Source organism: Anabrus simplex, chromosome 13, assembly GCF_040414725.1.
Source record: "Anabrus simplex isolate iqAnaSimp1 chromosome 13, ASM4041472v1, whole genome shotgun sequence".
Classification (NCBI taxonomy): domain Eukaryota; kingdom Metazoa; phylum Arthropoda; class Insecta; order Orthoptera; family Tettigoniidae; genus Anabrus; species Anabrus simplex.
In genome coordinates, this window is record NC_090277.1 from 72,550,785 (window position 1) to 72,622,873 (window position 72,089).

At 40.5% G+C, this 72,089-nt stretch overlaps 1 protein-coding gene and 1 long non-coding RNA gene across 5 annotated transcripts; one reads left to right on the forward strand and one right to left on the reverse strand.

Annotated features, from left to right (window-relative positions):
* Nucleotides 1-5,558: 5,558 nt before the first annotated feature.
* LOC136885124 (uncharacterized) lies at nt 5,559-7,816 on the forward strand. The gene is made up of 2 exons (XR_010861466.2): nt 5,559-5,588; nt 7,605-7,816. It is a non-coding gene; the product is annotated as an uncharacterized lncRNA (long non-coding RNA).
* Nucleotides 7,817-32,355: 24,539 nt separating this feature from the next.
* Nucleotides 32,356-45,277, reverse strand: LOC137502851 (uncharacterized). 4 transcript variants are annotated; one of them, XM_068229970.1, is made up of 4 exons: nt 45,224-45,277; nt 41,881-41,904; nt 40,119-40,244; nt 32,356-32,517 (listed from the first exon to the last, which is right to left on the reverse strand). In XM_068229970.1, the coding sequence occupies exons 1-4, from the start codon at nt 45,233-45,235 to the stop codon at nt 32,362-32,364; spliced, it is 318 nt and encodes a 105-aa protein (XP_068086071.1). In that variant the 5' UTR covers nt 45,236-45,277; the 3' UTR covers nt 32,356-32,361. The 4 variants fall into 4 exon arrangements, with proteins under 4 accessions (XP_068086071.1, XP_068086073.1, XP_068086070.1 ...); XM_068229972.1 differs by lacking the exon at nt 41,881-41,904 and having other exon boundaries at nt 45,224-45,268; XM_068229969.1 differs by lacking the exon at nt 45,224-45,277 and having other exon boundaries at nt 41,881-42,508.
* Between the last annotated feature and the right edge of the window lie 26,812 nt (nt 45,278-72,089).

A 72,089-nucleotide genomic window follows, 5' to 3' on the forward strand; every position in this document is an offset into this window, starting at 1 on the left:
TACTTTTTAGTAGATTGCGCTACTGCTCACTGCATATACCAGACTCTACAAGTAGAAGCATGCTGTACATTGGCCGAATTTTCCAATCCAGTCTCGAAATTGTTAGAGCGCTAATCGTCTGAACAGATACTCTCTGTGATTGGACGAGCACCTAACGCAATCTGTGTCTCGGAGCTTATAAAATTGCCTTCATTATTCGGGAGGTCGGAGGTAATTAGCGCTCAGTCAGGTTTCGTAATTAACACAGCGGCAGATCTCGTTCACAAACTTGGCGATTAAAATACTCATTTACATGTATGTCATTCCGTGCGCGAAGAGTCGTCCAATTAAAGAATGCACTGTGGACGCCACAGTGTCCACACTTCATGAAAGAGTTATTAAAGAGAGGAAACGAAGTGAAGCGTAATAAAGTAATTGTAAAAGACGAGTGTGGAGCAGTAAACAGAGTAGTGGGCATATTGATAAAGAGCAATATTGAATGAACTAAGAAGTACATTCCTTCATTGTAATCACCTTTTGGCAAATGTCGGGGAAGTCGTTGGGGACCGTTGGCCAGACGTTCTCTGTTGACGACAGCGACAGAGCGCCCTACTGTGCAATGGTACGTCGGGAAATCGGCGGTCTCGAAGGGGTTCTTTCAACTTCGGAAATAGGTGGAAGTCACAAGGGCTCGTGTCTGGTGAATACGGAGGGTGTTCCAAAACCTCTCACTGCCGCCTTGTAATAAGGGCTTCATACTGCGATATGACAACATGCGTTGTCATGCAACAACCTAGGATGATCGCCTCGCAATGAACGTCGACGTTCGCGCCGCATAGCCGGACGCAGATGTCACTGTAGTAGTCACTGTTCACAGTTTGTCCCTCAGGCACAGCTCTCGTAAGAATAACAGCCTCGTAGTCACAATCAGCATAAGCTCCACTGACTGCGTTCCTGTCGAAATTTCTGTGGACGTAGAGAACGTGGGTGACGCCATTCATTTAGGCCAATACGCTGCAGAAGTGCGTCTCCTTCGTATCTGCCCAGGTTGATGACAGCCAGGGCATAATGATGCCATTTATGTACATCGCTGAGCTGATGTGGAACCCAACGGGACGCAGGTTTCCTCGTGTTAAGATATTTCGTCAGTATGTGCGCACACCGTTTGAGACCAACATGTATGGATAATTCCCGAACAGTCCATCGATGGTCTACGGAAATGAGACCACTCTGATCTCATTCTGACCAACACCAAACGCCTTGACCCATCGCGCAATCGTTCAGTACGGCAATGCATTCTCACCACAGGCTTCACATAATTCTCGATAACATTCTGATGCATTTTTACCACGACCAACCTCGATTTTAATCCACGAACGCCGATCACCTTCTGAAAACGTATTTTACAATGGTGACATCTACACTCTTCACTTCAACGTCACACAGCAACAACACTCCCAACTGGACGTGCACACTACAGCGCCATATGAACGCTCACATATCCCGATCTACTGCGAGTGTCTGGACTACTTTCCTTACAGCCCTCGTAAAATAATTGTAAAAGAGAAATATACAGATTGTGGATTATTTATTTATTTATTTATTTATTTATTTATTTATTTATTTATTTATTTATTTATTTATTTATTTATAGTGGTCTTTTCTTAGACTTAGCCATGTGCATTACAGGAAATAGAAGGCATACAATATTATATTATCAAAAATGGCTAACTGGGTAACCAAAGTGAAAAAAGATGCTAGATAGAATAGGAATGGAAGATTATTGGGATAAAGAGATTCAGAACAAAGAAAGAAGCTGAGTAAGAAAGCAACAGTTCCAGTGAGTGATACTGAAAAGCAGGTGATCATCTCAGAATGTGGGACCAAAAGAGCATTATTGGCATTCTGTGAGATTAGAAAAAAAAAAATTGTCCAGATAGAAAGTCTTACTAATAGAGATGAAAGAGGTATGGTGTGGTGATTAATGGGTATCTATAAGAATAAGGGTCATGGTGAGAAACATGACGAGAATTGTTGTTGTTTGTTATGTGGAGAAATTTGGGGAAAGGAAAATGGAGCAGAAGTAATAAATAAATAAATATGAAAAAATAATATATTTTCATTAAAACGTTTCCAACCGGGCGAGTTGGCCGTGTGGTTAGAAGAGCGTAGCTGTGGATTTGCATCCCGGAGATAGTGGGTTCGAACTACACTGTCGGCAGCCCTGAAGTTGGTATTCCGTGGTTTCCCATTTTGACACAAGACAAATGCTGGGCCTGTACCTTAATTAAGGCCGCGTATACTTCTTTCTTATTCCTAGCCTTTTCCTGACCCATCGTCGCCATAATACGTATCTGTGTCGGTCCGACGAAAAGCAACTAACACTAACAGGACGAGAAAGGAAAGGAGAAAGATCATTATTATTACTACTAGAAGACCCGCGCTGCCCCATAGCATTCGTTATAGTCGGTGTAGTCATGTTGTTTTGCCTGCCCTTTCCAATGGTATGCGCAGTTCGCAGTCAGAATTAATCTATCATGCCGCCTGTTTTGTTAAAATCTCTCGGTATATTCGCTTTTCTTAAATCCTGTACTCTTGATGTATAGGTTCGTATTGTGTCGTAGAAGGCAATGGTACCTTTAATCGCAGTTCTCTTGTGAGCTTATGGGTTAGTCCAGAAGGAGCGTTTTTTCCCAGGTAGAGAATTTTTTAAGATACATGGCCTCCACTCTTTCTAGTGTAGCTAGGTTATCCTTCGATACGTGTTCCCAGATAATGTCATGATGGGGTCTGTTTGAACGTAGACTTTTTCTCTTAGTAGCATTCAAGTTATTAGGAACGTTCTGCAATCTGTTCAATATACTGGAATCTGGGAAAGGTCAGCGAATCAAAGAGTATCTAGGAGGGAATAGCATTCTTCCTTTATAAGAGGAAGTGTTTACTCTCTGGCTTGAATCAAACATGTTTGCATGCAATCACATCACTAAGCATAACAATCACATAATTATATCATAATATTTATGAAAGTGTCAGTCGCTTAGCAACCTGCTAAGCACATAATGTATTGCGGGTTAGGGTAAGCCTTCGCCTGCAGTTATTGGAGTGATCATATTATGATTTGATGTAATGCTTACTCAGACTTGGCTCAACGTAGAGACCTATCAATGTCTCATAATTTACCGGCAGGTAATTCTGGAGAGAATAAAACAAAAATCAAGCAAACCATTCCAGTAGAACGGGCGGATGGATTTGCCAACGCTACTTTTGTACTCTCTTCTCATATATAGACTATTATGAATAAACAATAAAAATGTTATTGTTTCTAGGTCCTACTAACTACCACTTCGGTTTCCCGACACGCCGAGGTACCGGAGTTTTGTTCTACAGGACCTCTTTTACGTGCCATTAAATTTACAAAAACGAGGTTGACGAATTTGCACACCTTCAAATACCACAGGACTGATCCAGGGTACAACCTGCCAAGTTGGGGCCAAAAGGCCAGCGTCTTAACCACCTGAGCCACTCTGTCTGTTATTATTATTATTATTATTATTATTATTATTATTATTATTATTTAATAATAGTTGTAAACAGCCATATTTAGAACAGCACAAAGTACTTAGACTTTGTTTTGCACTCATGTTCCTTTCATTAATTCGTGTGGCCGTCTTTTCTCTCTCTGGTCCAAGATGTTGAAGTATCTTTCTTCGACTTGTCGTTTTGCACAGCTTGGTTCTTTCAGTCCCCTGTTTGGCTCAGAATGTTGGTCACCCAATTAGGCACGGAGATGTTGTGTTGATCCACGGATGTCGCCGGACTAGAATGATGTAAAGATAGCGATGGGAGTGACTACACAGACCTCGTGGTCATTCGAAGGAGCGATGACTGGATATGGAAGTGAGCGGCCTCAGATCGAAAGATGGTTTCGGCAGAAGGAAGTGACGAAGGGTGAGCAGAGTAGCAGAGCCAGAGAATCAGAGTAGGTGAAGCGTAATAATTAAGATAGGGGTCCCGCAGAGCAGTGATTTAAAACCTTTATTTTTTGTTATATACGTCAATGATACAAGAAAATAACTGGGATCACAGATAAGACAAACAGTGGATGATGTTTTACTGTATAGAGCAGGTTGTGAGCGACTGTGGGGAACTGAAACAGTGCAGGGAGATGGACAGCAGGCAATGGTACGAATGTAAATGGGATGAAAAGTCAAGTTGTAAGTTTCACGAACAAGAAATGTCCTCTCAGTTTTAACTATTGTGTTTAGAGGATGATAGTACTTCAACTGTCGTGATTGTTTTAAGAGAAAGTGCAACCAGGAAACCATTCTCTTTACATCGTTAATCAGAGAGAGGAAATGAAGATATCGGCCAAAGAAAGACAAGGGCCACGCAGGGTGTGACAATGAAAGACTCCCTAGCCCTCGAGTGCTTTAATACGGTCGGGGTCGGAAAAGAACAGAAGGTGACCAAGGGAGGTCGGACAAAATAGTTGAAAGTAAGGAACCTGAAACAACTAAGTCGAAGCAATGCTAGGATTCAGCTATCGGCCCCGTGGTTGCTAACCCACGCTCCCAAACCGAGAGCCCCTGGAGCTCCTTTTAGTCGCCTCTTACGACATGCAGGCAGTACAGTGGGTGTTATTCTACCTCCCTCACCCACAGGGGTTGATAGTACATCACGGGGAACACACTAAGTACCTAGGTGTTAATGTAAGGAAAGTTCTTCATTGGGTTAGTAAAATGAGCGATATTGTAAATAAAGGTTACAGATCTCTTCACATGGTTGTGAGAGTATTTAGGGGTTGTAATAAGGATGTAAAGGAGAGGGCGTATAAGTCTCTGGTACGACCGCAGTACAGTGTATGGGACCGTCATCAGCACCACTTGATAGGAGAACGGGAAAAAATTCAAGGGAAAGGAGCTCGATTTGTTCTGGATGATTTGCGACAAAGAAGTAGTGTTACTAAAATGTTTGGCCTCGGAAGACTAACTGGGAGTAAGGAGACGAGATGATCGACTACGTGATATGTTTCCAGCTGTCAGCGGAGAGTTGGCGTCGAATGGTTTAAGTACACGAATAAGCTTTAGCGGAGCTTTTAGAAATAGGAGTGATCATGATATGAAGAAAACGTTGGAAATTCAAGAGGACGAATTGGACAAATATTCATTTATAGGAGGAGGAGTAATGGATTGGAATAACGGAAATGTTCGATAAATTTATAACTTCTTTGAAAGGTCGGTAAATAATTAAGAGGGAATCTACCACCTGGGCGACATCATTGATGACTGATTGGACTTGTAACGTTGCCAGATATATTAAGTTTGACAAGAAAGTCTTCATTGGACGCCTCAGTTGCTAAAGATCAATGATTATGTCAATATTATATTATTAAAAACAAAGTGAGCTCATGTCTGAATGAGGAAGTACCGAATATCTCCCGAGCTCTTGTTTGTAAATGAGTGCCATTAGGCGTGTCCATTTGGCACTGACGTTACAGGAACGGCTTTTCTCACTGAAGTTCAATGTCACACGTGAGGTATAAAAATGACTAGCATCTCCTCCAGCAGTATCAGTCTCCGACAACCAACCCTACAATCATGTACAAGCTGGTAAGAAAGAAACCATCGCACTTTGTTTGACAACATGAGAAATATACTGTAGCATTCGCTTTTCTATCGTTGTCATACGAAATGTCAATTATCAATAGGAACAGGATTTGAGACACGAATAGGTTAGCCGGGCTGAGTGGCTCAGACGGTTGAGGCGCTGGCCTTCTGACCCCAACTGGCCAGGTTCGATCCTGGCTCAGTCCGGTGGTATTTGAAAGTGCTCAAATACATCAGCCTCGTGTCGGTAGATTTACTGGCACGTAAAAAGAACTCCTCCGGGACAAAATTTCGGCACCTCGGCGTCTCCGAAAACCGTAAAAGAGTAGTTAGTAGGAAGTAAAGCAAATAACATTATTATTACGAATAGGTTGGAATGCTTTTGAACAAGGCGCAAGTATTCTCTAGCCGCTGTACAAATATGTCGGTGAGTTGCATAACTTTCAGGGGTTCTCATAGTTCAGATCGCTAGTATTTATACAAATCTCACTGCAGAAGTGCTGTGCGGGTAGCAGACACTTGCGCGTTGGTTAAATACGTATGCAGTCTGACTTAATCGTGCCTGACATTCGTTTCCCTATTTCTATTTATAATTTCCTATTTTTCTCAAGAGAGACCTTGAACAATCCATTGAAAAATATTATCTCGGCCATTTCAAACGATATATCTGTAAATGTCTAATTATATCACTTGCCATGGTCTGCTCTTTCATGTTCGTTGTTCACTTTCCATAACTTCGATGTACACATGTTTTATCTTAATTAAAATAATTATTGAACATAAATTTCATGACAGCTTTCATTAGGGGGTAAATTTTATAATGAGTGATTCAAAAAGTTTGTGCAGAGAATTCAGTAGCCTGTAGAGGGGTCAAAATACAATAACTCTCAAACAATAAGGCATAGACTTGGCTCCTCCATATGACTGGGTCCTGTTCTGTACGTCTGGATTCTTAATAGCATCGTAAACCCTGCAAGCTCAAGGAATGTCTCCACAAAAGTCTTCCTTGGTCTTCCTCGTGGGTGCTTTTACCGTGAATATGCCTTAGTCTATCATTCATCCATGGAAGTTGTCCATTCCTCATTTAACCTACCTGCTCTTTCTGTCTAAAACCTTAGTACTGGTCTTCTGTGTTCAGATAATTTTCCACCGCCTACTCCAACACTACATTTTGAAATCTTGTAACTTCACGTTCTCTCTTTGTTTAGCCTACCAGTACGAAGCAACAGAGCAAAGGTATGCTTTCAGTATTATTCTCCTTCAGCCGAGGGACGGTTTACTTTTTTTTCAGATTTATCTTTCCTTAATGCTCTACATTTCTGAACAATTCAGAACCACAATCACTGAAGTGACAAGCAGTTGCATATACAGTAACGTGACAGTCACTGGACACTGAATGTTGTCTATGTTCGAGCTCTCACCCACCGTTCTGCGTGACCTAGCGCTTCGTCCTAGATTAAACGTTCTTGTTGGGAATTTACTGTATTTCAACCCCTCTATGGGCTATTTCACTTCCTGCGAAACCTTTAGAACTACCTTGTATGTAAAAATAACATTCTCTAAGCTCATTTCTTTGAAGCAAGTAATTTATCTTTTGTAACTTTTTATCAGAGTAAAATTATAAGAATTGATATAAGAGGTAACGATTAATACATCTCCTGGGGGATGTCTCAGATATTCGATAATATATTCTTGATATAAATCGGAAAGTATCATGTAAATATTTAATTAATTCCAGTATTTAAAATGTAGGCCCAATTCAACTAAAAGGAAAATAATGTGCACATTTGATATGAAATTCTGAGGTAATTACCAGGCTTCTGCAAATCTGAAGATTACTCCTTTTATGAGTTGTAAACACGTATTTTAACATGCAAAGTTTTGTATAAACACCATTTATAGTTTGTTACTAATAATTTTACTGAAGGTGTACCTCTTCTCCTGTAAGTGGAAGTAAAACAGGAGCACCTCGTGTTCTATAATTCAAATCTTTTCAAAGTGTTGTTTCTATGGTTACAGCTGTTCATCCTGGTCGTCGCCGTCCTGGCTCTCTCCTCTGCTCAGATCCTGCTCGGAGGTATCTCAGGACAGTCCGTAGCTCAGGCCCACAGTCCATTCGCCGCCAGCTACTCAGGCCGAGTTCAGACACACTCTGCCGGAGTACTCATCGGTTAAAATATCCAACGCTTTCTATGTGTAAATAAAAAAATAAATAAAATGTATAAAATTTACTCTTATTGTGTTGTTATTTCATTACAATTACTACAGCCAAATGATGAGGCTATCAGACCTTCAGGGAACAACTGGTCTAACAACTTCTAGAATAAGAGCATTTCCCGAGAAAAGGTAAGGAATAATTAATAAAAAGCCGCTAGATATTGCCATTGACCTAAATTCCTTCATGAAACATGAATAACATAGGATGTTAATTAATTAATAAGCTTGGGGCATGTTCCCTCACTGGAGGAAACCTTTGGTTTTTAAGTGCAAATTATCAATTTTTCCAAAGAATGATCAGTCATTTGTCACAACAGGATATATTTACCTTTTTCCCCCGCAGAGTAGTTCAAATAGGCTCTCTGTTTGGGTTTTGGCGCCATTAACAAACGGGAGAAAATACAAAGCTGACAGCACTGAAAACAAGATTACTGAAGATTTGCAAGAGGTCTAGGAGTGGCATTTGTCACTGAACCGTCCAGGTATTGAATGAAGAAGACATTTGAAATGAAATGCAAATACACTATTACAGAGATAGAACCACATAAAAATCATCGTTATTCTCTCAGTTTCATACTTTGGTGCTGCATCGATTCATCTCTTACTTCGGCAGTCTCCTTCAGTTTCTCGTAACTTTGTTATCAGATGACAATCATTAGACTTGGAAATGACTTAGCATGGAGAGTAGAATGTAAAGAAGAGAACGTTCGGAGCTAAGTCAAAGTGGAGAATGAATTCAACCTTCTTAAAAAATCATGACACGTATCAGGATATAGAAAGAGAATGGGTGGCATACAGGGATGCTGTAGTAGAAACAGCAAGGGAATGCCTAGGAACAACTGTGTGTAAAGATTGGAAAAGGTGAAAGTCTTAGTGGAATGATGAAGTGAGAGCAGCTTGTAAATGTAAAAAGAAGGCTTATCAGAAATGGCTCAAAACAAGGGCTGAGGCAGACAGGGATTTGTACGTAGACGAAAGAAACAGAGCGAAACAAATAGTTATTGAATACAAAAAGAAGTCGTGGGAAGATTTTGGTAATAACCTGCAAAGGCTAGGTCAAGCAGAGGGAAACCTTTCTGGACAGTAATAAAGAATCTTAGGAAGGGAGGGAAAAAGGAAATGAACAGTGTTTTGAGTAAATCATGTGAACTCATAATAGATCCCAGGGAATCACTGGACAGGTGGAGGGAATATTTTGAACATATTCTCAACGTAAAAGAAAATCTTTCTGGTGGTGTTGCGAACAGCCAAGCTCATAGGGAGGAGAAAAGTGATGTTGGTGAAATTATGCTTGAGGAAGTGGAAAGGATGGTAAATAAACTCCATTGTCATAAAGCGGCAGGAATAGATGAATGTAGACCTGAAATGCTGAAGTATAGTGGGAAGGCAGGGATGAAATGGCTTCACAGAGTAATACGATTAGCATGGAGTGTTGGTAAGGTACCTTCAAATTGGACAAAAGCAGCAATTGCACATATCTATAAGCAAGGGAACAGGAAGGATTGCAACAACTATCGAGGTATCTCATTGATTAGTATACCAGGCAAAGTATTCACTGGCATCTTGGAAGGGAGGGTGCGATCAGTCGTTGAGAGGAAGTTGGATGAAAAATAGTGTGGTTTCAGATCACAGAGGGGCTGTCAGGATCAGATTTTCAGTTCGCCATACTGAAGGACTATGGAATTAAAGGTAGGTTACTAAAATCAATCAAAGACAATTATGTTGACAATTGGGCTTCAGAGAGAATTGATGGTAGAATGAGTTCTTGCTTCAGGGTACTTACAGGGGTTAGACAAGTCGGTAATCTTTCACCTTTGCTGTTCGCAGTTTACATGGATCATCTGCTGAAAGATATAAAATGGCAAGGAGGGATTCAGTTAGGTGAGATTATTATGGTCTTATTAGGAAGAGTTCTTTTAATCTAATTATTCTATCGTATGTCTGACTTTGAGCTATTGACATCCATTCTCCGTCCTAACCTCACGAACAATTTTAGACTTTCCCAGCCCTACAAGAAGGACATCAAAGCAGAGGTATCCCTATGCCTGAACAAATTAATCGAGGTTAATCTGTACGTATGCCACGGTAAAACGTTTAGTTTTGAACACGTGCGAAATAAAATGCTACATTTATTCGGAGACTGTTTCGAAGTCTGTGAAGGTAGTCCTATATGCACGCGACATCGCTTTTAGAGTCACATTCCTCACAAATGTAAGGTTGAGACAAGTAATTAAGCGAACCTTCACAAATGTTAAGAACTCTTTCGAAATTGATACCTCCACACGGAGCGCATGGAATTATAGGATTATTGGAGTCTTATTTGTTCTCTTAGTCGGCCAATTACACTGTCCAAGTGTCGAATCCAGCCCCTTTCCTCCACGGGGTATACTTACAACATGAACCTGAAGCACAATAGACGCTTTAGCAGTTAGGATCCTTTCCAGAAGACCTGTGTTTGATTTCCGACTACTATTGTTGAACATGCGGGGTTACGACGGAGTTACCAAACATCCATTACTTCACATTCCACATAACATCTCGTTCCTCAGATGAAATAATGAGAGGATTTCTCACTGTAACTTGCACACAGCTCCTAATAGGGAAGAACATTGACATGTCAGTCACTGCAAGTAATGTATCACATTTGGTACTTTCAAACTAGATCCATTCAGTTATTGCGTAAGATATGGATGACCTCGCTTCTCACTTGCTGGCAAATAACCCTGATATTTGCATCTTCAAAGTATTCTACGACTGAGGAGCGATAAGAAACAGGGAAGTTGATTTGCGATCATAACAGTGATGTGAATAATGTACTTTGAGCTTTTTCTTTATCTGCCCGTCCATTTTCTCCATCACAATGTTGGCCGGCACGATAGAAGACGTCGTGGCTATCAATATCTAATCACTAGATTCCATGGCAAAATCCTGGATTCAATACCAAACCTCTTCCCATAATGTATATGACGCCGCTGATAGGCATTCGTCCGACGGATGGGGACGTTAAGCCTTGATCAGACATCTTGCCGGTACTGGGTTTGATACTCCTCGTACCTCATTATAATAATTTTGATTATGGGCACCAAACACAGGGACTTACATCCTCAATATACCGTCGGTTATTCACAGCGGTAAAAGCCATGGGCATAATAAATAAATAAACTGATTAATAAATTGGAAGGAACAAGATTACCTTAGCCAACAAGTGGTACATCGACTTAATTAAGTGACCTCATGCTTTATTTGAAACTTTAACTTGAAAAAAGTCCCAACTCTAAGGAAGAGATAATTTTCCGGAGAAAAAATTTCTATCGGGCACATATATTTTTATTTTTGGAGAGACATATTATCTGGAAGAAATTTTTCTGAAAAATACGTACGAAATACCTCAGCACGTATATTTTTTATGGAGAGAGACTTTATACAAATCAATGGGTTTATAAGTTTTAGATCTTTTAGTATAAAAGTTGAAGGGGAAGTGCGGTATTTGTAACTTGTAATTTTTCATAGAGGTCAAAGTATTGTTACTCAATACATAACATTTTATTGATTCAAAAGAGTAACTTGATGTAAGTCAAACATAATGAACGTCGCTCATTTCATAGGTTATGTGTGGTATGTTTTAACATTTCTTATGTTCTGTACATTATCTGGTACTAGATTTTTGCACCGCTTACGTAAGTCTGGTACTTCTTCACTTTTATTTTGCTAGTGGCTTTACGTCGCACCGACACAGATAGGTCTTATGGCGGCGATGGGATAGAAAAGGTCTAGGAGTTGGAAGGAAGCGGCCGTGGCCTAAATAAGCTACAGCCCCAGCATTTACCTTGTGTGAAAATGGAAACCACGGAAAACCACCTTCAGGGCTGCCGAAAGTGGTATTCGAACCCGCTGTCTCCCGAGTGCAAGCTCACAGTCTCCATCGGGCAGAATTATCAGGCAGCCGCGTTACTTATAATAAACAGACTTGGCCCTTCATATTCGAGCACTAAATTAATTTCTGTTACAGAAGCTACTCGGAATGTATATGTATATATGTATATATTTCTAAACGTGGGGTTAGAACATTATTGTTGCACTTTGCTTTCTAGTCCAATCAAGTGGATTCCAGATCTGAGTAACATCCTGCCTCCTTCGAGCAGAAGGCAAAAGTATCTTGTTCATCTATGGTCAAGAATGTTTAAGAACATAGCACTCCCAATACATGAATGCGTGTGTCAACTAGGAACATCTAGACTGAAGCCCCACAAACCGGCGGTAAAACTGCCTTCGAAGTGATAAACAATCACTCTAATCCCTCAGGCAAACGGCTGAATGAGTGGACATCTTCTAGACCACCAGGCGTCCTGACAGTTGAGGACCCAAGTGTTATTGGCTGGAGTATTATATGCGCCTTCGGAGGAACCGTTTGTGTTCTTCGTAACTGGGGTTGGACACAGAGCCCTCACTGCAACTGTGCTATCATTCCACAAACAATGGAACACATAATGTTGGACATCCACCCGTGCCTTATTTGGAAGTCGTCAGGACTCGATCAAGAGTTCAAATGTACAAATCTAATCTCTCAGTTGTATGAGACATATCGTTACTTACGGACCTGTATTATTTTCGTTTTATGTTTTTATGTTGTATTCCGTCATATACCAAATAATAAATAATTGTGAACGTTACTTATGAGAATGAGTTTATCGGTTCCTCCTTAAAAGGTGCATCATTAATATATGTGTGTTTACGAGAATTACAGACAGACAACTCAATTAAAAGACTCCTGCAAGCCATTTTGTAATAACACGTAACACTTTATTTTCTGGATAAGCAAAATAACTTCAGTAATCCGGCTGCAGTTCTCTAACAGCTCAATTCCGTATTGAATACCGCAATATCTTGGAAAGGAGATATATATTTAGAGAATAATAATGAGAATAATTTTTTGGTTTTTATATGTTTATTTATAAAAATAAGCTACTCTGCTATCACAGTCTTTTAACCAATAAGTACTCCGCTTGTGGAGATCTGTGCCCTGGCGGAGGAGCTGATACCAGTGGGATGAGCTCCGTAGGCTCCGAGAGACACAACACCGGGGGCAGCAGCGAGGTACTGAGCTGAAGCCATGGCGAGGACAGCCACGATGAGGACCAGCACCTGGAAAGTGACGTTACCATGGTGATACACTTGTTGCAATACTTATTTCTAATAACGTCACACAAAGTGATACTTGTAAAGTAAAATGGTAATTTTCGAATGACAGAAAGAATTGTTTCAATATACTGGAATTTTCATATTCTAGATATTTGGATGCACCTGAAATTAACTGAAGTACCTAGCAGGGATCGCTCTGATGGTATAAAAATGAACGTTTTTGAAAAGAAAGTTTCTGAAAGAAATAGTTATTTTGTAAATTGAATCATTCCCCCGCATTGTTATGTGGTAATGCTTCCTCGACAATACTAGAACTTATTGTATTCAGAAAAGGTTGTTTGTTTTCAAAGTGTTCTCTACATTGAATGTTTCAATAGCTCACTGAAAACGTAGTTTGCCTAAAGGTTGGCGAAGTTTCCTATTACCGAAACAAGTGTGAGAATACGTGTTCGCAAATTTGATTTTAATTTTTGGATATTGAAAATGTTTACCGGATAGTGTGAGATTACGCTAGAAGAAAACTGTTTAATAATTAATATGTCTTGTAATCTTTCATTTACTAAATAACGACACGTCACACTGCGCTACTTACAAGCTTGTACATGTTGGATTATCTTGTCTGTGACTGCAGATAGACTGATGTTGAGGTCCTCACATTCGCTCTCTTTTATACTAACTTGACCACTGACATTGAAACATTCACAAGTCTTTTACAATGTCAATGTCCAGCTTGATTGTGACCACGCCTTGTTGGCAAGTACTGTCAGCCTTGGAATTTATTAATGAGCGTAGTTGTTTATATTTGATACCTCTGCACATTGTGGCCGTTCGAGAACAAGTGTTGATTAGAAATTAAAAATTAAGATGATGGTGTTTGTTGTTTAAAGAGGCCTAACAGCTAGGTCATCGGCCGCTAAAGAAATGAAACTTAAACTTAGAAATGTATACACTGACTAAAATCTAAAAGAAATGATGATGAAAATTTTACCATGAATCCAAAACAATCAGTGGATCCAATTCATAATTCCTTATTTTCAGACATGAGGATTGTTGTCCAAAGGCGTCCAAAATCCAGGTCACCGGCCACTAATAGTAGTTATCGCTGGTAAAGCAGAACCATGATCTTTCTTCTACAATGGTACTAATCACAGGTAATGAAGACCCATGGTATGCCACTCACAATGCATCACTCACAAGCAACGCAGACCTATGGTGTTTCGCACGTAGTGGAGCTAATTACAGGCCTCGTATAGTCATAGTGTTGCTCACATAGTCGTATTAATCCTAGACAATGGAGACCCACGGTGTATCATATATTATGGTACCACCCACAGGTAACACGGGCCCATGGTGTTCCTCGTAAAGTGGCACTACTCATCGGTAACGCTGACCCATTCTAAACACAGTGGAATGCGCACGACGACTCTTCTGACAAGCAACGCCCAGACCTGTGGTGTTCCTCGCATAATGGCGCTGCTCCCATGTAACGCAGACCCATGGTTTTCCTCGCAAGGTGGTACTAGTCACAAGTAACGTCTATTTCCATGGTGTTCCGCACGAAATGACACTAATCACAAGCCGTCTCATCGTTCTACTGTCATCATCCCTTGATAGCACCTTCGAAAAATGAAGTACCAGACAAAGAAAGACACGGACCACGAAGGGCGTGAAAATGAAAGACTTCCAAGGCCTCGAATGCTCTAATACCGTCGAGGTCGGAAAAGAACAAGAGTTGACCAAGAGAGATCAGACAGGATAGATGAAAGTGAGGAGCCTGGCACAAGTAAGTGATGCCAGGACTCAGCTAAGGGGCCCCTGGTTGCCAACCCGCGCTCTCATGTTGAGAACCCTTGGGGCGCCTTTTAGTCGCCTCTTACGACAGCCCTCCCTACCTGTTGGTGTATTCTTCATCTGCGTCCCCCACCCACAGAGAGTAATTCAAAATTATGTTAGATTAGATACATTACTGGATTTTTGCAGCAATATATTAATTTTAACCAGGATGGAATTGGTGATAATCGGGGAAGAATTCTTTATCTACCCTCCCAACCCCCGGAATCTCTTGGATTCAACACTGGACTGTCCAAGGCAGACGTACGTGCTCCCAGATGGATGTGTCCTCTACTCTCAACAATGTTGCGCTTTGTTTTAGTCACACGGTTGTTCTTGTAACACATGGCGCCTTGTAATGTCGATATCAGGCACAGCAGTCGCAGAAACACTGTACTCGGTCACGCGGTTCGCGTCTTGTCCGTCCTCATTCTCGCCGTATAATATCTAGACACAGCAAGCTAGTTGGCCGTGACGTCAGAGGCGCGCAGCTGTGAGCTTGCATTCGGGTTCGAACCGCACTGTCGCCAGCGCTCAAGATGGTTTCCTATTTTCACACCAGACAAATGCTGGGGTTGTTAATGCCACGGCCGCTTCATTCCCTCTTTTCTATCCCATCATCGCCACAAGACATATCTGTGTCGATGTGATGTAAAGCAAATTGTAAATCTAAAGTACAAGTAAAGTACAAGTTACTGGGAAGGAATAGATTTATTCGCGCGAAAAGCATCGATCTGTAGCAACTCCTCAATTACACTCATGTTCATAAAAACCAGAACACCTTGAAAGACTAAAGATAGGCAGTTCATATTCATAGGACATGTGCATTAGTATGTTCTGAAGAAATTATTAGAATTTGAACCATGTCGGCCGTGAGGTTGAAGGTCCACATCGATATCTCGGCGCGCCACCACCGACTGGTAAAATGTGCCTGCGGCTCTCGTTGTCGCTATAAACCGAAGGTAATGGATCACTGTGACTTGAGCATATGTGCAGGATGCCCCGCAGACTTATCCAACAACCGTACCGTCAAATGAGTGCGTTTGAAAGAGGGCGCATCATTGGCATGAGAGAACGTGATACATCCATCCGGGAAATTGCTGCTCGTGTGGGACGAAGTGTGTCGGCAGTGCAACGGGTGTGCACAGAGTGGTTCACAGAAGGCCGTAGAACACGACGAGATGGCTCTGGTTGCACCACCCAGATCCCCCCTCCCTTATGAGAAAATCGACACCTCCACCGAATGGCATTGCAGGGCAGATCTGCGCCCTCCTCGGCTCTGGCCCAACAGTGGGACAGTGTAACACATCGTACACTGTCAGGAGTGGCAGTCCGTCGCCGTTTATTACGGTCTGAGTTACCGGCGTGTCGCCCACTTCTCCTCCTACCCTTGACTAATGTGCATAAATATGGAAGACTACAAGACTGCAATGGTGTATGGAACGACGTCACTGGTGACAGGCAAGACAGCAAATAGTGTTTTGAGACGAAACCAGGTTCTGTTTGTTTGAAAATGATGGCTGTATTTTGGTTTGCCGCGGACAGGGCGAGAGGCATCACATTGACTGAATTCCCACAAGACATAGAGCATCAACTCAAGGACAGTTGGTATGTGCCCAGTTTGACCTTCGTGAATGACATCCTGCGACCCGTAGCCATACCCTTTCTGCACGACGCCCCAGACTCCATTATTTCAGCAGGACAACGCGCGACCACATGTTGCTGCCTCTTGTTGTCACATGATGTCAGACTGTTGCCCTGGCCCACTCGATCACCGCACTTGTCGCCAATCGAAAATGTGTGGGATATGGTGAAACGATGCGTGCGGCGCTGTGACTTATTGCCAACCACCAACGATGAACTGTGGAAGCAGGTGAATGCAGCATGGGTGGCTATACTCCAGGACGCCATTCGCGCATGGAACAAGTTATCAGTGTCCTTGGAGAAATCACATGCTGAACCTAGGTGACTGAAATACTAATCGTTTCTGCAGAACACACTATTGCATATGTCCTATGAATATGAACTTCCTATCTCTAGTCTTTCAAGGCGTTCTGCTTTTATGAACATGACTGTATTGTGTGTCCAAACAAAATGTGAATCTCTTTCTGCATGGGATTAGAGGAATATGGAAATAAGATAGGTGCTGTAAAGATGTCTGATAAAAATAGCTCCCTATGAAGAGCCCGGAGATCGGCAGCTGGACTTATACATCCTTATTCCGAGCTATTGTACATTACTATAGTGATAAATCACCCTCCACAGAAACTAAAGTTTATCCTTCCGACATCCAACTAACAGGTACTTCAGTCAACGAGGGTTGCCCACATTGGATATACAGTAAATTCACGGTAAATTGAGCAAACTGTTTGAACAACACATTATATTATTCCTGAGGATCGTGCCAAAAATACGCAGCGGCATACTAGCTGAGGAAGTAGATAAATATTACTCTTAGATTCTGATCCGTAATATACGAGTATGTAAATTACGCTGTAACATTAACCTTGTAATAATAATAATAATAATAATAATAATAATAATAATAATAATAATAATAATAATAATAATAATAATAATAATGACGGGCTGAGTGGCTCAGACGGTTAAGGCGCTGGCCTTCTAACCCCAACTTGGCAGGTTCGATCCTGGCTCAGTCCGGTGGTATTTGAAGGTGCTCAAATATGACAGCCCCGTGTCGGTAGATTTACTGGCACGTAAAAGAACTCCTGCGGGACTAAATTCCGGCACCTCGGCGTCTCCGAAGACCTTAAAAAGTCCAGTTGGTATACTATCACAGACGAGTGGAGAAGGCTCTCGTTATGACAGTTAAACAATTTGGAGTTAGCTCAGGTGATAACTGTGAGCGGACGTTTCTTGATCTACATAACTTATCCACAAGTATGGAGTATGATATGTGAGTTCTTGGAAGCAAGTCTTTGAGTAATTCAGGAAGCTTTAAATTAAGTCTACCAGTTGCTCATTCCTGGACGGGCTACGTATGTCCGAGTATGATAATTCTGTTACATTTTCGTGTCATGTGTGGATGGAAGTATTCCCGATATAAAGATAAGTTTCAACTTATTGGGAATATATTTGACCAGGTTCCAAGTTATTGATGCCTTTTTATCCACCTATTTCGCTTACGTCTCGCCGACAGAGATAGGCCTTACGGCTGCGAGTGGGAAGGAAGCATCCGCGGTCTTACTTAAGTTACAGAATTTGTGGCTCGCGTGATGATCGGAAATCAAGGAAAACCATCCTCAGGGCTGCCGACAATGGGGTTCGAACCCATTATCTGCGGATCCAAGCTCGTGGCACACGGCCAACTCGTTCGGCAGTTATAGATTTTATAGACGGTTGTGGAGTATCTTATTTTATTTTAATTTTAATAAGTCTAAGTTGTATAAGAATCACAAACCGATATTTGGAGTCGATGAATATGAAGAGGAGTGGGCAGGGATGTCACCAGCGTTGTACAATATATGTGCAAAAACTGTTACAGAAGGCCCTGGAAAAAGCAAGAGGCGCTGTGGTGGGTGGAGAACCAATAAAGACCATAAAATACGCAGATGATGTGGGGGTATTAGCGGAATCAGAAAAAAGATCCGCTAGTCATGTTGGAAAATATTGAGAGAATGGGCAAAGAGTTGGGAATGAAGATAAACATTTGGAAGACTAAGGTGATGAGAATAGGAAAGAAGTTTGCTCTTATTATAATACTAGAGGGAAAGAAATTGGAACAAGTCATTCAGATATTTGGGAAGTCTGCTGATATGGAATGGAAGCTGTACAGAAGAAGTAAGTAGCAGAATATCTATGGGAAAAGAAGCCTTTGGAAAGGGGAGAGGGCTTTTGACATCCCTATTGATTTATGAAAGAGGTTCGCAAAACGTTTTGTGTGTCCAGTTGTTACTTCAATAGACAAACGACAGACCATGAGTAGTTTATAAATAAAGTTAATCCATGGAAACTGAAGTAAATGTTAATGAAGACAATACGTCACCCCATGTGGGTGGGGACGGTAAATAACACACACGGTATCCCCTGCCTGTCGTAAGAGGCGACAAAAAGGAGCCTCAGGGGCTCTTAACTTGGGAGCGTACGTTGGCGACCACGAAGCCCTGAGCTGAGTCCTGGAATTGCTTCCACTTACTTACGCCAGGCTCCTCACTTTCATCAATCCTATCTGACCTTCCTTGTTCTTTTCCAGGCCCCGTCGGTATAAGAACACTCGAGGCCTAGGGAGTCTTTCATTCAATTGTACCGGGCGAGTTGGCCGTGCGCGTAGAGGCGCGCGGCTGTGAGCTTGCATCCGGGAGATAGTAGGTTCGAATCCCACTATCGGCAGCTCTGAAAATGGTTTTCCGTGGTTTCCCATTTCCGCACCAGGCAAATGCTGGGGCTGTACCTTAATTAAGGCCACGGCCGCTTCCTTCCAACTCCTAGGCCTTTCCTATCCCATCGTCGCCATAAGACCTATCTGTGTCGGTGCGACGTAAAGCCCCTAGCAAAAAAAAAAAATCATTCAATTGTAAGTCTTGGATAGCTCTATCAAAGTAAAAAACAAATTTCGGAAATCACTTCTGGCCTAAATGCAGATCCGGAAAAGCAGGCTAAAATCGCGTGTTTCGTTACTCGTCTCCTTATTTATTCAAATCCTAGGAAATTAAATTATTTGCATATATTCTTCTGTAGTGTTTTCCTTGGTTCAATAATCTCAAACAACTTTTGATTTTTTGAAAAATATCCGCGCCAAATATAGTGAAACTTTGCATTGACTCACGTTATTGCTCGTAGTGGTAGAAACAGGCAAAATGCTGAACTAATCGACCGGATAACGATGAGTAAGGAAAGGATGGTTCTTTTTAGGAATAAATACAGATACTTTATTATATTTTATTTACCTACAGTTCGTAGCTCATATCCCCAGGATGTTTTCAACATTGAGTCGCTTGCGTGAACGCCTAGAACTGTGGAATGTTTTCTGTACATTGCGCTACCGCTCACTGCATATACCAGGCCATATAAGTAGAAGCGTACTGTACACTGACCGAATTTTCCAATCTAGTCTCAGAGTTATTGGAGCGCAGATATTCTCTCCGATTGCACGACCGCCTACCCCCAATCTGTGTCTCCGAGCTTATAAAATTGCGTTCATTATTCAGGAGGTCGGAGGTAATAAGCGGTGGGATGTCCCTCAGTCAGGTTTCGTAATTAACACAGCGGCAGATTTCGTTCACAAACTTGGCGATTAAAATACTCATTTACATGTATGTCATTTCGTGCGCGAAGAGACGTCCAATTAAAGAATACACTGTGGACGCCACAGTGCCCATTCTTCATGAAAGAGTTATTAAAGAGAGGAAACAAACTGAAGCGTAATGAAATAATTGTAAAAGACGAATGTACACATTGTGGATCAGGTATTTGTTTACGAGAGCTGTAAATAGAGAAGTACGAATATCGATAGGACGCAATATTTCATTCCTTCATTGTAATCACCCGCAAAGTGTGTTACCTTTCGCCAAATGTTGGGAAGCCTTTGGGGACAGATGTTGACAGCAACGGATTACCCTACTGTACGGAGTACAGATGTCACGTCAGGAAATCAGCGGCCTCGGAGGGGTTCCTTCAACTTCGGAAAGGACTCATGTCTGGTGAGTACGGAGGATATTCCAAGGCCTCCCGCTGCCACCGCACAAGTTGTCATGCAACAACCTAGGGCGATCGCCTGGTAATAAACGTGGACGTTAGTGCCGAAAAGCCGGACGCAGATATCGCTGTAGGAGTCACTGTTCACAGTTTGTCCCTCAGGCACAGCCCGCGTAACAATAACAGCCTCGTAGTCGCATGCCACAATCAGCATAAGCTTCATCGACTGGGTTCCTGTCGAAATTTCTGTGGACGTACAGAACATCCGTGGATGAACACAGAATATTCATGTCCGTTACATGGTGTGCCTGATCGGGCTGACCAACATTCTGACCCAAATAGACGACTGAGTGAACCAAGTTGAGAAAAACGACAAATCGAAGAAAGATACTCCAAGATCCTCGACCAAATAGAGAAAAGACCGCCAAAATGAAACGAATATGAGTTGAAAAACAAGTAAAAGATACGTCCCTAAGTGCTCTGTACAGTTCTAAATACGCCTGTTTACAACAAGTATTAATAATAATAATAATCATGCCGAGCTGTTGCCGGCTAGAATGATGTTGTAAAGACAGGGATGAGAGTGACTACCCTCCAATATGACCAAGAATAAGAGACCTCGTGGTCATTCAGAGGAGCAGTGGCTGGATATGGAAGTGAGCGGCGGCCTCAGACCTTAAGACGCCTTCAACAGAAGTAGACGAATAAACTTTTGCGGAGCTTTTAGAAGTACGAAAAGTTGGAAATTCAAGAAGACAAATTGGGCAAATATTCATTTATAGCAGGAGGAGTAATGGATTGCAATAAGACAAATGTTTGATAAATTTCCAAATTCTTTGAAAATGTTTCAGAAAATCTAGCTAAATAATCAAGAGGGAATCTACCACCTGGGCGACATCATTGATGACTGATTGATTTTTTTGAACTTGTAACGTTGCCAGATATATTAAGTTTGACAAGAAAGTCTTCATTGGACGCCTCAGTTGCTAAAGATCAATGATTATGTCAATATTATATTATTAAAAACAAAGCGAGCTCATGTCTGAATGAGGAAGTACCGAATATCTCCCGAGCTCTTGTTTGTAAATGCCTCCCATTAGGCGTGTCCACTTGGCACTGACGTTACAGGAACGGCTTTCTCACTGAAGTTCAATGTCACACGTGCGGTATAAAAATGACTAGCATCTCCTCCAGCAGTATCAGTCTCCGACAACCAACCAACCCTACAATCATGTACAAGCTGGTAAGACACTTTGTTTGACAACATGAGAAATATACTGTAGATTCGCTTTTCTATCGTTCCCATACGAAATGTTAATTAGCAATAGGGAAAGGATTTGAGACACGAATAGGTTAGCCGGGCTGAGTGGCTCAGACGGTTGAGGCGCTGGTCTTCTAACCCCAACTTGACAGGTTCGATCCTGGCTCAGTCCGGTGGTATTTGAAAGTGCTCAAATACATCAGCCTCGTGTCAGTAGATTTACTGGCACGTAAAAGAACTCCTCCGGGACAAAATTCCGCCACCTCGGCGTCTCCGAAAACCGTAAAAGAGTAGTTAGTGGGACGTACAGCAAATAACATTATTATTACGAATAGGTTGGAATGCTTTTGAACAAGACGCAAGTATTATCTAACCGCTGTACAATTATGTCTGTGAGTTGCATAACTTTCAGGGGTTCTCATAGTTCAGATCGCTAATATCTATACAAATTTCACTGCAGAAGCGCTGTGCGGGTAGCAGACACTTGCGCCGTGGTTAAATACGTTTGCATTCTAACTTATTAGTGCCTGACAATCGTTTCCCTATTTGTCAGACTTATATTTCTATTTATAATTTCTTTCCTTTCTCAAGAGAGACGTTGAACAATCCATTGAAAATATTCTCTCCACCATTTCAAAAGATATATCTCTAAATGTCTAATTATATCACTTGCTACGGTCTGCTCTTTCATGTTTGTTGTTCACTTTCCATAACTTCGACGTTTACACATGGTTTTTATCTTAATTAAAACAATTATTGAAGATAAATTGCATGAAGGCTTTTAAAGAGTGATTCAAAAAGTTTATGCAGAGAATTCAGTAGCCTGTACAAGGGTCAAAATGCAATAACTCTCAAACAGGAAGGCATAGTCTTGTCTCCTCCATATGAATGAGCACTGTTCTGTACGTCTGGCTTCTCAATAGCTTCGTAAACCCTGCATGCTCAAGAAATGTCTCCACAGAAGTCTTTCTTCGTTTTCCTCATATCACATTATGCCTTAGTCTGGTATTCATCCAGGCAAGTTGTCCATTCCTCATTTAACCTACCTGCTCTCTCTGTCTAAAACCTTAGAACTGGTCTTCTGTGTTCAGATAATTTTCTACCGTCTACTCCAACACCACATTTTGAAATCTTCTAACTTCACCTTGTCACTTTCTTTAGCCTACCGATACGAAGCAACAGAGCAAACGTATGATTTCAATCTTATTTTCCTTTAAGTGAGGGAAATCTTACTTGTTATCTCATTTCTCTTTTCTCAATGCTCTACATTTCTGAACAATTCAGAACCACAATCACTGAAGTGACAAGCAGTTGCATACACAGTAACGTGACAGTCACTGGACACTGAATGTTGTCTATGTTCGAGATCTCACCCCCTGCTCTGCCGTGACCTAGCGTTTCGTCCTAGATTAAACGTTATTGTTGGGAATTTATTGTATTTCATCCCCTCTATGGGCTATTTCACTTGTATGTAAGAATAACATGCTCTAAGCTAATTTCCTTGAAGCAAGTAGTTTATCTTTTGTAATTTTTAGCAGAGTTAAATGATAAGAATTGATATAAGAGGTATCGATTAATACATCTCCTGGGGGATATCTTAGATATTCGATAATATATACATGATATAAATCATAAAACAATTTCATCCGAAAGTATCATATAAATATTTAATTAACTCCAGTATTTAAAATGTAGGCCCCATTCAACTAAAAGGAAAATAATTTACACATTTGATACGAAGTTCTGAGGCAATTACCAGGCTTCTGCAAATCTGAAGATTACTCTTTTTATGAGTTGTAAACACGTATTTTAACATGCAAATTTCTGTATGAATATCATTTATAGTTTTTTACTGATAAAAATGTGCATTTTACTGAAGGGGTGCTTCTCCTCCTGTAAGTGAAAGTAAAACAAGGCAACCAGCCTCTCGCTCCAGGAGCAAATCTTTTCAAAGTGTTGTTTCTATGGTTACAGCTGTTCGTCCTGGTCGTCGCCGTCCTGGCTCTCTCCTCTGCTCAGATCCTGCTCGGAGGTATCTCAGGACAGTCCGTAGCTCAAGCGCACAGTCCATTCGCCGCCAGCTACTCAGGCCGAGTTCAGACCCACTCTGCCGGAGTACTCATCGGTTAAAATATCCAACGCTTTAAATCTGTAAATAAAAACTAAATAAAATGTATAAAATTTACTTTTATGGCGTTGTTATTTCATTATAATTACTACAGTCAAATAGCGAGGCTATCAGACCTTCAAGGAACAACTGGTCTAATAACTCCCAGAATAAGAGCATCTCCTGAGGAAAGGCAAGAAATATTTAATGCAAAGTCGCTAGACATTGCCATTAACCTAAATTCCTTCAGCACACCAGACGTCAAGGCTGGAACCATTCCTTAATTAAGTCCCTGATCATTTCCCTCGCCATCAAAGCCTAAGGTTACAAGATGATTTTCGGGAACTGTCCTCCAATTACTCCTTCTGTCGTCGGAAAAATTCTCTTTTAGGAATGTAGAGTTACTTGACCCTGGATTTTCAGAGTTCTTCGCAATCTATAACATTTCATGACATTTTAAACGTCACTTTTATTAGCCGGATAATGCTGATGGTTCTTTTCTTCAGTGTGCTCTTTGTTTGGGATCTGTTTGGTCCTCTCCTCGCACTCCTGCGCTTTTCGCACACAAGTAAACGCGAGTTCCACTGCGAGTAACTAATGTTCAGTGTGGGGTAGTTTCTTCTTTCCATTTTTGTTGCTACAGGGATGAAGGCACCTTTTTCATTCACAATTCATGAACTGTATCAACAACATATAAGGTAAGGGTTATTCTGCCCGAAGGCAGGTCCGAACCTTCGCAGAGGTGTTCCAGAGCCGGAGTTTACGTGCGGTAGGGTGGCCAGTTCCTTTCCGCTCCTCCATTCCCTTATCCCCACCAACAGCGCGTGGCAACCCATCCAATTCCTGACCACGCCCAATGTTGCTTAACTTCGGAGATCTCACAGGATCCGGTGTTTCAACACGGCTACGGCCGTTGGTTCAACAACATATGGTAACTAAATAAATAAAAAATGAAATAAATTAATAGATTAATATATTTCACATCTCTACGACACAGAGAGGTGTTATTGTGACGATGGGGTTGAACAAGCATGGGAATGGGAAGGAAGTGACGTGGCATTAATGCCTGATGTGAAAATGGGAAATCACTGAGAACCATGTTGAGGGCTGCGGACAGTGGAGTACTAACCTGTTAATTCAAAACTCACAAATATGTGGTGCGAACCACTTAGTCGACTTGCTCGCTAATTTTCATCAATTTACGATGTCTTTAAGCACATGGTACAAGTGCGACGTGATGATTGATTTTAGAACATTTCACAGAGATCGAAAGTCGCTAAAATTTGAAATATTTCTGCAAATGTGGGAGGAGTTTTATTTTCTCCAGTGATTGTAAATGAATCTGTTCTTCTTTATGCCAAACTAACTTTAGTGTCGGGAACATGGTAAATGCACTGTTGTAAAACTCGTCGGGAATGAAACGTAGACCTGTGAAACAAGTAAATATAGTAGGTAGGATGGCGAGACCTAGTGTTTACAGTACACTATGTGACCTGTCTCAGTCTCATCGTTCGCTTTGACAATATGAAAGTGACTGAGCTCATTCCTTACGCAGGCAGTCCCCGCTATGAATGGTGTGAACATGTTGCTCATAGGGTCGGTTCGTGGGTGCATTTCAGTGGGCTTGGCAGACTGATATGTAATAGCAACTTCTGGCTCAGTCATGAAAGTAGCGAGAGAGTACTTCAGTGATGCTTAGTCATCTATGACAGCTAATGGTGGAGCTGTTCAGAATCTAAGCAACTTCCAGGCTGAGGAATCAACATACAAACAGGTATTTTCATCCTTTAAAATGTGTACGACACAAAGTGGCTTTACTTATCGAAATGTACATTAAGAACGACACCGAAATTATTGCTCACCTGTTGTCCACGCTTCCCAGCAACGAATTATTTATTTACTGTATATTATTGTTTGACATATTGTGAATTCAATGTTGTATGGATTTCTGAAATTGTGGTTCTTACAAGAGTTGTTCAGTATTTCCGCTCATACGGAGCGGGGCCAGCGTTTGCTTCACATCCAAGAACAGTAGGAGGAGGCACATAATCAGAGTCCGGATTAGAACGCAAACTTACTGGAGCGAGTAACAACACAACGATTATGATACGTTACTTCACAAGGGATCAGCATAAATTCGAGAATCATCGACGACTTCTCCGGTCATGAAATATTGCTGTATAGTGGACTACGTAACATGCAGAGTCCTACACTTCCAACGACAATGGATGCACCAAGATGATGGACCGCGGGAAAGTCACTTAACCTTCTGCAACAACAGTTTGGAAACAGCATAATTTTCCGTGCAACTCCATTCCAGTACACTTCACGCTCCTCCAATCTCTCGACCAGAAATGCTTGCGTATGTAGCATATTGAACGAATCAGTTTTCAAGCCAAACACACACCTAAAATTATTCCCGCATCACGTGACGAGATAAAGGCACCTTTGTTCATCAATGTCTTAAAATAATGTTCAGAAACGTTATGAATTTTTAGGCTGTAATAGGTTAAAATTCATACTTATTAAAGCGGGTAACACAACGGTTATGCTGTGAGGTTTACATATACATTAGGGGTGCTGTCCATCAGAACCCCTAGAAATTATGTTACTGTCGCTACATTACGGAACAACGGGCTAGGCGATAGTTCCTACTAACCCAATTAGTTAGCACGCTAGCCTATTACTGCATTCAAATCCGGGTCTAGGTGCACGTGGTGGTACACATTTTGAACACAAATTGCATCTAAGTAACATTTCAGTGCAGATTGTCTTGTCGCAAACATTATCTGAAAAAAAGTCTGGTAACCTCATCATAGCACGTTCCAATCTCATTGCTGCCAAAAATCTGTAAATATTAGCGTGATATTAAACCACTACATGTGTGAACTAGGCACAATTTTTGGTTTAGATACCCTTCTTCACTGGGGGGAATATATTCACTATTCTATACATCTGTGATCTCGTGATGTACTGTGGTAAAAATGAAGAGCTGTAAGAGGAGTATCATAGTCAGATAATGGAGTGTTCAATTGTCAGTGAGACCATGTTCTCAGTCACTTTCTTTGGCTTACTTCACTGTATTCGCTCCGATTCACTTCTTGTATTTTTACAAGTTGATTTACGACACACATAGGTCTTATGGAGACGATGGGAGAGGAAAGAGCTAGGAATGGGAAGGAAGCGGCATTGGGCTTTGTTAAGGTACAGCCCCAGTGTGGTGCAAAAATGGGAAACCACGGAAAACAATATTTAGGGCTGTCAACAGAGGGGTTCGAACCCATTATCTCCCGAATGCAAGGTCCAAGCTGCGCACCAACTCGCTCGGTGCGATTAATGTTAATTTTGACCTAACCTTCAATTATTTTCTTCATGAGGCTGAGTAAACCACGTTCCAAAGTTTAGACCAGCATTAATATCCTCAGGCGAGCCGAGTTAAAACCAGGTCCTTACTTCCTAAGAATATGTTGAAGAAAGGATAGAATGTGAACGTTAGGTTGTTGAAAGGCGAGCATCTGGTTAATAAAATTATTAACAGAACTCTAATAGTAACCCATGGAATATTTAATGATTGTATGGTGGAGATAATTATTTTAAAAGGAAGTACACGTGGAAGTACACTAATCACAGGAAAAAAGGGAAGGATACCGCCAGTTTGGAAAATGATAGTATCGGCCAAAGAAATACAAGGGCCATGAAGGGCGTGAAAATAAATTACAACCTAGGCCTCCATACCTAATACCGTCGGGGTCGGAGAAGAAAAAAATTGACCAAGCAAGGTTGTATGGGAGAGACGAAAGTGAGGAGCCTGGCACAAGTAAATCGAAGCAGTGCCAGGACTCAGCTAAGGGCCCCGTATTCCATGTTAAGAGCCCCTTACGACAGGCAGGGGATACTGTAGGTGATAGGATAGTAAGTGGAGCGGGGTTGTCACACGTATATATTGTGCCAGCCTTGGCACTTTGAGATGCTAGAAAATCAAAACCTCAGGGAAAAGAAATAGGGAGTGTGGTCTGACGTAGAAATGTGAAACACAGTAAACTGATTGGGTTTTTACATTTTTATTTAAGAAATTTTTAAGACATTTAACCGATGAGTACTCCGGCAGAGTGAGTCTGAACTCGGCCTGAGTAGCTGGCGGCGAATGGGCTATGGGCCTGAGCTACGGACTGTCCTGAGATACCTCCGAGCAGGATCTGAGCAGAGGAGAGAGCCAGGACGGCGACGACCAGGACGAACAGCTGTAACCATAGAAACAACACTTTGAAAATATTTGAATTGTAGAACACATCAACGACGCAAGGTATTTTCTCTATTCACAGTCAGTGTCACCCGGATACATCACCACTGAAAACAGTGGCCTGACGTTTGAGGCGCTCACCTTCTGATCCAAACTTGGCAGATTTTATCCTGGCTCAATCCGTGAGCCTCGTTTTGGTAGATTTGCTTGTACGTAAAATAACTCCTTCAGGACTAAATTCCGGCACCTCATCCTCTCCAGAAACCGTACAAGTAGTTAGTGGGACGGAAAACCAATAATGTTATTAGTAATTTTTTTACACTCCTAGATTCCGTTGCCCTTCACAGTGGAGTGACCTTACTTGCTGACACATCAACTTGTAGATACATTTTAACATATATTTTTCATGCTTTCTAGAGTACCAAGTTTGCAGCAATGATGAATGATAGTTAGGCCCATTAATGTTCATTCTTCAAGATGCATTTCTATTTAATTTTAACTAATTATGAGCACTTAGAACAGGAAGAAGATCTCGATCAATGCAAAACTCAGACACTAGCAGACAGTCATCCGCCCGAAGGCCTTAAATGCAGCTCAACATTTGAACTTGATACAAATACAGGATTGGTCAAGAAGTTAGAACTGCTGGAAAGAAAGATTCTTAGGAAGGTCGTGGGAGCCCAAAGAACAGAGGATGGATCATACATAAAGAAAGGAAACCAAGAATTATACCTCAAGATGGAAGACATCTCAGATGCCATCCTGAAGAAGTGAACTATGCTATTTGGACATATCTACTACACAGAATGAACTGAGAAATCAGAGAATACGGGTTTTGAGTGTAGAAAAACTACGGTGCGCTGGTGTAAGAAGTTTTAGGAGGACTTGGAAGAAATGGGAATACAAGGAATGGAACTCTGCAAAAGATCAGGATCAAGACCACCAAGAGTTTTCAAGATCCTGTACCCAAGAGCCGTGGACAGAAGAGAGCATGAGATTGCAGAGTGATTGAATGAAGCAGCACTAGTCGAGGATTAACGCCCTGAATGAGATGAAGCTGAACTCGAATTAACGTGGTCCATAATCAGCCGAAAGGAAGGAAACAGCCACGAGGTTTAATTCGGATGAAGCAGATTGTAGAAAGGCCAGCACGAAAGTGACTCTAATATACAGTATTTCTCAAGTAACTTACCAGCTTGTACATGATGGTGATGTTGAGATTTTCCCTTGAAAGAGACTGATACTGAACGGTGGAAGGACGGCCACCGACCTGTCCAATGGCATTGAGAAGACTAGTGTACCACGGAACTTGTACTGTCAATGCCACATCAAAAAGGTGGGTCCACCCTCTTATTAATAAACAGTTGACAAGTTTAGTTCGATAATATCGGGAGAGAACCTTGGGCTATGCGGAAGAAATATAAATACGATCAGAAAAATTATTACTGTTTTATTTTTGATATTGGGCCAGTGAGATAAATTTGCTGGCTGTTGGGGAGAGGGATATAATGTAATCTCACCACGCCCTCTCATGGATGTGGGTGATGATCACTAAAGCCGGGTGATTAGGCAGTAACAGGTTACGATGCAAACTATTTTGATTGTTAGGGCGTATCGCCTAGCTTAGGGAATTTGATGGGTCGTACCCTTAATAATTATGCAAATACCATAGCCTAACCGTTACGCAGGCTAGTCTAATATTGGACTAATATTAATAATAACTATTAAAAAACTGAACATTCAGTCCATTTTGGCTTACCAAGGTAAATATTGCCCAGCGAGATGGCCTGCAGTTCTGAGACTGGCACGTGGTGAGCTTGATGAAATGCTCTGGAGTATTTTATGGCTTTCTTGTCCACATGTCACAGATCGTCCCCTGCTCTCACGAGGCAGAGAAAACAATATCTCAGTCGTCATTGGTCGGGATTAGAACGAGGAGCTTCTGACTGAGAGGCAGAAACGCTACCCTTATGTAGGGAATAATAATAATAATAATAATAATAATAATAATAATAATAATAATAATAGTAATTTGCAGGGTTTATATAGATTCCACTTGTAGATAAATACATACAGTAACAAGGAAACACTTTATACAGAACAAGTAGGCAGTAAAATAAGTGACAAATGACTTGAATCTTTTAATGGGGATATGCAGACGAGGAAATAGCTATTTGAAAAACAAGAGTAACACTTATTTTTTGTTTTCCACTTTTTTTTTACAATTTGCTTCACGTCGCACCGACACAGATAGGTCTTATGGCGACTATGGGACAGAAAAGGGTAGGGAGTGGGTAGGAAATGCCGTGGCCGTAATTAAGTTACATCCCCAGAATTTGCCTGGTGTGAAAATGGGACACCACGGAAAACCATCTTCAGGGTCGTCGACACTGGGGTTCGAACCCAATGTCTCCCGAATACTCGATACAGGCCGCACTTAAGCGAGTTTTCGACTTGCGAGAGGACTGTTTCTCACATGTCACATGTTCCAGAGTTAGCTCCGGCAGTAGCCTGGTCATCTTAACCCCAAAACGCAAGACCACGAACGTGGTTTACAAAGAGGTTCTGGCTTTGTATACTTTAGGGATTTTCAAGTAACGTCTTAGTGCAGTACTGAGGAACGAGCGAAGCCGCGGATAACAGCTAGTCATGGAAAAAATGCAAGACAAGTTTGTAAGATAAGTTTGTATTCCGGAATGGTTGGAATACCACTGCCACTAACCTTGAAGACAAATTATCTCAGTTGTCTATTTCCTACACCAGCCGAATTTCTGACAATACACCTCCATTTTAATTCATTAATTAGATCTTCGGAGATCAAAGGGGTAGTGGAGTACGTGGAGCTGCTTGTAATGTCAAACACAGCAAATAGCAGTTTTTGTTACTAAGTCGATTGACGCACTTCTCACACCATGGCAACTCAAAAACGTATACAAAGACCACAAAGACTTGCAAGGGCCCAGAAAGAAGTTTCCGAAGTTTTATAACGGAGACCGATCACTTAAAGGAGACAAGGATACCAGAAAACAGGAATGATGGCGGTTCGCGTTAGACTGGCAACCTATGACTGAAATCATTAAGAAAAATACAAAGCGACCGTGGCTCAGCCCAAAGGTGTCGTGTGGTCAGCACGACAAGTCCTCTCGGCCGATATTCTTGACTTTCTAGAGAGCGACCGAAAACACGTTGTTGCAAAATGTAATAAAAATTAGCCCAACTGAACTATTTAAGACGACATTGCTGTCAATGGAGCGTGGTGACGATTAAGGCATCGTTCAGCTTGGAGAGTGGATGTAATTAGAATAACAGGCTAGTTGCATTTTCAACACAATGTTTCATAAACATGGTTCATCCCAAAAAAATTAACCTGGGAATAACTTTACAAAGCATTTTAATGTATTTAATAATACAGCGTGAAGTGTAGAGGCAAGGCCATAAAACATTTTAGTTACATGATAAAACCATTCAGTTGAACATTTAACTGCCTAAATCAGATTTATATACATGGCTGGTGGAAGCACGCTCGGGTGATTTACATTACTTTTTTATTTGAGTTTAAAATGAATCCATGTTTTCAAGAATAGTTTCCTTTATAATTCTGTTGTCATTCACTGGCAGTTTGTAAAAAAATACAGGTTTTTGAGCTGGCGGTGGGAAATAAGCAATGATTTTCCAAGTTAACTCTAGGTTTCTCCATCATGCAATGGGAGTTAAACACATATTCTTATGGATTTACAACGACGAATTTTGCATATGGGTGTAGAATAATCAAAATATCAACGGGATGAAGTCTGAAGATGGAAGGGGAATGTTCATATGTAAGGCAGACCGGGTCCTAAAACTTCACTCGGTAGAATTTGGTTGTAATCGACGGGAAGATTAGGATCTGTGTACAGAACAAACATACTATTCCGACTAAAAACATTAAATAAATTAAACTGAGGTTTCCTTACGGGAACTTTTTTAGATGAAGGAAGCCTATGCGGACATATACAGCAAGTAGGGAGACATATCTCCTTAGTACATCGGCACTGCACTGTGCCTAGAAGTGGGAAGGAAGTGGAGTTCGAACCCACTATCTCCAGGATGCAAGCTCACCAGCTACAAACCCCTAACCGCGCAGCCAACTCGCCCGGTCACTGTGCTTATTACAGGATAGCTGTCAGTGTTTCGTTCCGCACAAGTTTCCAAACTGGCTTCACATGTATAAGACACTTTCACTTCAAGACTGGTTTATGAATGGGGCAGGGCAGGAGATGGCTAATAAACTTGAGACAAATATAGGCTTTTATAATATATATTTTAATTTACGACTTTTTTAAATCATTTAACCGATGAGTACTCCGGCAGAGTGGGTCTGAACTCGGCCTGAGTAGCTGGCGGCGAATGGACTGTGGGCCTGAGCTACGGACTGTCCTGAGATACCTCCGAGCAGGATCTGAGCAGAGGAGAGAGCCAGGACGGCGACGACCAGGACGAACAGCTGTAACAAAAAGCAAAGGAAATAATAATAATAATAATAATAATAATAATAATAATAATAATAATAATAATAATAATAATAATAATAATAATAATAATAATGAAACTATGTCAAAAGAACACGAAAGCCCAACTAAAAATAGAAAACGCGACGATCTGGTAGGGGTCATATTTTTAAATATCTTGCAGAATTAATTCAACCATCAGGACAAGTCAGTTGGGCCAACAGAGAAAGAGCCATCAAAATACGGAAGACAAACAGACTCACATGGAAGTATTGCAACAAGAGAGTGATGTCACGTAACGCGTAATTGAGACACTTCAAAACGGTTGTCCTGCTGGAAGTCCAATACGCATCGGAAACGTATTTGCATTTTAAAATTGATGAATTGAACAGCAAGAACGGAAAATTCTCCTAAAAATATGAGGTCCAACGCAAGCAAATGGCATCTGTATCAAGAGAACTGCATACGTCTACAGTCTTTTTGCAAGTTGTTTTACGTCGCAACGACACAGACAGGTCTTATGGGGACGATGGGATAGGGAAGCGCTAGGAGTGGGAAGAAAGCGGACGTGGCCCTAATTATGGTACAATAACAGCATTCGCTTAGTGTGAATATGGAAAACCAAGGAAAATCATCTTCAGTGCTGCCGAAAGTGGAGTTCGAGCTCCAGAATGCCGTCTGCAGTCTAACAGATAGATTCACCAATATCGTACACAAGAGAGGATTGGAATTACACGGACATATCTACAGAATGGACAAAAGGGACTCGCTAAAGAATGATTTATAATACTATGAAGCAACATAATTCCGATATAAACTGGCCAGAAAAATTGAAGGAAGGTGTACAGGAAATGAACATCACAGAAGATATCATAATAAATCGCAAAGCCTTTAGAACATTGGCAATTAAGAACAAACTTACGGAGAAACAGTAAAAGGAAACTTGCAAGAAATGGTCTGGAGATCGCAAGAAAAAACATAGGGAACACATGAAGAGATTTAGGGAGTGCAAAAAGGCGAAATGTGTGAACGCAACTAACAAGTTCCATTGTGGTTACTGAATGTGAATAATAATAATAATAATAATAATAATAATAATAATAATAATAATAATAATAATAATAATAATAATAATAATAATAATAATAATAATAATAATAATAAACGTTTGGTTTAATGTACAGCGCAAGTATAGCGTTTAAACGTGAATTAAGTTCCCTGAGAGTCAATTTTTTTTTGCTAGGGGCTTTACGTCGCACCGACACAGATAGGTCTTATGGCGACGATGGGATAGGAAAGGCTTAGGAGTTGGAAGGAAGCGGCCGTGGCCTTAATTAAGGTACAGCCCCAGCATTTGCCTGGTGTGAAAATGGGAAACCACGGAAAACCGTTTTCAGGGCTGCCGATAGTGGGATTCGAACCTACTATCTCCCGGATGCAAGCTCACAGCCGCGCTTCTACGCGCACGGCTAACTCGCCCGGTGAGAGTCAATTTAACCGTTACATTTTCAGCTATTACATGGCAGAGAATCACAAAGCGTTCATTTCTCACATCAGGCAGACATCACGCCGAGATGAAGGTCTCGAATGAAGTTTCTTCTATCCTCGAGTGGTTATCAACACTGTGTTACTGATACTCAGAGGCACATGGTGGGAGAGGTTGAAAACTATCTCAATATACCTTACTCTCATTTCGTAGGTTAAAAGTAATACGCGTTCGGAGAAAGAACTGCAGCTTGACTAAGCACTCACCAGCTTGTACATGATGATGAGGTATAGTTTGGTCTGCGGGAAGACTGATAATGCGGGGATACCTCGAGGTTGTTTTTATACGGACAGGGTGACACTGAGGACGCAGTGCAATGCGGAAACTGAAGATTCAATGTTAGAATTATGAGACCACACCCACCCACTAATGACATGCAGAGTGCTTGTAAACATTGGCCGAGTGCACATGGACAAAGTGCTTCACGGGTATCGTGCTCTTCGACTTGCCGAACCATAGTAACTCTAGGGTAGATAGTAACAATAAAATTAATAAAATTAATAATAATAATAATAATAATAATAATAATAATAATAATAATAATAATAATAATAATAATAATAATAATAATAATAATAAATATTTGGCATTCGTCGTGTGATATAAAGATCTGGACATGCGAATTGAACATGGCACAATCCCAGCATTGATCAATGCAAATGCAATATTTGAGTGTGGATGGAAACTTAAAAACATAACTCTATTGCCGAGCTGATTGGCTCAGACGGTTGAGACGCTGGTCCTCTGACCCCAACTTGGCAGGTTCGATCCTGGCTCAGTCCTGTGCTCAAATACGTCAGCCTCGTATCGGTACATTTACGGGCACGTCAAATAACTCCTGAGGGACACAATTCCGGTAGTTTGGCATCTCCAATAACCGTAAAAGTAGTTAGTGGGACGTAAAGCAAATGACATAATTCTATTTGGGGTGATATTACTCGACAGCCTTGAATGCGGCCTTATAATGTCGCCTGTTGGATATGCAAACCCTCATACTTAATGGCAGGGCGTGCTGCATGTTAGGAAAAACAAACTTTAGGGGAAGTGCTGAATTACACGAAACTGACGTCAAGTTTTACGTCGAATATGAACAAAATGGAAGTGATTTTTCTTTGAAAAACTATCAAATACATCGGCCGGGATCGAACCGAAAACCGCTGACACTTACACTCATTAAATATGTCCAAGTACACAAAGAATTCGAAAAGAGATTCCTTGATGTATGTGGCCTAGAGGTGTGTCAGACTCGAACCCTTTCGCTTTTCCTCCTTGCTCGTCCCTGTCTTCGACGAGCTGTGCAGCTGAGCGAGCTTCTTAGAGGACATACTACCTGGAGCTAGTTCCTTGTTTGCCTCGGGTACATCTAGCTCCAGCTGAAGACTAGGATATTCCTTAACGACGTCAAATGTTAGCTTCCTCGCCCGGGAGGAAATATTCACAGTTACAAATACCAGATTTAGTTAAGTGATTAGGAGTATGGTAATACATACTGTATTAATCAATCACCACTGATCTGCATTTAGGGCAGTCGTCCAGGTGACAGATTCCCTGCCTGTCATTTTCCTAGCCTTTTCTTAAATGATTGCAAGGGAATTGGAAATTTATTGAACATTTCCCTTGGTAAGTTATTCCAATCCCTAACTCCCTTTCCTATAGACGAATATTTTCCCCGACTTGTCCTTTTGAATTCCAACTTTATCTTCATACTGTGATCTTTCCTACCTTTGATGATACCAGTCAAACGTACTCATTTACTGATGTCATTCCACGCCATCTCTCCACTGTCAGTTCGGAACATACCACTTAGTCGAGCAGCTCGTCTACTTTCTCCCAAGTCTTCCCAGCCCAAATTTTGCAACGTTTTTGTAACGCTACTCTTTTGTCGGAAATCACCCAGAACAAATCGAGCTGCTTTTCTTTGGATTTTTTCCAGTTCTTGAATCAGGTAATCCTGGTGAGGACCCCATACACTGGAACCATACTCTAGTTGGGGTCTTACCAGAGATTTATACGCCCTCTCCTTTACATCCTTACTACAACCCCTGAATACCCTCATAACCACGTGTAGAGATCTGTACCTTTATTTACAATCCCATTTATGTGATTACCCCAATGAAGATCTTTCCTTATATTAAAATATCATGAGTGCTTTGGAGTTTCATGGAAGAAGTCTGTGATTATTCTTCTTCAAGTGCTAAGTCTGGTCCCCCGGATATTGGTGGTCACTGCGTGGAGTGCTCTTCGGTGTGAAGACAGGCGGAAATTAATTTCATTCTGATATATCGCGGCCATAACCCGCGTACTTAATGCTGTCTGGCTTTTATATTCCACATTGCAGACGTGTGTCCATTCTTGAAACATGAATTCGTTCTCCGTTGTGACCGTTCTTGGTCAAGTCTTGTTTTTTCCGACCCCGATGGTATTAGGTTTTTGAGGCCTAGGGAGTCTTTCATTTTCATATACTTCGTGGCCCTTGTCTTTCTTTCATTTTTTGAAGTATCGGGCTCCTTTCACTTCATCTCTCTGATTACAGTTAGTTGAGGATGTTTGGCGAGTAATACTTCCTCCACCACCACCACCGCCATCACTACCACCTCCACCACCACCGCGTGGCTAATAATTAGTGTAGATCCAGACTACGGCTTGGTAGCGTGTCGTAGGCGTCATTTGAATAGTCTCACTTGTTTCTCTGTGTATAACGGAAAAACACAATCAAGGCGTGATTATTAGACAAAACTATTGTGCGAAGATCCGGAATCGTAAAATGTCGCAGCAAATGAGCAATAATGGACTTTCTCATGGTCTAAGAGGCATTTGAGAGAATACAGCAGCTGGCCATAATTCCAAGAAAGTAAAAGTTCATAAGAATAACAGATGTTATTAATGTGAACACTCGTGTCCTCATCCCGAGGTGGCGTAGCTCTTTTCAGGCACACCCCCATTGGAGGTGAGCTGCATGTACCACTCCAACCACATACCAGACCTCCCGCCGTTCTTAAATTTCTGAAAGTACCGGGAATCGAACCCGGGCACCCGAGGACGGCAGCTAATAACACAAACCGTTACGCTACGGAGGCGGACTATGTTACTAATAGCAAGCATTTTATGTACAGAACAGAAGAACTACCAGCTGCACTCGACAATGAAATTGGACTTAAAATCTGTAGGAATTAGTAATCTTCTTTTCCTTCTTATTCTGCTTCTCTCTGACAACGTTCCCAATTTATTGGTGACGCCTTTCGATTTTTCCCTGACTTAAGGCCGGATACCATTCCCGACGCCAAACCTAGTTGGTATGGATAATGAACAGTCCAGTTTGATATATGGATTTGGATAGGCGAATTGCACCATCGTTTCCTGTTATAGACCAAGTGTTAGCGTGTCCATCCGACGAACGACTCACAGTGCAGAGGGTTCACTGCATATAAACGTTCAAAAAAAGGACAGGAATATCACAAGGACGACCTCAAAGTATTTTACAATGATTTTACTCCACTCAATTGCTTACAACAAATATTGATAGGTTTGATAAGTTTTATTAAGGTACCATATTAATTTCAAAACAATACTTCAAATTATAATATAGTGGATAAGCGATCTATTTCGTATCTCCCTCGTCTGAGGAAGACTGTCGCGTGAACACACTCAGATTGGATCTGTGTGATCGGAGAAGGTCGACTTCCCTTAGCCAAGGAACTAAGCATCAGTTATTTAAAGAAAACTAAATCTAGTAACTTTTCATTAAAAATATATGTATATTAAATAGAACCATCACTCAGGTAAAAAAATGGAAATAAATAATTATCTCCAACTGAATATTTTTAATAACTGAGAAAATAAATCGTCTTACAAGTAAAATTAGCAAAATTTTGTGAAAAAATTGTGTAGCTCCGAATTAAACAACTTTAATTTTATGTAAATCTTCTACTGAACAATTAAAACATTCTGGAAGAGGGATTCCTAAAATTGAAAATTTTTAAATAGTTCATGTTGAACTATTTGAACATTTGTGAAAAGGTGTTCTGTCCCTACAAGTCAACCGTGCTGTCTTGCATGGGAACAATTACGATCATTTTTGAAAACGAATCCTCTCCCAATTTAAAAATTATTTAAGTTAAAACATTAGTTAAAACGAGTTTAAATAAAAGCTGACCACTTAACAATTTATCAGTCAACCGATTTCTTAAATTGTTCAGTAGTAAACTTAATCATCTTAAAACTGTAAATTTAAATTATTTATGAGAATAAATCGTCTTCAAACAAACAATTTAAGAATTTTAAAAATAGATCCGCTTTAAGTCGAAAAAATAGTTTTTAAAACGATGGTCTTACAACTGAGCAATTTTAACATTTTTGGAAGGGAATGTTTTTCCAAGTGAACAATGTTTAAATTTTGATTCTTATAAGAAAACAGTTGAAAAACTACTAAAAATATATTAAGTACCTTCACACTAAAACATTTTAAGGCTAATGGGAAATCATCCTCAAATTGAAAAATTTAATAAATATTGGGAAGTTTTCCAATAGAATAATTTAAACATGTATGGAAAAAGTGACGCCTTCCAAGCGTATAAATAATACAACTTGAAAACCTCTTGTTTTTTAAGAAGTAGACTGAATTATAAAACAAGTTGCTTTGTGTCGCACCGACACAGATAGGTCTTATGGAGATGATGGGATAGGAAAGGCCTAGTAGTGGAAAGCAAGCGGACGTGGCCTTATTCAAGGTATAGGCGCAGCATTTGCCCGGCGTGAAAATGGGATACCAGGGAAAACCATCTTAAGGGTGCCGACAGCGGGATTCGAACCCACTATCTGCCGGATGCAAGATGACAGCTTAACGAACAACTCGCCCGGTACATATACCACCAGCGAACAGGTCGTGCAGGTGGGTTGTGTTGTAATCAGGAGCCTTCCAGGCTGGTCCTCAATCTTCACGCTTTGGCGACAGCTACAATGAATGGCTCCACAATTGAAGGACCTCGCTGGGACATCGTAAGAATAACCGTGCCGATCATCAGGAATATGAACTGGAACAAGGAATAAACAAATACATAAAACAAGTGTGAAATAGATAACACGCAGTAAAAGCGCTTAAGTCGTATGCATTTTTTGTTACCGAATTTGGCCAACAATGGACCACTTAGGATTTTCCTCTTTCTTCTCTTCTCTTCTCTTCCCAAAACCTCTTCATTTTTTAGCTTCTCATCTTTCTCTCCGTTCGGGCGTCCGTTTTAGTCGTTTCTATTCAAATGCTTTTGGACTGTCGGTTCTTCTTCTGAACTCTTTTCTATTGTGGATCATCTGCAGTATAATTCCAACTTCTCCCCATCCTTCTTGACGTATTATACCGGCTTGGAGGTGGCCTTTATCCGCACCATGTTTTTGAACATCTTTTGGTCATCCCTTCTCTGCAGAATTTCAGCCTTCGATTCCGCATTGTGGTTTTTGCTGTATACGTCATGTGTAGAAGTTCAATGTCATTGTTGATATTTCATTTTTCAAAATAATGGTCGAAATACTCGTCAGTTTTTTTAAATTTATTAAATAATCTCTATTTCTGTCGTATTTATTACCGTGTGCGAATGTTCTACAATATTTGTGAGGAGATTGAAGATGAGGTAGGTAGATCGAATCACGAATGAAGAGATACTGAAACGAATTGGTGGGAGGAGAAAGAGTTGGCTAAATTTGACGAAAAGAAGAGATAGAATGATAGGACACATCTTAAGATACCCAGGACTTGTTCAGTTGGTTCTTGAGGAAAGTGTAGGCGGTAAGAACGGTAGAGGTAGAACAAGGTATGAATATGACAAGAAGATTAGACCATATGTTGCACACAGAGCAGTTACGTAAAAATGGAAAGGTTTGCACAGGATTGGGTGGCATGGAGAGCTGCATCAAACCAGACTATGGACTGATGATTCATACACAACATTTCCTCATTACACTGCCACATACTGTATTTTATAAAAGTTATAGCCGATAAGTTACTTCGATCTTGTCATATGAGCCCAAATCTGACGATATCGTGAAAGAAGCGATACTCACCACTGCGATCATCAGGAACATGAGCTCGAGCTTTAACAAGATGAGCTGCAGGCTGGAAGGCTGCGAGTCGAGGCGATCAACATGGGCCAGGTTCACGACAATCACTGCCATGGCCAAGGACATCAGCTGGAACAAGCAGAACACTTGAGGCGAAGGAATTCCTCACTCACAAATAGCTGTCTATCAGAGAGAAAACACTGCTCAGACTCAAACAGCTACCGTACGATGATAGTGGAAGAAACCTTCCGGGTCCCAGAGAGAGAGAGCGACTCTCTTAACGCTCACAAGGCTTCATTTATGAACTTATACTTGTAAGAAATCGCCATAGTAATAGAAAATCCTCAGCCTGTTTCCAGTCATTAGATTGTAGATCATTCTTCGTTCGCGGTATCTCATCCCGATGACCTTCAGAATGTCAAACAGCTTGGTCCAATTAATATGATCAAATGTACGATTTTTGTTTGCTATTTGTTTAACGTCGCACCGACACAGATAGGTCTTATGGCGACGATGGGGGAGGAAAGCCCTAGGAATTGGAAGGAAGCGGCCGTGGCCTTAATTAAGGTACAGCCCCAGCATTTGCCTGGTTTGAAAATGGGAAACCACGGAAAACCATTTTCAGGGCTGCCGACAGTGGGGTTCGAACCTACTATCTCCGGGATGCGAGCTCACAGCTGCGCACTCCTAACTGCACGGCCAACTCGCTTGGTCGCTATGTACGTAGGCTTGTCTTTCTTAACTCGATCTTCTAAACTCGCGATTGCTTCACGTGGTCCTACATTTCTTCTGAAGCCAACTGAATCTTTTCTCAACTCAGTTTCAACCTCTCTTTCCATTCTTCTGTAAACAATACTTATAAAAAAATGTTCAGGCTTGAGATACTAAATGTCCAATAGTTTTCACACTTGTCAGTATTGGCTTTCTTTGGGAATATGTATAACTGCCCAGAATCGGATGGTACTGCTTCTTCTGAATTACACAATATAAAGGCCTGTGAGACGTACTCTTACAACCTATTAAGCATCTCGTAAGGAGGTTTGCATTTCATAAATTCCATGATCCAGACTTACATCTATTGTGGAAACCACTACGATAGATGTGATATGTAGTGTAAACGTAGACAGAAATCTGAACACAGTGTTGTAGTGAAGTGTAATTCCTGTATCAGTATGTGTGTTTCGTCTAAATAAATAATTAAGGAATCTTCAGGTGTATTGATGACCGAGTACGCTGCCTCTCATATCACTCACATCTGCAGCTTCCTCTTCTCCACAATGAGTGAAGCCGTATCAGTCTAGTGCTGAAAAGGGAACGGTGCCAGCGGTCTCCGAGTGACAGGCAGCCACGGGATTACTGAATAATGTTGTCTGAATTATCAGTCCATAGGCTGGTTTGTGGTCAAACTTCACCAAGGCACTCTGAAGTTACTCTGGTAATCATAAGCATGACAAGAGTTATATTGCTCTTGATAACACTGTGCGTGTGACTCTTTGGAGCAAATAGGTCCTACAAAGAAATGTATTCTATCTTTAAATCTGACTTCCTTTCCAGTTAATGCTAACTTGATCTTCGCCGTAAATCATTCGAATGCAATCAGACATCCACGTGGCCTCCAGATTTACGTGGATTTAAAGGCGAGACTTCTATTCTTAAAACGTTCATATGCATTGGCTACGAATCATAACCCCGGCCCCTCTCCTCACAGGGCTATCATAGAACCCTTCATCGGAGATATTTATCTAGCTGTGGATATCATACTCACCAATGCGATCACCAGGAACATAAACTGGAACAAGAACACACGGAAAGAATGAGAATCGTAAGGACTATTTACCATTAAACATATCATTTATACAGCTTTAAATTTATAAACAATTTACAGGGTTGGTCAAAATTAGGTTATCGAAATTCCAGACGTTTTGGAGTGTTATTAGAAAATCAGAAGACGTAGGTTCAGTTTTTAAAACTTAAGCAGCAAACTAAGTTAGAAAATTAAGTGTTTGTATGCATCTTTGAAGTATACCACTTCACCCGGAGTAAAGGACCTATATAGGAAATTAATTGCTCATTTTACATACAATTATGAATTATTCAAATATTAAACTATATTGTCTATAGCACGAAAATGGAGTGAATCAGGAGAAAATTAGCAGGAACAGAAAATTCTGTATGTACCCCCTTACAGTTCCCATTCAATTCCATGGATTGTAAGTGGTTCATTGCATTTTAAACCTGCTGATTTGCCATAATCCTTCTCGAGATAACCAGAACGGTCTCAGAATAGCACTGGATATCAGACTGTGGGCTACGACAAATGTTTACTCCCAAAATAAACCCAACAAGCTCGTTAAGCGGCTGGAAGGTCATCACATCGCCTAAGGGCTGCTGTAACGTGAGAAACGTGTGGAAACACAAGCAGGAAATAAGTGCGTTTTAAACGCACACTTCTTTCAACACGTCATAATGTTCGTGTGAAGAACAGAGATCAGAATGCTTCTGAATACAGCTGGATAAAAAAGAGCACCATCATGGAGATATCAATGCCAGGGTATAACACGATCCTTTGATCTAAAGTGGATCAAGTAAACTACTCTGTTATCGAGTCTCCCACTAAATATTGCGCAGGACGAGCTTCCTCTCAGGATCAGTGATAAGAGTGTCGGCCCGGGATCCTATGACCACGGGTTCAAACCTAGCACATGCAGTCAGAGTTTCGAAAGGTGGAAGGAAAAATTTCTTCGTACAATGTCGGCATGCAGGGCATATCTGGGGGCACATTTGGTGTTTACGAGACAAAATCAATTAAAAATCAGTCATAGATCGTCCGAGAGAGATTCGAATCCATTGCAAATAATTAGACTAGTCCACCTCCGCAGCGCAACGGTTAGTTCCATTAGCTGTCGCCCTCGGGCGCCCGAGTTCGATTTCCGGTAGTGTCAGAAATGTAAGAATGGCAGGAGGGCTTGAGTGTAGTTGAAATGGCACATGTAACTCACCTTCATTGGGTGTGTGCCTGAAAAGAGATACAACACCTCAATATGAGGATACGAGTTTACATTAGCGTAAAAGTGAAATTTAAAATTGCAATTAATTTTGTAGCTTGAAAGTTTGAAAGTTTCTTTTGAATCTCCAAAATATTACATCTCAAGGGTTCAGCACAGTCTGCCATTAAGACCAGCTTGTCAGCATAGTCGAATATGCCACGCAAGTGAATGCTCCTCTCCCCCACACCCCACATCCACATCCACACAAACAGTTGTCAAGAGCACGAGGCAAAGACAAGCGAGTATCTCGGCGACTGGTCACAGAAACCAGCCCTTTGCACAAACTGGAGCCTGACTCACTCACAACACCGGCAACAAGCGATACCTGTCCAGCAATTTGAGGCTGAAAGACTACACAATCGTCATCTGCCCGGAAGCTCTGAACACCCCGGAGTGTCCGTCACTAAATAGAGAAGGCTTGATTAAAAAGCAGGAAGTCAGAGAAATAATTCTTAGGCCAGTTACTGTAAGGTAAAGAATGCCGGAAAATTGAGAATTTAGAGCTCTATTCCCAGACAGAGGCACTTCCAACTGTGCCAGAAAAATGATGGAAAATTTGTACTGTCATGTGCCAAGACTGTCTCCTGACCAACCACTTGGTCACCTTCTCACGAAACAAGTAAATAAGTACCACCTGGCTGACCGAGGAATGAAAGAAATGGGACCTTTAAGACTTAAAATAAGGCAAGCTGTGAGATAGATCCTGAAAAAAGTACGTGGTTTTTCAGGAAAAACCTCTAAAGAACAAAGACACCTCCTGGTCAGTGGATGTTTTGTTTGCAATTTGCCTTACGTCGCACCGACATAGGTAGGTCTTATGGTGACGATGGGACAGGAAAGAGTTAGGAGTGGAGAGGAAGCAACCGTGAACTTCATTAAGGTAGATCGCCCGATGTGAAAAATGGAAAACCACAGATAATCAATTTCAGGGCTGCCAACTGTAGGTTTCGAACACAATATTTCCCGAATACAAGCTGATAGCTGGGTTGCCACTTTCTCGGTGGTCAGAGGAAGCAAAGGAGCTACAGTCAAGCAATACGGAGCAATGATCAAAGCGTAACAAGCGTGGTCTCAAGTAGGCCTAATTGAAGGAAGAATTAATAATAAATAAATAAATAACATACATCCATCTTCATTATAGACTGTTATGCCTTTCAACGTTCAGTCTGCAAGCCTCTGTGAATTTACTAACCCCGCCACAATCCTCTATTTGCAACTAGTGCTGTGGCCTCATTTAGTTCTATACCTCTTATTTTTAAATCAATAGAAACTGAGTCTAACCATCGTCGTCTTGGTCTCCCTCGACCCCTCTTACCCTCCATAACAAGAGTCCATTATTTTCCTAGGTAACCTATCCTCCTCCATTCGCCTCACATGAACCCACCACTGAAGCCAGTTTATGCGTACAGCTTCATCCATCGAGTTCATTCCTAAATTAGCCTTTATTTCCTCATTCCGAGTACCCTCCTACCATTATTCCCACCTGATTGTAGCAGCAATCATTCTCGCTGCTTTCATGTCTGTTATTTCTAGATTATGAATAAGATGTCCTGAGTCCACACAGATTTCACTCCCATCAAGCAAAGTTGGTCTGAAAACAGACCTATGCAAAGATAGTTTCATCCGGGAGCTGACTTCCTTCTTACAGAATACTGCTGATCGCAACTGTGAGCTCACTGCACCTTGATTCAATCTCACTTACTATATTACCATCCTAGGAGAACACACATCCTAAATACTTGAAATTATCTACATGTTATAGCTTTTTATTCCAATGTGACATTCAATTCTCTTAGATTTCTCACCTACTGACATCAATTTAGTATTCAAAAGATTAATTCTCCTACCATACTCATTGCACCTATTTTCAAGTTCTAAGATATAAAATTGCAGGCTTTCGGCACAATCTGCCATTAAGACCAAGTCGTCAGCATAGGCCAGACTGCTTACTACATCTTCACCTAAATTAATCCCTCCGTGCCAATTTATACCTTTCAGCAGACGTAAACTATGAACAAAAAAGATGAAAGAATACAGCCTTGTCTAAATAAATGGACTCACCAGTCTATACATGCTGACAGGCTAGATGTTCGTGGACTGGTGCAGTGTGTACAGTAGGAGTTTCTTAAGTACCACGAGGAAAGCTGAAGGAGGAAATCGTAGCTACTAGCTCTGGGGAGATTCTCAACTGTGTTCACGCATGAGGAAGTTTTGTAGCTGTAATTGATGTCTGCGATTTGAAATGCCAGCGTCAATGACGTCATCCTCTGTGAGTGAAAATACCAGCCAAACCTAATTTCTGCCGTCATTCGGAAGGATATTTCCACCATTTTTCTTTAACAAATCGCGCAGTAAGATGTTTTTTGAGCATGTAAGCTTGCAGTAAGGAACTATTCTTTTGTTTTGGTCAAGTTTTCCGCTTCTGAAGAAGGGAACAATGTTTGAACATTTCTAGTCTATTATTGCTAATATTTGTTCTCACAAATAGATTTAGGGCCTGTACTACGACAGCCAGATAAAAGTGCGGTATAAATTTATTTGGCAGTTTGGACATTTATCTGGAAGTTCGGTTGAAACCGCGTACTACGACTTTCGTTTATGTGCAATCTGGGAAAATAATCTCGAGTATAGCTATGCCGAAGTTGGAGAGGCTGTTAACGCTCTTATCTGGGACTTAGCTCTTATCGGGGACGCTGCTGTAAAGAATCAAGATGGCTACTCATGAAGATGAATCTACATCTGCATGATGCTGTGCGAAATTAAGTTGTTACAATGTAATTTATGTATATATTTATAAAGTATGTCATGCTTCCTGTCCAGCTATCACAGAATTCTTAAAAATTTTCCAAGCTAGTAAGTTGTTGCTACTGAGTATATCAGTAGTACACAAGCAGTCAATCGCATACTTCATAGGTAGCCGTGGTCGTTAGGGCATCAGAATTTGCTGTTAAGCAATTTTTCGCGCGTTCGAGTCCCAATAGTCTAACATTTTTTTTACCTTGTAAATGGTCGTCGGTAGGGTACTAGAGGTGATACTACACATTTCCTAATCATTAAAATGCGTGTCAAAAGCGTGGGTTCTATTCCAAATCTATCCGCGACGCACATATGGAGTAAAGGTATACGACTTTGTTCATGGCGATTCGTCCGTCGAATGAGGATGTTAAGGAGGTTATATTTCTTTTACTTCATAACAACTTGCTACAAAAGTATTTACGCTAAAGTGAGTTAAATGCTTGCCAGTTACTATTCTCACATTGTATTGAAAAGAAAGAAACTAACTACTTATTCAATGAGCAAACAATAAATTGAATTAATAATAAAATTAATGATCCCACGCTGCATCAGTAGCATTAATTACGAATAAACACTTTACTTTCGTCGTAACGCGCAACCTCGTAAATAGTACTAGCCAAAAAAAATACATAACCTGAATCTTTACTTTTGCGTCCAGGTTACATTTTCAGTCTTTTTATTTCCTATAACAGTTTCAATTTCGTTATACAGTTAATTAATTTTAACATTCCTTCGTATGTGTATGTTTCAGTCCTAATTCTGTTTTTGACCTGGACTTCCACATTATAGCTTAAGAAGAGTCTGATATTGGATTCTATTAATACAATTTCAAAAGGAATAGAGCTAAACAAACGAAAACACCAGGGAACACGTATACCACCGCGCTAAATTTCACTATATTTTCAGTAACCTTATTACCAACCCAATAAAAATGTTACTACATCTTCCGCATTACAATCCCGCCATTAAAATCCGTTGGTAGTACGCAAGAAAATATTTAACTTCTAGTTTGCAAAACTGCAGCCTACGTATCTATCTGTTTATCTGACAGTCGTAGTACAGGCCCTAAGAATAACTTTCTTTAAAATCATGCAATGAATTTGTTAGAATATGTTGAATAGGACTCTAGGACAACGTGAAGATACAAAATTTTAAAATGGTGTCAAATTTTTCTTTGGAAAATCAAAGTATCGTAAGTATGCCTTTCCATTAATGAAACTCAAATTGATTAATTTATTTGCATCTAAGGAATGGTTTTAGAGATACATATGTATGCAATTTGGAGAAGACAGGTGTAGGATTCGATTCCTCCAAAGGGGAAAACTAACTCAGGACCTATGAAACTAAAGCTGGCGGAACGAAAGGTCAATGAACTTCGTCTTATCGGACGACCCACCTATGCTTATAGATTATGTGCATGACTTTAAAGACATATAAATTCATACAAACGTTTAAGTTATTTAGCGGCCCTGTGGTGTAGGGGTAGCGTGCGTGCCTCTTGCCTGGAGGCCCCGGGTTCGATTCCCGGCCAGGTCAGGGATTTTTCTCTCGACCTGATGGCTGGGTATAGGTCCACTCAGCCTACGTGTTTAGAATTGAGGAGCTATCTGACGGTCCCGAAAGCCAAGAATAACGACCGAGAGGATGCGTCGTGCTGACCACACGGTCCCTCGTAATCTGCAGGCCTTCGGGCTGAGCAGCGGTCGCTGGGCAGGCCAATGCCCTTTCAAAAGCTTAAGTGCAGTGGGGTTTGGTTTAGTTTAAGTTATTGGTGAAATTTCATTGCATTTGAATGTGGTGGTACACTTGTTATCTGTACTACCTATAGCCGCAGGAAATAAAACACGTAACAGGGTCTGGTATATCGCCAGACTGAGCCAATCCAGGCACTCAAATCAAACCAGTGTTATGCTCGCCTTATCCTCGTTCCGTTACTCGACTTTGAGTGCCAGGAACTCAGCACCTCATTTGCGTACCGCACACTTCCTCATCGTCGACCACACCTGACCTTGAGCCTGCTTGAATCCCACCTCATAAAACCGTCGTCAAGACTGCGTGACCTTAGTTTGTAAGCTAATTAAATCACGCTGCAATCAGCGCTACATCTAGAAAACTCTCACGAAGAATGTAATAACAGCGTGCCTTTTCCTTGCGTGATGAATCTCAAAGATGGACGTTTCCTCTTCAACTTCGCACCTCATTAACTCTTATAACTATGAAATATGAGGGATCAATTCCGGATTTTAACCTGGATCTGGAAGCTGGTTTGAAGTCTTCTCAGCCTACGTAAGAACAGTATTGAAGTTTTATATGACGACGAGTAGAGATGGAAATTATATTTGAACAAGGCGGTAGTCTCCGCTACCCGCACGACGCTTGTGCAGTAAGGTTTGCATAAATATTAGCGACCTGAACTATCAGAAGCGCTAAAACTTATGCAACTCACCCGTTCTATACATACCGCACCAAAAATTTTACTAAGGACTTTCTTTTCTTGTTTTCTAAATTCTTAGTTAGTGATCTTGCATTATGGACATAGTGGGTTCGAACCCCACTGTCGGCAGCCTTGAAGATTGTTTTCCGTGTTTTTCCATTTTCACACCAGGAAAATGTTGGGAATTCCTAGTCCTTTCCTCTCCCGTCGTCGCCATAAGACCTATCTGTGCCGGTGCGACGAAAAGCAGATTGTAAGAAAATCCTTTCTTGTTTTTCCAAATTTTTAGTTGAATATCTGCCTCCAACAATCAATTTTTCTGATGCGTATAATGCTTCACGTGTTATAATGTTTTAATTTAGTGTTCCAAGATATTGATTTTTTGTTCTACCTGTTCCATGTGATTTTGTAGGTTTGTTTATATTTAGTAATTCTCTCTCTGTTTGTTTCACTATTTAATACAGTTGGTTGGATGATCGCCCATAAGTATTTAAAACTATTTACCTGAGCGATTTTGGCAAACTGAGTTACCAGAAATTCATTATTATTATTATTATTATTATTATTATTATTATTATTATTATTATTATTATTATTATTATTATTATTATTATTCATTTTCGTTTGTACATTGTTAGGCCTTTCAATACCGTGACGAAGTACCCCCCAACACGGAGGAACTTCACGGCAACTGAGAATTGAGGGGCTTGTTGCTTCACTTACTGAACTACCCACCTAATTTCGATTGTGCTCAATGAGGCTTAAAATATCTGAAAATATTTAAGATGGCATTACTGTCGTTAGTAGAGCGACTGGGACTCATACAGTAACAGGAACCAGGTTGCAGACATTTTTATTCGATGCCATTTAGGCCATTTCGACATTCTACTCTACCAGATGGGAAAGAAAGCCGAATTCTACTGGGCGGATTATGACTGACATATATTTTACATGTTGAAATCACGAGAGATGTAGTGTGAAATGGACGTCTTTTACCCTTGAAAAATCTGGCTACTACTATGTACGGGATTCAAACCTATGATCCTAGAATTTGGAGGTCAACACTGCATTACTGATCATCAGAGGGATGGAAGAAAGCAGAGTCAAAGGCTTGACATTAAAGAAATGACAGATGACTGAACATTACAGCCTGTTCCGTATCTTGTACTCCACCTAGATATTTTCTCAGTGGTTCAAAATGATGGAAATCATAACAAGATGAATGGTAGTGACATGTGTGACCTGCTGTTGTCGTGCACCAATATGAAACATGTACACAAAACCTCGAGTCGTCTTCCACTTGTATTTTTGTGTTCAAAAGTATTACCTCCAACGTCGCCAAATTACGGTAGGTATTGTAACTAATACCAGATGCAGTTTAAGCGCAGTGCTGGTGCACCTTCTGTGGTCTGACGGGAAAAACGTCAGTATGCGTGAGAACGGGTTTGCTACTACACTTATTGTACCACCCTTGTATTTCCTTTTTGCTCAATAACTTCTTTGGGTATTGACGTAAAGATTAAAGGAGATTTTATTAGCAGAGGAATTACAAGAGGTGTGAAAAGCGTCGTCAAGGTAAAAGATGCATATTGCCGTATGTCTCTTGATTGAATTACGTCTGAACCAGATGATGAAATTTTACTTGAGCTTACTGTGTCACCTTCTTCACCTCCGTAATTAATTTACGAGAGTCGTAAAACCTTCCCTTCTCAATATCAGTTTTTAGAATGTGTTTAAGACAGCGATTGATTTCAGACTGTACAGTCTGGGGAGAAATCTTATAGCAGTAGTTTACTGGTGTAAACTAAGTAAAGTAATGACAATTGTGAAGTTAATTTAGTAGACACTTTGAACAATATCATTGAAGTAAGTAAGGAGTTTGTCGTAAATCGTCAAATGGCGAGGTGGAGTCAAAACTGGCACCAATATAAAAATATACATTTTTTGGAATTTATGTGAAAGACCAAAGAAGCATTTCTAGTTTGGCTTTCGCGCTACTTTAATAGACTTTTCCATTTACTAGGTTTTCTCATACGGTATCTGGAGTCCTGTCTTTGATGCTATTTTGTGTCGGATGTCTATACGTACTTCGAATGACTCAGAGAATTCCCCAAGGATTTATTATCATTGAATAATTATTAAAGTTAATACATATAAGTACTTAGTTGTGTGTTCGGGTTTCACATGTTGAAGACGAAGTTATCGTAGGTAGAATAAGTAACGATCGTAGAAGCAAAGAAGGCCTTTCTTAAGAAAAGAAATTTGCTCGCTTTGAACACTGACATAGGAATTACAAATATGTTTTTGAAGACTTTTGTCGGGAGCATGGCGTTGTCTGGAAATGAAACATGGATGGTAACTTACTCAGAAAGACAGAGTAATAGGAGCTTTTGAAATGTGGTGTTACAGACGAATGCTGAAGGTGACATGGGTAGATCGAATCACGAATGAAGAGATACGGAATCGAATTAGTGAGAGGAGATCGATTAGGCTAAAGTTGACGAGAAAAAAGACAGACACCCAGCTCTTGTTCAGTTGGTTGCTGCGGGAAGTGTAGCTGGTAAAAAAAGGCAGGGATAGACGAAGGGGAGAATATGACAAGTAGATTAGAGCAGATGTAAGATATAATAGTTACGTACAAATGAAAAGTTTAGCCCAGGTTAGGGTGGCATGGAGAGCTGCATAAACAGTCTATGGATTGATATCTCATACAACAACACATTATTATTATTTAGAAATGATCAGTATTTATTTTTATACTTCGGTTTGACACAATAAAGACACTGTGGAGTAAAACACAAAAGCTACCAGGCCAAACCAGGAAGAGAGAAATCGAGTGGATCGACCACAGACCCATCTAAAGTTAAAGTATCGGCGGGAAACACCAAGGAGGACGTTTGTGAATTCATCAACTGACAAGTTTGTGTTACGGAGACATGAAGAGGCGAAACGTACCGTACATGACTAAATCAATTGAAAGAGACACATCGTAGGGGCAAAGACTGAATTATTACAGAAATAAATATTTCTTCCTTCACTTTGTGACAGTGAACACACGCATAATATTAACTATCTCATCAGTATATGACACCTAAACACAAAATTAAACTACATTTCAATGTTTTCAGTGTAATATTTATTGGAATAATGACGATGAAAATAAGAGTATGTTGTCACGCAGTCATCATTCTTACAAACGGCGTGATGAAAGGATTGAACTTTTCAGGCTCGGAGCAAGATACAGGCTTGCGAAAAGTGAGGCGAAAGCAACCAGTGGCCGACCTTGGCAAGAGAGTCTCGTGTCCTAATGATTTTCGCGAAGGGAACATACTCACTCATACTCGTATAGAGAAGTTGTGAGTTGGACATAGAGGTAGGTGTTACTCTCCCATTACCACTCTGTTGCTCGGCAACCAGCGGTCTCGCTTAGCATAACAGATCTTCCTAGACACTGCTGAAGGCTAGGCTGAGCAGCACAAACACAGCGCGTCCAAGGGTTTTCTACTTCCTAGAGGCACACAATTTGTGATAATATGGTGATGATGATGCTTGTTGTTTAAAGGGGCCTAACATTGAGGTCATCGGCCCCTAATGGTACGAAATGAGACGAAATGCAATGGTAATTTAAAAGTCCAAAATTCATTCACTGACTAGAATTTAAAACGGGATGATGGAAGAATGAAAGGATAAACATGAATGTAAAATAATCAGCGGAGCAAACTCACAATACTGAAAGTTAAAAGAAATTCCAAAATCGATACACTGACTACAATTCAAAAAGACGACGATGAACAACGATTATAAACTTAATGAGTGGACCGAATCCGCAATCCCCCACCTCCCAGAAACTAACTTAAAACAATAGTATTACTGACCAAGGCACAATTCTGAATCGATGATACTAGTTGTTCAAAGGGATCCAAAATCCAGCTCATTGGACCCTCAAAATGGCACTTATCGCTAGTAAAGTAGAACCGCGGTATTTCTCAAGTTGTTGTTCTAATCAAGAGTAGCGTAAACTCACGGTGTTCCAAATGTTATGGTACTACTCACAAGTATTGGACGTCACACAGGTAACACAGACCTATGGTGTTTCTCACATAATGGCGCCAGTCGTAGGCAACGCAAACCCATGGTGTCCCTCACATAGTGGGTACTAATCACAGGCAACGCAGACCCAAGGTGTCGCTCATATAATGGTACTAATCACAGGCAACGCAGACCAAGGTGTCGCTCATATAGTGGTACTAATCACAAGTAGTTTCCTGGTTCGTATTCAATCATCCCTTCGCCGCCCCTTTTAGTCGCCTCTTACGAGAGGCAGGGATACCGTTGGTATATTTTATATCTGCGTCCCTCACCCACAGGGGGTAGACAGAAAGAAAAAAGAAGTAACGGACGAAGGAAGGCAAGGGGCAGGAAGGGCGTGAAAATGAAAGACTCCGTAGGCCTCGAATGCTGTAATATCATCGGGGTTGGAAAACAGCAAGAGTTGACCAAGGGAGGTCGATGAGGGTAGATTAAAGTGAGGAGCCTGGCACAAGAACGTGGAACCAATGTCAGGATTCAGGTAAGGGCCCAGTGGTCGCCAACCCACGCTACCAACTTGAGAGCCCCTGGGGCCCTTTTTAGTCGCCTCTTACGATAGGCAGGGGATACCGTGGGTGTATTCTTTAGTTGCGTCCTCCACCCACTGGCGGTCAAATTGTGATCCCGTGACACCGCTTATTTTGCTCTCTCATCTTGTCTAGGATTATAATGGTAACTTGAGTTTAACGCACAGACTCCGATTTCTATACCTAGTCCAAGGATTCAGACAGAACAGAACCCCGAGATTCACCTGATGTGAAGGGGCACCGGATATGGTAAAAAAATTCAAGCAATAAAGCTGAGGATTATATAACGATGGCTAAGGGGAATCCTATTTCACGTTGGGCAACTTCAAAAGCCAGCATTTATTCCATAGCATTGATCACGTTCATAGACTGGTTTGATGCAGCTCTCTGCGTTACCCTAACATGTGGTAATCTTTCCATTTTTACTTAACTACTGCATCCTATATCTACTATAATCTGTTTGTCGTATCGATACTCTGGTCTATCTCTTCCGTTCTTACGGCCTTCTTGGAGAAAGAGAAGTTGAAAATATCAAGGTGAGAAATACATAGGCAAACTGAAAAAATATCAGGTCAGAAAAATAATATTTTTTGGTTTGGTCACTTGGTCGGAGCGAACTAAGAAATACAAACAAATTTTTTTTGACGAAATTCCCCCCCCCCCCCAAGAATAATCCACAAATAAGTTGGTTCTTCGAAGAGATAAAGGATGTAGCAGAAATGAGATTTACGAAAGAAGAAGTACTACAGAGGCTTACATTTTGCAATAGGATTGTATGTTCGGGGGGTTTTCAGAATAAATGGAGGTAGTTTGTCACTACTGTAGCGGCCGCAGGGTTTTGTAGACTTATTAGTAACAACTGACCACGATGTCTAACCTCCACCTAAGCGCTTGAGTCAACAGAGCGCCATCTTATAACAGAGCAGGCATGTGAGGTCACATATTGAGCACAAATTGTGTCTTACATTTAAGCGCTATTTGATGAAGACTATGCTTCAGATTTTCAACATGTACCCCCCTCTTTTATCTGTCAATTCGGACATTAAACATAATGATAAGTTAAATACGCGCTCTGTCCAAACACTAAGAGTGTTTTAATTTTTTCCATGTTCCCGTTGTCGAGGAACACAAGTCTACGTTAAAATAAAAAGTGTGCTACTGTTTGGACGGATGAAAGAAGGAAAAGCAGAGTGAATTACTGTAGAGAACGAAAATCAAGAAAGGAGGCAAAACACGAGGAAATTATTTTACGTGGTCCACAGACCGTCGAAATCGAAGTAATGATAGAAGGGTGGACCTGAGTATCAAAGTGTGATACCTGGCTAACAAAGATATGTGCCAGCTAGTGGCTTCTACTAGTTTTTATGACCGGCAAAAGATAGCGTTGGGTGTATGTTCAAACACCTCCCGGTTGAAGTTATCGTGCCATTTCTGTTGCTGCTGCTCCATGACGATTGCCACAATGGACATGGAAGTAAATGATGCAAACACTAGTTCCTTTGCTAGTCTACATCTTTTAGAGAAAAGCAGCATCACAACCCACTCTGTTATACTGTATGTTATTCTCAGCAAAATATATGACTTCGGCATACATATTTCTGATGCATCTCATTTATTTATTTATTTATTTATTTATTTATTAGGGTAACCAAAACCGGAAGATGCCGAATTACAGAGTTTCCAGTGAGAAAAACATTTACAACGTTGTATCACAATGCAAACATTAAACAATAAATGAAGGAATAACGAAGAAATATGAACTAATTACAAAAGTAGCCGAAGAAAATTAAAAACTAACAAGAAAACTGTAAAGAAACAGCAATTAACAAGAAAAATAGTGTAAAATGAGAAGAGGGATGATAATGAAGAGATGAACTTAGGTAAGCACAATAAGAGAAATACAAATAGAGAGGAACGTAAGTCTACAGATTAAATAACAAACGATATGATACAAAACAGAAAAACTTTCAGAAGATTGATACAAAATTTCAAGGCTTTCCAGGAGAAGGAGAAGAAGAAGCAGAATGAAAATGAGGAGGAGGAGGAGAATGGGAGGGGGAAGGAGAAGAGTAAAGGTAATAGCAATCAAGCACAAGGGGAAAGGAAACACCATAGTGAAGGGATGAAGAACTATTGGAAGTCAAGGAAAGAAGGATCAAAATGAACGTAGAGGGTTACTTTCCGTGATCTTTACGGGGCCAAAATCGAAACGAATACAGTAGTATAAGGTTAACTGTAATGACCTTGAGTGCTATAGTTTCCGTTATTGATGATGTGACATACCTGCTCTGGCGCTGACAGCGAACCCGTACGCTCCTATTGACACCAGAGGTCGCGAGAACAAGAGCACGGCCACGAGAAACAGCTGTTAGGTGGAGACTGGTGTCTTAAGTGATTATCCGCTCCCCTTAGGAAGAGCGGAGTATCAGTATATTTCAGCGAAACGTTCAATGAAGCATTTGTAAAAATATAAGAAAATGAAAACACTTAATCGTTAAATGAAAATTACGATGTGAGTTTCAGATTTAGACATGACAATAAGCTTTCTGGAAAGCCTCCGTGGCTCAGGAGGCAGCGCGCGGGCCTCTCTCTGCTGGATTCCTTGGTTCAAATCCCGGTCACACCATCTGAGATTTGTGCTGCACAAAGTAGAGGCGGGAGATGTTTTTCTCCGGTACTCCGGTTTTTCTGTCTTCTTTCATTCCCGAAACACACCTTCAATATCATGTAATTCATCTGTAGCGTCTCCGAAGACCTTAAAAAGTAGTTAGTGGGACGTAAAACAAATAACATTATTATTCATTCATCTGTCAGTCATTAATCATTACCCCAGAGGAATGCGACAGGCTTCGGCAGCCGGCACAGTTCCCATGCTCACCGCTAGATCGGGCTTCATTCATTCCATTCCTGACCTGGTCGAACGACTGGAAACAGGCTGAGGATATTCAATAAGCTTTTCCGCTTTGGCCGCGTCAGGAGAACAAGGTGAAATACTTTACGTTTCGCAGAGACATTTGCTCCGCGTCTTCAGAAGAAAATCTCAACTTTTCACGAGGAAGTCTTCTAAAATAATGAGGGTTTGAATTTAAGAATGCTTTACCGTTGGTCTACTAAGTGGTACTCTTAGTCGTCACCAGATGGCGCACTGTGCACTGGTCTACCAAGTGGGAAATGACGACACAATGCAAAGTCCAATTAAGATGCTTCTTGTTCCATCATTTGTGCGTTGCATGCTTTTATTTCTATTTGTTTCTTCTACCAAATCATACCTGATGTGCTTTCTCGCCTTGATGTTACTTGGGCCCTTTAAAACCCCTAATATTTATGCAACTTTTCCTCCAGAACGTACTTGAAATCTGATCCATTACGGCATGGAAATTCGCTCTCTAGTCAATACATAGTGCATATGGATATCCAGTAACGCGGCGACAGGACAGAGCTTAGAAATGATCCGGTATCTTATATATTCTGTCATTAAATCTTATCGTATCTGTATTTTCTTGGGATAATTTCATAGCTATTATTTTTATGCATAATCCATTATAGCGTATCTTGTAAATAGGAGCGCGTAAGTAAAGTATTAACCTGTTTTGCAGACAATCACGAACATTTATGTTGGCAACTGGGTTACAATACGAACTGATTGCTGCCTGTGTTGATGATTGTTTCAAGGGGAAGTACAACTGGAAAGCCATAGTTCCGGGAAGTGATGCAATCGTCCCAAAATAACAAAATTCTCCTCGATGATTGTCAACCTTCTGTCAGGTCAAAGCGCGGAAAGCGAGACTAAAACATCTATAAAATAATAACAAATAAAACCACTTTTCTCTTTGCGAAAATCAAGCGATCATAAATATGTCTCCCGGTCATGGCCACCTGTCAGCGGCTGCTAATGTCAGATTCAACCAGCCATAACACATAGCCGCCCTGCTCTGTTGCCAGGTAACACTACTTTACATGACAGCCTGCACAGGTGCTATCGTTACATTTCCGTCACACATTTTGTCGCGTTACGTTACACAAATGTTCGGTTGATTCCCAGCACCGTATTCTTCGGGCTAACATTTTCAGTCAGCAGTGTTAACTTATTCAGAACTCTTACCTACCCGACCGTGCATGGTAGATGCTCAGCACACACTGACTTGTAGTTTCTTATATACGGCAACCGAGTGACATTGGCTCTACCAAGCTCGTTTATAGCAGCAGCCACACCTTAGTCTTCATAGACTACTAAAACATTGATGAGTACACGCAAAGTGTACAGCGTAAATTTTTATAGACTTGGGAACCCTGAATACAAAATTTGCTTCAAACTTACTTTCTTCTTACGTGGAATGCAGGGAAAGTGATTATGATAAATCTCCATTTATGCACTTAATATCATTAACATATTTTGATCCGAAAATATTCGTAAATACGCCCAGGAACTATTTACCCTTCTTAATGACTTTCAATGTCATTGGAGGCCATCAGACCGATCAGGAGTTTTTTTACAGCTATATACATTATAATGCTGGATTTAATTGTAAATATGTTGTATTACAAATTTTAGTTGGTGTTTGTATTACCAGTCCATAGACGGGTTCGATGCAGCTTTCCATTGCACCCTATCTTATGCTAGCGTTTTCATTTATATATAAGTACTACATCCTACATCTAATCTGTTTGTTATATTAATACCTTGGTCTATCCCAGCTCCTACACCAAAAGAGCGAGACCTCTCCTATCATTCTCACTCTGATACAGGTCAAAGTTCGCCAAATAGTTATCCTGTCAACAATTCGATTTCTTGTCTCATCATTCGAGATTCGATCTATCCATCTCAACTTCAGCATTCATTTATAACAACATGTTTCAAAAGCTTCTATTCTCTTTCCCTCTGAGCTAGCTATCGTCCATGTTTCATGTCCATGTAACGCCACACTTCAGGCGAACGTCCTCAAAAACGTATTTCCAACTCCTATATCAATGTTCGAAGTGAGTAAATTTACTTTCTTAAGAGAGCTTTTTTTGCTTGTGCTTGTCTGTATTTTACGTTCTCCTTACTTCTACTGTTATTACTTATGTTACTACCCAGGTAAGAATATTCATCTACTTCCTGTAAGACTTCATTCCGTAATGTAATATTTCACTTCGAACGACCACACCCCATTACCTTTGTTTTGGCCTTATTTATTTTCATCTTGTACTCCTTATACAAGTCTATGTGCATTCCCTTCAGCAATATTACAAGATCTCATGTAGAATGTAATAAGTAAGAACGGAATGCTGATGACCTGAAAATTATCGAAGAACGACCTATAAAATGCCCCTTAATTCTCTTAAACTGATCTCAAATTAAAACATGACTTAATAAAATGATCAATTTTATAATTGTCTTGGGCAAATCATGAACACGTAGTTAGAATAACTGTGTAGTAAAACAAAATATATTTTGAAGAATTAGTGTATTACTACTAAGTTATTAATCAATAAATGAACAATGATCAGTAGGTCATTTTCATTTCTACTAAAATAATGTGAGAATATAATACTAACCAAACCTACCTTAGTTAGCATTCCAATACAGTCATCTTCAAGAGTGAAGGAACGCCTGATACTGTTTCATACTTCTCTACTGCCACTGATGTAACAGGAGCATATTTGAAAAACGCTACGGCACTGGCTGTTAAATCCTCTCAAAAATGCCAATTCTAAAGTCTTCACCTGACTGAATACTGGCTATTGGACACATTATCTGATACCTGTATTTTTATCCAATATAAATTTTATTTTCTCTTTCACTCTATCCCAATTTCACCTCAAAAATTTTCTATACAATCTTCAGCATTCCTGAGTAAATCGAGTAACTTGTCCAATACCATGCCACTTTCTTCTAGGCGAGTTATGGTTTCTGGAAGAAAACGACAAATTTGTTTTTGTACGAACCAATTTACCTTCTTTTTCATAGTCAGAAAACAAGTCCTGTGCACACCCAATTGGCTAGCATCTGAGCTATCAAAGCCATTCACTCCTTCTCTTACTATCTGAAAACTGTCAGAGCAGTATATGCATGCTCTCAACCAGGTACGCCAAAGTTTTGAAACTGGTGCTGGGAACAAAACTATATCAGCGGCTTTGTGTTTGAAATACTTAATTCGGGATGGTGCATCGACAAAAACTTTCTTTACTGTGGAAACTAGTCTGTCTACTTCTGGACATTTTGATCTGGCTTCTTCGATTCGGTGAAAAGCATGATCCAGGCAAGTAACATGCACCATCTTATTGTACAATTATTTGATAGATTTTGCTGCCTTTACCTTGTAAGGGGCTAAATCTGCTAGGAAGAGTAATAAGTTCTCATTTTGTGTTCCACTACGCCGCATTAAACACTTGCTATTTACCGAACACTTTGCATATCTGACTATGGTCAACTGCTTCCAAAAACCTCTGAGGTCACAAGAAAAGTATTCCCTGGGGCTATTAGTTTCTAGGGTCCCTATGACTACCTTACCTTCTGCATTTGGAGTCTCGTCAATTTATCCCCTTCACACAATCACGTATTCGGTTCAATGCGCCTTTGTAACATTTTGACAGGTAGTCTTTGTGCGATGTTGATTCGTATGGAATAGTACGACCAGTGGGGTTTTCAAGAAAATTAGTTACCGGGCGAGTTGGCTGTGCGCGTAGAGGCGCGCGGCTGTGAGCTTGCATCCGGGAGATAGTAGGTTCGAATCCCACTATCGGCAGCCCTGAAAATGGTTTTCCGTGGTTTCCCATTTTCACACCAGGCAAATGCTGGGGCTGTACCTTAATTAAGGCCACGGCCGCTTCCTTCCAACTCCTAGGGCTTTCCTATCCCATCGTCGCCATAAGACCTATCTGTGTCGGTGCGACGTAAAGCCCCTAGCAAAAAAAAAAAAAAAGAAAATTAGTTAATTTAGGACTGGTTTGTTTTAATAGCGGAATATTTGCACTAACAAACACTTCACGTAATTATTTATGAAAGGAAGATGACTTGATGTCAAAGCAGTTTCTTTTAAGAGTAATTGGGACACTTTCCTATTGTTCACATTTTCAATACCTCGCTTTTCGGGCCCAAAATGTTGTCGTACGGTGAACCTTAATTTTGCACACTTTACAGAACAACACAGTTGAGAATGTGTTTTGACACAACTCTGACACATACTGTTTTAAACGGCTTGCAGTTGACTGCTTTTGTTTTCCAATTTCAGTATTGCACTGCACAACAAAACGTCACACACCTTAAAAGTCCTGTAGTTTCCGACTAACGATCAGAGGCCAGAACTCGATACGGCGCCGAGGGAATTACACCGGGTTCTTATCTGAGATTGACGCAATACTCACTTGTACACGAAGAAATCGGTGACTAACTGTACATCATGATCAAGAAAAATTAAAAACTTCTCCGTAGGTAATTAACAGCTAATGAAACCACAACTACGTTTATTCCACGAATATTAATAGTTTAGAAACACAGGTAATAAAAACGACTTTAAAATGAACGTTTAACCATATCTGATAACAAAAAAGACATATAAAAGGATGAAAAATTTAAAAAAATGACCTAGAATGTTAAAAATATTCTGGAAAATGTGGGAAAAATGCATTTTGATGACCTTAAGAAACCTCACATATCTAACATATTTATTGCATGAAACACTTAATTGCCACTAAGCATCATCTCTGAGTACTCGTAAAGAACAGACGAATGTTCATCAAAACCCGGGCCCTAGTGATAAAATAGCAAAACAATGGGCAAATCTCTGAGTTTTGATTTCATCTCCATGGATTTTGATTGCGTTTTCAAATTCCTCTTTGATTTACTTTACTACCTGTTCCATACAAACATCGATAAGCGGGGTGGGGGGACAAAAATTAGCAGTGCATTATTTTTAAAATTTTTTTTTGCTAGGGGCTTTACGTCGCACCGACACAGATAGGTCTTATGGCGACGATGGGATAGGAAAGGCTTAGGAGTTGGAAGGAAGCGGCCGTGGCCTTAATTAAGGTATAGCCCCAGCATTTGCCTGGTGTGAAAATGGGAAACCACGGAAAACCATTTTCAGGGCTGACGATAGTGGGATTCGAACCTACTATCTCCCGGATGCAAGCTAACAGCTGCGCGCCTCTACGCGCACGGCCAACTCGCCCGGTGCAGTGCATTATCAAATTATACTTCGGTGTTACAGAGATTGACGCACGTTGTCGAATACCATGCAGTAAGTTACACGTACTCTGAAATTAAATACCAGGTGAACAGTGGACCGCTCGCTCTTCCTCATGTTGTAGGTTTTACCAATATTGATGCCTTAGACACCCAATCAACGTATCCTATTTCCGAACCTGAACCGTCTCTCGAAAAACTACAGCTTTTTCTTCCTGCACGACAGACTAAGCGTTTTCTTCCAGATTCATCCATGCCGGTTCAATGACTTCAGCTAGTTACTTGAATTGACCTATTTGGAAGATTATTATTATTATTTTTTTTGCTAGTGGCTTTACGTCGCACCGACACGGATAGGTCTTATGGCGACGATGGGATAGGAAAGGCCTAGGAGTTGGAAGGAAGCGGCCGTGGCCTTAATTAAGGTACAGTCCCAGGATTTGCCTGGTGTGAAAATGGGAAACCACGGAAAACCATCTTCAGGGCTGCCGACAGTGGGGCTCAAACCCACGATCTCCCGGATGCAAGCTCACAGCCGCGCGCCTCTACGCGCACGGCCAACTCGCCCGGTATTTGGAAGATTTTACTTAATTGTGTGATTATTGGGTGGTTATGGAATTTTGTTTTAATTCACTCCATACACTGTTATTTTGAAATTTAATTTTTATACAGGTTTTTTGTGCTATTTCATGAGGATTTTCTATGGACTGCATCGATTCCTGTCTGTTACTGGAAAGGATTGGGAGGTCATCTGAAAGAGCTTATCAATAAGGGTGATCTTTAATTTTTTCTTTTTTTTTTTTTGCTAGGGGCTTTACGTCGCACCGACACAGATAGGTCTTATGGCGACGATGGGACAGGAAAGGCCTAGGAGTTGGAAGGAAGCGGCCGTGGCCTTAATTAAGGTACAGCCCCAGCATTTGCCTGGTGTGAAAATGGGAAACCACGGAAAACCATTTTCAGGGCTGCCGATAGTGGGATTCGAACCTACTATCTCCCGGATGCAAGCTCACAGCCGCGCGCCTCTACGCGCACGGCCAACTCGCCCGGTTTAATTTTTTTTTCTACTGATCCATCACTTTTCCAAAACTAGATTGAACAGCAGTGGGGTTAATCCATTTCCTTGTCGGACACCGGTTCTGATTTTTAATTGTTCGGAAATTTCTCCTAGAAAAGCAACTTTCGATATTGAGTTGGTTAGAATTTGTTTCATAAATTATCTTTTTCTTCTGTCGACGTGGAATTAAACTCGTGTAGGATATTATAGGCCATCTAACACTGCTTCTTCAGCGTCACAGAATTAAGGCACTTGAAAACTTTGCTTTCAACCTCACTTCCAATCCCTTTCGCGGTTAGCCCCTCCTTCTTCGAGATATCGTTTGTTTTATTCTTCTCATTTTAATCATTGTTGTAGTGATCATCACGGACTAACTCTCATACGGATTTTTCAGCTTATGCAAGCAGCATAAGTAAGGAGAAAGGAAGTAAGGAAGTAAGGAGAAATTGAAGGAACTTACTAGAAAATTGAATCTAGCAAAGAAGGCAGCTAAGGATAATATGATGGCAAGCATAATTGGCAGTCATACAAATTTTAGTGAAAAATGGAAGGGTATGTATAAGTACTTTAACCCTTTAAAGTTCAAAATTCTATGATAGGTGTAATTAAATATTTTTTACAGTTTTTAGCTCCTTAGAAGGTCCTTTTTTGACAAAACATGGTTTTCAAAATTTTGGATGGCCAATTCCAACAAATATTTGAAGTGGGACACATATGTCCCATCAAACGTGACATAAGCATGGTTGTATTTTACGAGTTCTAAACATTTTGGGAATAGTTTTCAAATAAACAATGTAACATATCATACTGTCAAAATGAATTTATTACCAGTAAACAAAGCTGAAAAATAAGAAAGAAAATCACAAACTACTAAGTACCATCAAATAAAACTGACTTCAATTTGCAAACAAGGATGTGAAGCAAAATTATTCTAGCAAATGGAACATTGCTATAAAATACCCTTATACTAGAAATACAGAGTCTACAAACAATTGCAAATCAATCAAATTACAAATCACTTTTCTTCTTAGTAGGAGGGTAGCAAAGTTGAAAATACCCCTGGTCCTTGATAGTGAGGCGTCTTACAGATTATGAAAATGTGCAAGGCATGGGCTGGGACACAAGGGTACATTGCAGGCTTAGCATAATATTTTAGTTTTCTTCTGTTTCTCTTTTGTGCTGCACATTCTGCACATCCTTCTTGTCTCAGATTGCTTGGGAACATGGTTGCCCACATTTTGGAGTCGAACTTTATCAGGAACCCCTACATGACCAAGCTTTTTTCGTACCATAAACTGAGATTTGACTCCCCTTTTCTTCCTGGATGAATAGAAATCAATGACACAACGGAACCACTTGCATGCAACAGGGAAGAATTGTCACTTGATAGGGTTTCATAATCTTCAGAATCGTCCCAATCATCTCCTTCAACATCAGAAGAAGTTGGATCATCTGGTAAGCCATGCAGGTAGTGCAAAATGTCTTCCTCCCGCAATCTCTGGAAGACAAGCAATTTGTATAAATTTCTTGAAATATACTCGCCTGAATACTATTCTTAATTAATTAACAATAAGTCAATGGCATTTTTAAGAGAAAATACATTAGGAAACATTGCAAGTTCAGAAAGTAAACACCATCAAGTTACCACCTGTTTTCGTCTACCAATTCACTATAGTACTTATTTCTTACATTTATGAATGAGTATAAATACTACTTGATTTGTATGCATAAATATATCAACAAAATTAACATATGTTTACTAACTGAAGAAGTTTTGCGATAATATTTTGCTCAATTATAGTACGAATTTTGAGGTTGGGGAAAGAAGTCCACTCACACTGAGGTTAGTGTTCCACATAAGGAACACTTGAAGAAACTGCCATTGACATTATTTATATAACACTTGATTGTCAAATTCTGGTTCATTTTATTTCAGAAACATTATTCAACACAGTGATATTGAATATACTCACTTCATCCATGATGAACGCCAGATAATAACCACTTTGTGCCAAAACAGACTTGTGTAGCCTCCATACTCTGGTGAATCAGCTGTTCCACAGCGGTCAGGCGCTGCCACCACGATCTACAGTGAATGTTCGTATATAACTTCCATGTGTCAACATTATACAAGTCTTCCAGTAGATAGCAGCACCAGCTTCATGTGTTCCAGATAGATCCCAAAGAGTCTATGAAAGAAATTTGGAAGTGTTCCACATATGTTCCACCAAGCTATAAAGGGTTAAGGCAGAAACAGGTTCCAAGAAGGACATTCCAGGAATAATTAATGAACAAGGGGAGTGTGTATGTGAGGATCTTCAAAAGGCAGAAGTATTCAGTCAGCAGTAGGTAAAGATTGTTGGTTACAAGCATAATGTCGAGGTACAGGAGGAGACTAAGGCCAAATAAGTAATAAAATTTGCATATGATAACAATGACATTTACAATAAGATACAAAAGTTAAAAACTAGAAAAGCGACTGGAATTGATCAGATTTCTGGGGATATACTAAAGACAATGGGTTGGGATATAGTACCATATCTGAAGTACTTATTTGATTATTGTTTGGTCGGAGGAGCTGTACCAGATGAATGAAGAGTTTCTATAGTAGCCCCTGTGTATAAAGGAAAGGGTGATAGACATAAAGCTGAAAATTACAGGCCAGTAAGTTTGACATGCATTGTATGTAAGCTTTGCGAAGGCATTCTTTCTGATTATATTAGACATGTTTGCGAAATTAATAACTGGTTCGATAGAAGGCAATTCGGTTTTAGGAAAGGTTATTCCACTGAAGCTCAACTTGTAGGATTCCAGCAAGATATATCAGATATTTTGGGTTCTGGAGGTCAAATGGACTGTATCGCGATTGACCTGTCTAAAGCATTTGATAGGGTGGATCATGGGAGACTACTGGCAAAAATGAGTGCAATTGGACTAGACAAAAGAGTGACTGAATGGGTTGCTATATTTCTAGAAAATAGATCTCTGAGAATTAGAGTAGGTGAAGCTTTATCTGACCCTGTAATAATTAAGAGGGTAATTCCTCAAGGCTGTATTATCGGACCTTTATGTTTTCTTATATATATAAATGATATGAGTAAAAGAGTGGAATCGGAGGTAAGGCTTTTTGCGGATGATGTTATTCTCTATAGAGTGATAAATAAGTTACAAGATTGTGAGCAACTGCAACGTGACCTCGAAAATGTTGTGAGATGGACAGCAGGCAATGGTATGTTGATAAACGGGGTTAAAAGTCAGGTTGTGAGTTTTACAAGTAGGAAAAGTCCTCTCAGTTTTAATTACTGCGTTGATGGGGTGAAAGTTCCTTTTGGGGATCATTGTAAGTATCTAGGTGTTAATATAAGGAAAGATCTTCATTGGGGTAATCACATAAATGGGATTGTAAATAAAGGGTACAGATCTCTGCACATAGTTATGAGGGTGTTTAGGGGTTGTAGTAAGGATGTAAAGGAGAGGGCATATAAGTCTCTGGTAAGACCCCAACTAGAGTATGGTTCCAGTGTATGGGACCCTCACCAGGATTACCTGATTCAAGAACTGGAAAAAATCCAAAGAAAAGCAGCTCGATTTGTTCTGGGCGATTTCCGACAAAAGAGTAGCGTTACAAAAATGTTGCAATGTTTGGGTTGGGAAGAACTGAGAGAAAGAAGAAGAGCTGCCCGACTAAGTGGTATGTTCCGAGATGGCGTGGAATGACATTAGTAGACGAATAGGTTTGAATGGCGTTTATAAAAGTAGGAAAGATCACAATATGAAGATAAAGTTGGAATTCAAGAGGACAAACTGAGGCAAATATTCATTTATAGGAAGGGGAGTTAGGGATTGGAATAACTTACCAAGAGAGATGTTCAATAAATTTCCAATTTCTTTGAAATCATTTAGGAAAAGGCTAGGGAAACAACAAATAGGGAATCTGCCACCTGGGCGACTGCCCTAAATGCAGGTCAATATTGATTGATTGAGCACCACCACTAGCGATGCTCGCTGTTGATGAACTTAGCAATATAAATCTTAAATTCTTGAATAATTATCTTCTTTACTATAAACATTGAAAATTTGTTTTCCGGTAATTTTTATTAAGTGCACTTTCCAGACAGACCTATAAATAACATCTCGTACGGTAGAAAGTTGCGAAATGTGGAATAACAAAAATTAAATGTTCTATTAAGTTTACTATTTTTGATCCACCGAATATTACCGGAGAATATGGACATATCCTGTTTTGACCTCATTGATATTGTTCCGCACTTTTTACTGATGAAGTAATGTACAGCCTAGCTCAGCAAGTTTCCAGCAAGTCAGTAGAGCCGTTTTCGCGTGTTGTCATAACAAGCAAGCCATCAGAAAAATAATATAAATAAACGAAACGAACATATCACAAAACCAAACAAACAAAACGAGGAGACAAACAAGACAAACTAACAAACAAACAAACAAACAAAACAAGCAGACAAACAAAAAACAATCAAACTAACGAACAAACAAACAAAACAAACAAACCAAGCAGACAAACAAAAACGGAAAAACACAAAACAGACAAACAAAACAAATAAAAATAAAGAAAATAAACTAACAAAGCGAAACAAAGAGACAAGCTAACAAACAAAACTATTAGAAAAACAAAACTGAACAGAAAATTCATGTTTTGTGCACCTAATTCCAGATTAATACGGAATAAGAGGCAATAATTTTGTGGTGTGCAGACAGAATTGTAAGTTCATTGATACACATTTGTCCTTACTGTGTTCGGATTATTGTTTGTTCATTTGTACACATATTTTGAGAGTTTTTCTCATCATTTTATAGGACATTTTAAAAAACTATTTTAGCAATTATAAGGTCAAATTCCAGGCCCTGCCGACACTGGATCCCTATAGGTTTCCAGACAGGGCAGACCCAAATTATACGAGGTCGTCAGACGTGAGGTTCTTCAACAACATGTGAATTATTTTATGGCGTCCTTCATACGGTGCTTCCACTCGTGAGTAAACCGTAACTATGGAGGTCTGCAGCCTTGGGGCGCAGTTATTAATAATTTACTGCTTGCTATGAACACGGCGGTGTATGTAGTTTCCTTGCAAATGAAACACTTGTGCGCCTCCCTTGACTCACGATAATCCACTCATTGCCACCCATTCCACGAGATATATAAAGCCCGATCCTTTGACGGGTTAGCATTATCAGCCTGTCCGCAACACACAACACAAAATGGTGAAGCTGGTAAGTTGTAAATTACATTAGCATTTGTATACGACATTCACTAAGAGCAGACGCCGCTGATATCAGAGAACCGTACAAGTAAAGCAAATACAATTACATTATCATACACAACCAAATCGTGAACACGATAATAATAATAATAATAATAATAATAATAATAATAATAATAATAATAATAATAATAATAATATCCGGCTCCTAGGCTGAATTAGTTACTGGGGTTCCACGTTCGATTCCAAGCCGGGTCGAGGTTTCTAACTTCGTAGTTTTGGCTCGCGGACTGGATGTTTTTGATCCTCTTAATACACATATAAACATACAAAATGGTCTCACACTACCATCTACCACATAAACACGCAATTTCGAATACATCCGACCATGAAGGCTTCGTATCAGGAAGGGCATCCGGCAGTAAAAATAGGTTCAATACACACCAATGCCGTCAGCACGTTATTGATTATTAAAAATAAATACTTTGAACTACATTATTAACAAAGCAAATGCTGGCTTTCTAGTTTGACAAAGAAACTTTGCACATAAGTAGAGGCCTGTGATACAAATGGTGCAAGCCACCGATGGCAAAGCTTTTCCGACTAGCGTGTCAAGGCCTAGTAAATTACTTTTTAATACCTAGTGTGCCATTTATTATTTTCCTTTAAAATCATCACGAAATACCTCACTTGACATTCTACTGCATGTTTCATGGTTCGTTTTTGCAAACATCACTGAAAATCGCATTTTAGAAACAGGTACATTGTAAGATATATGTTTGCTTTAACCTAATAACATTTGTAAAAAATATGGCCATAGAAATAATTGAGACATACTTCTTTACTAAAGCTGATATTAAAGTATGTTATGTTGCTATTTTTTTCGACCTATTTATTACATGTTTATAACATCAAAATAATATGTTAGTATGTTGTCTGACGTGCCACAAAAGTCGTGTTCGCGTGTCACCTAGTGGCGTGCGTGTGTGTCATAGGTTCGCCATTCCCGGTACAGGCCTTGGATATAGAAAACATTATGAGAAAATTCACTCAATTTACGTTCCCCCATCGAATTTTAAGCAATAAATGGGCTGTGCTAGTTAGAAAGGTGCTGACATGTTTCATCACTAATTCCGTGTATTAATTAAGAATTTCGGGCAGCTGTCGCTTGGCAGGCGCGTCGAGGCTGTAGCGCCATGGAGTTTAGAGTTTGTTGCCACTTATTTCCTCTTATTCTCCCATTAGTATACAAAACTTTAAATTTCTGTTCAATTTTTGTTTCTTTGTTAATTTTGTTTGTCTGTCTGTCTGTTTTGTTTGCTTGTCTCTCCATACTTGTTCTTTGTTTGTCCATCTGTTTGTTTGTTTGTTTGTTTGTTTGTTACGGAATCACGCAAAAACGGCCCAACAGCATTTCCCGAAACTCGAATAAGCGAATAGGAATAGCCAGGTTGTGAGTTAGGTGGTGTTGGTAGTGATGATTATTGTTTTATAAGGAAACAACTAGGCAACCATTCTCTATATAACACTAATCAGAGAGAAAAAATTGAAGGCGTCCGACACTTCGAAAAATGTAGGTATCGGCCAAATGAAGACAAGGGCCACGAAGGGCGTGAAAATGAAAGACTCCCTAGGCCTCCATACGTAATACCGTCAGGGCCGGAGAAGAACAGGAGTTGACCAAGCCAGGCACAAGTAAGTGGAAGCAATGCCAGGACTCAGCTACGGGCCGCGTGGTAGCCAACCCCCACTCCAAAGTTCAGAGCCCCTGGGGCCCCTTTTAATCGCCTCTTACGACAGGCAGGGGATACCGTGGGTGTTATTCTACCGCCCCCACCCGCAGAAGGAGTTGTGAGTTAGGGTATACAAGACAGAATATGTCCAAATTTTCCATTAATATTACGTGAACTTCTTAAATAATGTGCTGAATACTTTTCCCATGATGATGATTTTAATCTGATGATAGCATGTGTTCTATCTGGAGCATGGGGTGGTAGAGAATAACAAAAGTTGAAGCAATTAAACCTTCTTCTTAATACGGTGTTGCTGCATTGTTCACGTATACTGTGGCATATTTTCAGACACATTTTTTTTCTGTCACTCCTCACATGGAGAAGGCCAGTGGACACTCTGAATTAATGCAGACTCAGGAAAATGTCCGACGCTTACTTCTCAATGGTTGGCCACCCTGACATAAAACAAAAATGGTTCAGTTTTATTTTCAACTGGCAGGTAAACAAAATCCATGTCACACGTCCTGACTTACAGTTACACGAGGATGTAACAGTTCACACACGAGAAGGAGACTTGTGACAGTGAATACAAAATACTTCAAAATATTTAACTTGTTAAGGTTTTGTCGTGAGCTGTTCATCAGTTGGAAATTAGTAACGAATTATAGAAATATTCGTTTGCGAACTTTTGCGCCATAGGGAACGAGACAAGATTTCTTATTGCTTCATTGACTCTACAAGGTTGCTGTAAACAAAGCTGACCAATGTCGTACAAACAAAATTCCATGGAGCTACAGCCATGATGGGCCTTGGCCTACATAGCGACCGCTGCTTTGGCTTTGTGCACCGGGGCCGCTATGTCACCATCAAATAGCTCCTTTAATGATGTCACGTGCGCCGGGCTGATTAGCTAAGCAGGTAGCGCTTAACTTGGCAGGTTCGACCCAGGCTCAGTCCGGTAGTATTTGAAGGTGCTCAAATACGTCAGCTTCGTGTCGGTAGATTTACTGGCACGTTAAAGAACCCCTGACGAACAAAATTCCGGTACCTGGGCGCCTCCGAAAAGCGTAAATGTAGTTAGCGGGACACAAAACCAGTAACATCATAGATAATACGTGGACCCCTAATCAGATCTCAGATCCAGGTAAAAAATCTCTGTCCTGGACCGGAATTGAACCCGGGGCCTCCGGGTAAGAAGCAGGCACGCCATGTCTACGCCGCAGAGTTGGTACCATATTTTTGTAGTACACATTAAAAAGCAAATATCGTCATCACTGCTGCCAACTTGACTAGCTGCATATTGAAATCACGGGACATAGCCATCAACAAAGTAACGTCAATGTAAGGATCAACATTGGAGGTAAATGATCACTCAGATATTCATAATTAGGGCGGTCTTCTAGCTCAGGAAATAAGCAATTAGGGTAATACACGCTCTCTCTCACCCTCATTCTATTGAATGTTATATATTTCTGCCTTTATTTTCGAGATAAGCATTATTACACCCGCATACTTCAGTGTTTGTCTGGTGTAAATAATTAGCTCTCTTCTTGGAATTTGCTCTTACTTGTCGGACTGATGTGAAACCACGCAGATGAACATATGCCGTACCTCAATACGAATACACACCGGCTAAGTCTGCAAACCGCACCAGAGTTGTGACAAGACAAGATTAGGTTAGGCTGATAACGAAAGTTTCTTCCATTTCAACCTTCAACGTTCCTTTCCTTTTCGTAAGAATTCTTGCGGATTTTTCATTGTGACTGCTGCCTGGGAGAGTGACCACCTCGGATCGCCTTGACAAAGAGTACTGCGATGTATTCGAAACGTCGGCAAACTGTGCGTGATGTATAGACAACAACACGGTTCAACCAGGAGAAGAAACTAAACATGCCACAGTTCTACTTACCTGGTATTAGTCAAACAGATTTACAATCCTAGAGGAAACAATGCTTTACCTACAACCGCAATTGTAGCACTAGTGATTTTGACAATGTGGAGTTCTCGCAAAGAACAAGAGTTCACCAAGTGCGGTCAGATAGGATGGATGAAAGTGATGAGCATTGCACAAGCAAGTCGAAGCAATGCCAGGACTCAGCTAAGGACCCCGTGTATCCCTTTTGGTCGCTTCTTACGACAGGCAATCTATCGGCCCCGCACACACGAGGATCAGACTTAACAGACTTAACATTTCCCTTAATACACATCCCAGACTCCATAATACCAAGAACCTCTGAAACACGCTGGAGTTGGCGCCGAGAAGGGTATCCTGACGTAAAAATGGGCCAAATATTTACCATGTGCCGAAGTCAGTAAAGTCAGTCAATTAATCAATTAATAGCCACTGATCTGCATTTAAGGCTGTTACCCATGTGGCAGATTATCTATCAGTTGTTTACTACTCTCTTCTTGAATTATGTCAAAGAATTTGGAAATTAATCGAATATCTTCTCTCCCTAAATCCTCTTCCTAAAAACAAATATTTACCTAAATTTGTCCTCTCGAAATCCAACTTCGTCTTCATATTATGATCTTTCCTGCTTTTAAAAACTCGATCAAGATTATTCTTCTACTAATATTATTCCACGCCATCTCTCCACAGCTAGGAACATACCACTTATTCGAGCAGCTCGTCTCCTTCCTCCCTAGTCTTCCCACTCCACTTTCTGTCGGAAATCATCCAGAACAAAACGTGCTGCTCTCCCGTGCACTTTTTGTACTTCTCGAATCCAGGCGTGACTCCCATACGCTGGGGCCGTACTCTATAATTCACCTCTCATATATTCATACAAACCCTGGGTTTAACCGCTATTCTGAACAAAGTCTAGCTGCGTACCATGCATTCTTTCCTGTTCTGTACTGTACGTAGCAAGATCTGTAATAATAGCCGATG

Excerpts from the sequence above, each read along its gene's own strand:
- LOC137502851 (XM_068229969.1), bottom strand. The coding sequence starts at position 41,967 with ATGATATGTTTAATGGTAAATAGTCCTTACGATTCTCATTCTTTCCGT. Across the intron at positions 40,245-41,880 it reads TGTTCCTGGTGATCGCATTG|CTGATGTCCTTGGCCATGGC; the intron begins GTGAGTATGATA and ends TGCTTGTTCCAG. Across the intron at positions 32,518-40,118 it reads TGTTCCTGATGATCGCAGTG|CTGTTCGTCCTGGTCGTCGC; the intron begins GTGAGTATCGCT and ends TTTTTGTTACAG.